Raw genomic sequence first — 64,911 nt, 5'->3', positions numbered from 1 at the left:
TTACATGTACAACATATAAAGCCATTATCCAGGGAGTAAACCGACTGCCGTTTCTAGGAGTCAGGAAGGAATTTTTACCCTCATTGCAGATTGGCCAAGCACTGGGGTTTTTTGCCTTCCTCTGGATCATTGGCCATTAGGAATGACAATCCCCCAACTAACTAATAGTATTAATAAATCCTGTGCCTATCAGGTTTCCCCATAAACATGTCTCTGTGTATTTCTTGAATCCCTATGGTGAATACTGAGGAGAGGGAAGGGGCTTCTGTGCCACATTCTGCTAATGGTTACTGACCAATTGTTTGACAAGGGCAATTAATACTGCTGGGGGCTACTTAAAATGGGAAAGTTAAGGGCAGGTTGGTATAAAATTGGGTGGTGTTGCCAATAGAGAGGTTTAGTTGAACAGCTGGATGGGTTAATATTTTGCAGAGTGCTGTTAGAATAGGTTCTAACTGAATGCCCTAGCCAAAAGTTTAAGCATCTCTATAGTAGTTATGATAAAGGTCTTTACATGTGTCACATGAGCTCCCCATCTTGGATTTTGTTAGAACTGTCCGGGACAGTGCACATGCTCAGTGTGCTCTGAGCATCTGTTGAGAAGTTTAGGGGTTGTTGCAAACTATCAAGCAGAAAATGAGGTTGGCCTGTCATTTCAGCTGATAAGCTACAGGGCTGATTATTAAATTCCGTCTGGCAGCGGTTTGGCTGATTTCTGTGCTTGCCAGAGAAATTAGTTTGGGTGTGCAGGGGTCAAAGTGAGGGACTCAATGAGGGCCCATTTTGAAGTTGGTGTGAACGTGGTCCAACCCAGGACCTGGCGTAAGTGTGCCGCTTCGTAATATCCAATGATATTTGGTACCGCCAATCCGCCTTGGGATCTGCCTGCCATCATTACCGATTTAGGTACTCTGTGCCTTGATTTACCCCATATGAACTTAAAGAACATCCTTTGGATGTTTCGTAGGATTGTATTCGGTACCAGCACTGGGAGGGTTTCAAACAGATAGAGCAGTTAGGGGAGTATCATCATTTTCAGGGCTGCTATTTTACCCAGCCATGATATAGTATATGGGCTCCATTTGTTTATTAGGTTATGAATAGTTTGCAGAAGCGGTGTATAATTACATTTATAACGCTGCGAGTATTATTTAGTGAGGTGGACCCCTAGATATTTCAGGGAGATATCTTTCCATTTATATTTATAGTTAGATTTTAACAGTTCCCGTGTATGGGAGGGCATGTTTATAGCCAGCGCTTCAGTTTTTTGGATATTCAGTTTGTACCCAGAGTATTTTCCATACTGAGCAAGGAGGTTGTGTAGGTTTGGTAGAGATATCATGGGGTTGGTGACTGTTAAAAGAACGTCATCAGCAAATAAAGAGATTAGGAATTCATGGCTTCCCACTCTGGGTCCCGTGATGTCTTTATGTTCCCTAATAGCTGTGGCTAGGGGCTCAATTCTAAGCGCGTATAGCAAAGGGGAGAGTGGGCACCCCTGTCTAGTGCCATTCAAGATTGGTATAGGTAGATTCGTGGCACCTGGCATCTTAAGGATTGCCGTTGGGCTCGAGTATAGTGCCTTTATGGCATTTAGGAATTGGCCCTTGAATCCCATTAATTGTAGAAGGTCAAACAGGAAGCGCCAATCTAATCGATCGAACGAACGCCTTTTCAGCGTCGAGGCTGAGTATAACTGCGTGAGTTTGGGCTTTATTTAAAATATCTATTATGTCAATGGCCCGTCGGGTGTTATCCCCGGCCTGTCTACCGTGTATGAATCCCACCTGGTCTAGATTGATAAGTCGGGGAATTATAGGCGCTAGCCTGTTGGCCAGGATCTTTGTAAATAGTTTAAGGTCCGAGTTTAATAGGGCTATGGGGCGATAGTTGGCACATTGGTTTAGGTCTTTGCCCTCTTTATGTAGTAGGGTAATATAAGATGTTAGCATGGTTGGGGGTATAGGGGAACCCTCCAGGATGGAGTTAAGGAGTATTGATAGATATGGGGTAAGGGTAGCGGAGAATGCTTTATAGTAGGCATAGGGAAAGCCATCAGGGCCAGGAGCCTTCATTGTAGGGAAAGATTTTATTGTTGTGGCAATCTCCTCCTCAGTTATTGGTGTGTTCAGGGCATTCAGTTCTGGTTGGGTAAGTCTAACCTTTATATTGTCTCTAAGGAATGTTAACCTCTGCTGCTCATCGGGTCTTTGCTGGGTATGTAGGTTATAGAGTGCAGTATAGTAATGACGCAATTTTCTCTGGTGCGTATACCAGCTGCCCATTACCTGCATCTATAGACAACATGGCCGATTGGGCTAATTGTTCCCTTAATTTTTTGGCCAATAGAGTGTGTGGCTTGTCTCCACTCTCATAGTACTTCTGTTTAAGCCAGCGTAATGCCTTTTCAGTATCTGCAAGTAATAGTTTTTTGAGATCTCTGCGGGCTTGAGTTAATTGTTGTTTGAGTTGTTGGGAGGGTGAGCGATGGTATAATTTCCCCCAGCGTGTAAGGTCACGTTCTAGCCGCAGTATCTGTTTTACTCTCATTTTCCTCCTATGGGAGGTGGTTGAGATAAAGTGGCCTCTGAGAACTGCCTTATGGGCTTCCCAAAGGGTAAGCTATGTTGTCTATAGAGTTTTTGTTAATTGCAAAATATTCAGTAATAGTTTCCCGAGTTTTTTTTATTAGCGGTTAGGTCATTCAGCAGTGTTTCATTTAGTCGCCAATGTGGCATTCTCTTAGATTGATGTGTGATTTCAATCTCTGTTAATTCTGTGAGAATGGCAGCAGGTTGTATTTCCCCATAGAAAGTCAATAGGTAAAATCTGATAGGCTGTTGGTGGCTCCACCCACTTTTTCTAACCTTGTACTGCAGTTACCTGGTGTCTAACTTTGCAAAGTTTGGGGACCCCGGTGTTATTACTGTGAGAATGGCAGCAGGTTGAAATAGGTAATATCTCAATAGGTAAAATCTCATTGGTTGTTTACAGCTCCGCCCATTTTTTGGCATCCAACAATCATCATATTTTCATTCAGGCTGACCCCATGACTATGTGATTCAAGTTTGGGGAGTGTAGCCTCAAAGCTGTAAGATTGGCAGCATTTTCAATTTCAGAATTAAAGTCAATGGGTGAATTTTGATTGGCTGTTGTTGGCCCCTCCCACTTTGGGTCATCCAACAAATGTTGCTGTTTCATTCAGGGTGTCCCCTTGATTATGTTATTCAAGTTTGGGGGGTGTAGCTTCAAAGCTGTAAGAGTGGCAGCAGTTTGAAAATCTTCCCTGTCAAAGTCATAAGGCGAAGAAGTGTGGTGAGTTTGGGTGTTGTACCCCTAAAACTGTAGGAGGAGTTGCGTTTAGAAAATGGGGGGCACTAAGAACAAGAAGAAGAAAAAAGCGGAAGAATAAGCTGAAGTCAAGGAACAGTATGTTGGAATTTTTCAACCCAACATAATAATAAACATTTATTTATAAAGCGCTGTACAATAAGTAATGATCTAATTCCCATAAGCACCAGTTATTAATTTACCAATAGATGTTAAGTACGAGTGATGAATCAACATATGTATTCACAATTAACCATTCGCTGATCTGTATAGAAAATAAGCGCTTGTTAAACTAGATAACACAGTTGGCACAAGTCACTTTATTCATAATTATAGTATATGATAAATTAAACAACACAGTTGGCACTAGCCACTTTATATATCCAAATATATGTCAAGTAGGAGTGAAGACCTCCTGATATACGCACTAAGAGTCATTTTTTTTTATTGAATTATCATTTGTTCATTCACTTAAGTTTTACATTTTTGCACTGCCACATATGAGTTGCACTGGCACATATAATAAGCGCCTGTTGAATCTAAAATACAATCAGTATCTATTCAGTGTTTTTAAACTTTATGGGTTTTTTTTAAGTGGGGACACTTTAGTAAATAACTGTGTGGCAATCTGGAGTGAATTGATCCAGTATATAAAAGTAACCAAGAGAAAGGGTTGTCTGTTCTCTTTTTCTATAATTCATTGTATTTATACCCTTCTTGGATACAGAATTTTGTGGGAAAAAAATAAAAGTGTATGAGTTATAGGTCCACTTTCCCAACACCTTTTTATCTACAAAAAAGAAACTGGCAGAACAAGAAATCAACTTCAATGCTGTATAGCTCAACTTCAATGCTGTATAGCTCAACCTCAATGCTGTATAGCTCAACCTCAATGCTGTATAGCTCAACCTCAATGCTGTATAGCTCAACTTCAATGCTGTGTAGCTCAACCTCAATGCTGTATAGCTCAACCTCAATGCTGTATAGCTCAACCTCAATGCTGTATAGCTCAACTTCAATGCTGTATAGCTCAACTTCAATGCTGTATAGATCAACTTCAATGCTGTATAGCTCAACTTCAATGCTGTATAGATCAACTTCAATGCTGTATAGCTCAACTTCAATGCTGTATAGCTCAACCTCAATGCTGTATAATGATAAAACAAAACAGAGGCACCAAAAAGGATAAAATTAGCTAAAAACACTTAAAAACCCAATGGGTAATTCAGAGGAGGTAGTAATGAACTTACCTCCTCCAAGCAGACACCAACAAAAATGGTAATTTTCAATAATAATTTATTCACAACAATATTGCAACGCGTTTCGCAGCGTTTGTCTGCTTGGAGGAGGTAAGTACTACCTCCTCTGATTACCCATTGGGTTTTTAAGTGTTTTTAGCTAATTTTATCCTTTTGGCGCCTCTGTTTTGTTTTATCATTATACCGAGTCCACCCCGAGTGGAGGGGTGTCATCCCCATTTTTCTTCCTTCTACAGAGAGCGACTTCTTATTCCTGAGTGGGGTCAGGATAATCTCCCCACCTGCCTATACAGTGGTTGCCTATTGGTAACCCTGGCTTGTGAGTATTAATTTGTTTACTCTACCATTACTCCTTGTAAAAACAATTTACACTATTGCATACCTCCCAACTGTCCCGCTTTACGCGGGACAGTCCCGATTTTGCTACCCTGTCCCGCTGTCCCGGATAGCCGCCGATCTGTCCCGCTTTTAAAGGTCTCCCGCATGACGTCACATGCATGTCTGCCCTTAGCGCCGCAGCTCTGCTCAGTTCAGTTCTAACATAAAGGCCTTCACAGTGCAGAAGCTGCGGCGCTAACAAGTGTGTGTGACGTCACGAGGAGGAGAAGGAGAGCCCTGGGGCGCAGCCGGATGGTGGTAGGAGCAGGGGGATGCTGGGGAAGACACTGGAGGAAGGTAAGGGGCAGCTGGAGAATGTTGGGGAGGACGCTGGGGGGAGCTTGAGAATGTTGGGGAGGATGCTGGGGGGAGCTTGAGAATGTTGGGGAGGACGCTGTGGGGAGCTTGAGAATGTTGGGGAGGACGCTGGGGGGAGCTGGAGAATGTTGGGGAGGACGCTGGGGGAAGCTGGAGAATGTTTGGGAGGACGCTGGGGGAAGCTGAAGGATGTTGGGGAGGACGCTGGGGGAAGCTGAAGGATGTTGGGGAGGACGCTGGGGGAAGCTGAAGGATGTTGGGGAGGATGCTGGGGGGAGCTTGAGAATGTTGGGGAGGATGCTGGGGGGAGCTTGAGAATGTTGGGGAGGACGCTGGGGGAAGCTGGAGAATGTTGGGGAGGACGCTGGGGGGAGCTGGAGGATGTTGGGGAGGACGCTGGGGGAAGCTGAAGGATGTTGGGGAGGACGCTGGGGGAAGCTGAAGGATGTGGGGGAGGATGCTGGGGGAAGCTGAAGGATGTTGGGGAGGACGCTGGGGGGAGCTGGAGAATGTTGAGGAGGACGCTGGGGGGAGCTGGAGGATGTTGGGGAGGACGCTGGGGGAAGCTGAAGGATGTTGTGGAGGATGCTGGGAGGAGCTGGAGGAAGGTAAGGGGCAGCTGGAGGATGTTGGGTGGATGCTGGGGGGAGCTGAAGGATGTTGGGGAGGATGCTGCAGTTGGGAGCGGCCCATAGTATGGGGACACTGGGGGAGGACCAGCAAGATTTTTATGCACTTTGTGTATGTTATGCTTTTCAGACGTGGTTTTGTAAAATGGGCCTGTTTGGATGGGGGCGTGGCCAAAAAAGTGGGTGTGGCCTAAAAATTTTTGGACATTTTTGGCCCTCCTTCTGCTTTTCAAATGTTGGGAGGTATGCTATTGGGGCTCTTGGTGTTCCTTTTTGTTTTTATTTTACTCAATGCTGTATAGCTCAACTTCAATGCTGTATAGCTCAACCTCAGTGCTGTATAGCTCAACCTCAGTGCTGTATAGCTCAACCTCAGTGCTGTATAGCTCAACCTCAGTGCTGTATAGCTCAACCTCAGTGCTGTATAGCTCAACTTCTATGCTGTATACCCCAACTTCAGTGCTGTATAGCTCAACCTCAATGCTGTATAGCTCAACCTCAGTGCTGTATAGCTCAACCTCAGTGCTGTATAGCTCAACCTCAGTGCTGTATAGCTCAACCTCAGTGCTGTATAGCTCAACCTCAGTGCTGTATAGCTCAACTTCTATGCTGTATAGCTCAACTTCTATGCTGTATACCCCAACTTCAGTGCTGTATAGCTCAACTTCAGTGCTGTATAGCTCAACTTCAGTGCTGTATAGCTCAACTTCTATGCTGTATAGCTCAACTTCAGTGCTGTATAGCTCACATATCCACATTGTTATCCATGCCACCTCCGGTGTTCTATTTACTGCACCGCTCTTCTACACCCTGACACTAAAGTTAAAAAAACTACAGATAAAGGGTTAGGGTTCGGAAAAGAGATAGGGTACGGAAAGCTGACAACTAACACAAAGAACAGCACCTGTGGTAAATTGAACTTTCCGCATGATGTCCTGAAACGGCCACCGTACATTGAATCAAGTAGTTTATGATTCGTAGCTTACACTGACAAAAGACAAATCTAAAACAAGACGAAAACCATACACTTTTTATTAGAAACACGTTCTTTAAACACCGACTAAGCCCAATTCCAAACTTACTGCTTCTTCAACGTTTCTCGTAAAACTGTAGGTCTCGCTCATTATTGGTTAAAAAGAGACAGAAGGCGTGTCACAAATCCCGTGATCAAACAATTTTGCACAAGAAGCACAGCCCCTCATCAGCTACAGACTTCCTGACGTCAGTAATGAAGCCACCGCCCATAAACACCAGTATCTCGACTCGATTGGTCTGCAGAAGCAGGAAGGCAATGTGCCAAGCTGATATCATGGCCGTGATTGGTTAGCCCGCGCCCTGTCATGTGTATGTCAGATGATCTTGTGATTGGCTGAGCGCTCAGTTTCTCCTGTCTTACTCGCAATGTCTGAGCGCTCTGCTTCGGCTGGGCTCTTAGGGGCCACTGTCGTTCCGCCACCGACGGGCCCCTGCTTAGGCAATGATGTACCCACCTCTGTCCCTCCTCCTGCTGCAGGAGGTCCGGTTCGAATGAACTTGTACGCCACTTGGGAGACAGATCGTGGAAGCGCTGCCTGCGTACCCAGGTTTGATGTCACTACGTATACGTAGTATAAGTTATTATTTGTTTTGTGCCATCTCAAAATCTGTGTACACAAGCGCTCAGCCCAGACAGAACTTTGCTAAAAAAAAAAAAATTGAAGGAAGCTTTTAATATTGGTTCAAACCAGACTTCACCACAATTGTGTTTCGCTTTGCTCTCCTGTCACAGAGAAACCTTACGTTTTTACTGCCTTTTTTTCTGAAAAGTTAATTCTTACTGGAAAAGGCTTTTATCTGAAGGTGTTTGAGATCGCTTGACAGCTGCATACATAAGTGTTTTCACAAACAAGCAGTGGTGCTAGCATTACTTTGCTCTGTAAGTCAATGGCTGGCTGTTTTGGGTAATTTCATTCCTCATGTCTGGGCTACTTAAAATGCAACGCTAGAAGCAAGCAGCAGTTTAGCTGCTAATTGAATTTCCAGCTCTGCAGATGAGTGGCAAAAGGCTGTAAATTGCTCTTGTTTTGTTTTGCATGGTAATTGACTGGACCCTGCCAGTGTGCTTTGGCTCAGCTGATTATCAGTCAGAAATGGCCGCAGCCAATTTTCTGTGACTAGTAATTGCTTGATCTATGGATATACTAGAAGGGTCCAGGTGAGGGTCTGTTTCCAGCCTTTTGCTGCCTGCCCTCTATTCCATTATCAGACCCCCACCATGAAAAATTCCAGCCTTCGATGCCACAGAAGTGGGACACCACCCTCCTAGAGGGATACTGGAATTGTATGTCTTTCCTTGTTTTCTTACCTGGTTCGTCGGACTGGGCACTTTTATGTCTACAGAAAATCACATGACAAAAAACACCCAAATATACTTTCCTATCCATACAAATTAATTTGTCTGTATTTAAAATACTTAACATGCAGCAAAATAGTGTTATGTGATATAAAAAATTGCGCTGTTCTGCTGTAAAGAGTTTTACATGCAGAGATTTCGATTCACACAGTTTGAAATGTATTTTCTGCAGCAGAGGCAATTTCAAATGCACAAGAATGTAGGCACCCCGTGTGCCATAGACAGGCCTAAAAAGTTGTTGGGTAATTATACTAAAGAACAGGTGATTTTTTTTTTAAGTAAAAAAAACAAACTAACTGGAGCCAAGGGCCATATTCACAAGAACGTATTAAACATTTTTATGCAGTAATTATATTTTTTATTTATTTAATATTTGTATGAGCAGTGCATCAATCTATTTAGCATGTAATAATACTCTATTGATTTCTTCAGGCTTTTCTCTCTGACATTGAGAAAACTTGTTATGTTCAAAGACCTGGATAAAGATTTATCATCTGTTGTCATCGCTGTCAAACTTCAGGTAATTAGTTATTCTCATTATGGTTAAATAACACAACAATACACAAAAAGGCTAAATATTTCAAGTCTGCTAAATGTATAATTATCCATAAAATCAATAATCAAATAATTGTCAGTTAAGGGAGGCGCTCAGATCAGTGGCTATCCAAAGAAGGCCCAGTCTGAAGGGTTTGATTAGGGTTGAATTTCTGTTGCACCTAAATACACCTGGAAGCCCAATCTGAGTTCAAGTTTAGATAAGATGTTGGATGAACATTTGCTGTTCTAATTATTCTTGGCACGAATAGATTAATTACTGACTGTTATCTTTTTATATTCCTATAACCCTGTTTTGAGCTATGGGGAACTATGGCAAAATATCTGACCTTGACAGGGGTTTGAAAAAGGGGTAAAAAGACCTATAGCATGATTTACATTCACCTCAGCTTTCCTCTTCTTATGTAAGAGGTTTATCTAACAACTGACCAATCCATGGTCTCGGGTAAGGTTTTTTTAACAGCCTCATACATTAGCAGATGCAGCTACATGCTAGAGAATATTTTTAAGCTGTTAAATTTGTGAGTAGACTGGTACAAAGAAAGCTACACACATGCTTCTACTCAGCAAATAGACAAAATCCCATGCAGTTTGAGTGTAATTTATATAAAAAGAAGAAAAATCTGTTTAAAGCGTGCCAGGAAATATAATCAATTTTATAGTGCTAGGAAGATTCTGAAAGAAAGTACAACACAATAAGGCACTGCTGACAATTGGATATCTAAATGTTCTATTTGGGGATTTAAAATATTTTGTGTTGCTATTTTCTTGAACTCCAATGCAGGTTTAAATGTTTTTACACAGACTGAAATTGATTTGTTTAGGAAATATTCTATGATTCATTTTTCAGGAAGACAGTAAGCGCATAAGGATCCCTGAGAAACGGTCTAAGCAATATTTTGTATCTATTCTGATGTGAGCACTCTGTTTTTAAAAATGCACACACAGCTTTAAAATTTGAGCACAAAATAATCTTTTATGTACATAGCCAATAAGAAATTAGAGGGAACCTTGCCATTAATTAGCATTTTAGCCGATGGTAAGGAAACCACAGGACATTTTGTCACCTGTGTTAGCCAAGATTTAACATGGTCAACAAAACACCCGTGTGTCATTTACCTTAGGCATAGAGGCGAGGCAGACAATAACTTTAGGGGACAGACAATAAATTTAGCTTTCCATTCAACGCTACCTAGATGTCACTGCACTCCAAGCTTTCCTCCTCCCTCCCTTCCCCCATTCTGGCACATAAACAAGATTTTGGCATGATACAAAGCTTACTTTACAAACAGTGTCCACAAAATGGCACCCGCCTGCTTGCTGGGATTGTGTAATTCCAAGACTGAATAAAACAAGATTAATATTATTTATATAGTGTAAGTCAGGAGTGGCCAATACGTCGATAACGGTCTACCAGTTGACTTTAGCACATATGGCAAAAATGAAATTAGAGGGAACATTATTATTGATACCTCTATCTTGACCTCTGTTTGTTTTTATTACATCTGGATTAGTGGGTTACACAAACCTTTCAACCCATATAAATTATGGTAGATCACTGAAGAGTACATGGACATTTTTTTTTATATATGTAAATGTTATTTCGAAAGCATTACATATGCCCTCATTGCTGTAAATGGAACATCTTTAAAACATTGCTTTGTAGGTATACACAACAGTATATCCCCCTAGTAAGCAAGGAGAGGCATCGCAAAGCAAAACCTTTATGGCTGAATAAAAGTGTTATTGTCGAGGTTGGTAAGAAAAAACGTGCTTTTAGGGCATTCAAGTTAGCTGGGACAGCGGAAACTTTCATCAGGTACAAGGAAGCAAATAAAGCATGCAAAAAAGCTATCAGGCAAGCTAAAATAGAGATGGAAAGGGATATTGCAGCTAGGAGTAAAAAGAATCCAAAATTATTTTTTAATTATGTGAATAGTAAAAAAATGAAGCAAGAAGGGGTGGGAACTTTATTATCACGGGGGGGTACGTTGGTTGATGAAAACGGGGAAAAAGCTGAAATTTTGAACTCTTATTTTTCATCTGTCTATACATCTGAGGAGCCAGAAAACTATAGGCCTGTTAGTCTGACATCAGTAGTAGGAAAACTTTTGGAAGGGGTAATAAGGGATAGGGTACTTGAATACATTGCAGTTCACAATACTATTAGTTTGTGCCAGCATGGTTTTATGCGTAACAGATCTTGCCAGACTAATTTAGTTGCCTTTTATGAGGAGGTGAGTAGGAACCTTGATGCTGGAATGGCAGTTGATGTCATCTACTTGGACTTTGCTAAAGCGTTTGATACAGTACCTCACAGAAGGTTAATGATCAAATTAAGGAATATTGGCCTAGAACATAATATTTGTAATTGGATAGAGAACTGGCTGAAGGATAGAGTACAAAGAGTGGTTGTAAATGGAACATTTTCTAATTGGACCAGTGTGGTTAGTGGAGTACCGCAGGGGTCAGTCCTTGGGCCTTTGCTGTTTAACTTGTTTATTAATGACCTGGAGGTGGGCATAGACAGTATTGTTTCTATTTTTGCTGATGACACTAAATTGTGCAAAACTATAAGTTCCATGCAGGATGCTGCCGCTTTGCAGAGCGATTTGACAAAATTAGATAACTGGGCAGCAAACTGGAAAATGAGGTTCAATGTTGTTAAGTGCAAAGTTATGCACTTTGGTAGAAATAATATAAACGCAAACTATCTACTGAATGGTAGTGTGTTGGGGGTATCCTTAATGGAGAAGGATCTAGGGGTTTTTGTTGATAACAAGTTGTCTAATTCCAGGCAGTGTCATTCTGTGGCTACTAAAGCAAATAAAGTGCTGTCTTGTATAAAAAAGGGCATTGACTCAAGGGATGAGAACATAATTTTGCCCCTTTATAGGTCCCTGGTAAGGCCTCACCTTGAGTATGCAGTGCAGTTTTGGGCTCCAGTCCTTAAGAAGGATATTAATGAGCTGGAGAGAGTGCAGAGACGTGCAACTAAACTGGTTAAGGGGATGGAAGATTTAAACTATGAGGTTAGACTGTCGAGGTTGGGGTTGTTTTCTCTGGAAAAGAGGCGCTTGCGAGGGGACATGATTACTCTGTACAAGTACATTAGAGGGGATTATAGGCAGTTGGGGGATGTTCTTTTTTCCCATAAAAACAATCAACGCACCAGAGGTCACCCCTTTAGATTAGAGGAAAGGAGTTTCCATTTGAAGCAGCGTAGGTGGTTTTTCACGGTGAGGGCAGTGAGGTTATGGAATGCCCTTCCTAGTGATGTGGTAATGGCAGATTCTGTTAATGCCTTTAAGAGGGGCCTGGATGAGTTCTTGATCAATCAGAATATCAAAGGCTATTGTGATACTAATATCTACAGTTAGTACTAGTGGTTGTATTTATAGTTTATGTATGTGAGTGTATAGATTGGTAGGTGTGGGTTAGGTGTGCTGGGTTTACTTGGATGGGTTGAACTTGATGGACACAGGTCTTTTTTCAACCCTATGTAACTATGTAACTATGTAACTATGTAAAGTAGAACAGTACATTAATAGAACAAACAGGAGTCAAGACAATAATAAACGTTAAATACAAATATATTTTTGAGCTAAGTATTAAACAGACAAACGGATGGAGGCCCCTGTGCTGTCAAACTTACAATCTAAGTGATTTATTTTTGTAATAATAAGCAAAAAAAAAACCAAAAACCTCCATTTGGCCAATTGTCGTATAGATATTGGCTGATTGGTAAGCAGAATTCCATTATGCAGGGGTTTTATCCAGCACTACTATCTGACTTTTGTTTAAATTCTGTTTAACACAAGCCCTTTTCATTGAACTCATTTTCATTGAACTTCATTGAACTCATCAGTGGTATTTTAATGATAAGTACGTACAATATAGGCAGTTCTAAGATTATAAATTATTTGCAAAGGTATTTTTTATTCATTAAGTTCAAATTGTTTGCTTGTTTTTTTTATTTTTTGATTAAGATATTTTGTTCTACGGCTTTGTTCCATGTATTGGCTTCTGGCTGGTTGCTTAAAGATAAAAGTTCCCTTTCTGCGATTGCTTGCCAAAATTACACAGAGAACCAGGTTGCACACTGGAAAGAGCTAGATCATGCAAGTGATGGAAAATATGAAGTTACTTGATAGGCTGCCATTATTTGAATACAAAATAAGGTATAATGCTTTTCCATTTCTAGGGCTCAAAACGAATCTTGCGCTCTAATGAGATATCTCTGCCTGCTGGTGGTGTTTCAGAGACGGAACTGCAGCTAACATTCTCATTGCAGGTGATTCAATCTCTCATCTTGCTTATGCTTTGACCCCTAGTAACTTGAAAAAGAAATGTCTTAGTTACTCCACTGCTGATATATGGATGGATTTTTTTCTTCCTATTTCTTTAATATCAATTTTTCATCCTAACTATTGGTTCTGTAATTTACTTTTAAAAGATACTTTTATCTTATCTGCTGATTCTAAACAATGCATTCTGTTCTGTGTTTTTTTAACTTAAATTTGAGCATTTTGAAAAATTACATTTTATCTATTTCCCCAGTATCCGCACTTCTTAAAACGGGATGCTAACCGACTACAAATCATGCTGCAAAGACGAAAGAGATATAAGAACCGCACTATCTTGGGCTATAAAAGTTTGGCTGTGGGAGTGATAAATATGGCAGAGGTGAGAGAAACTGAGAATGGGAGAAAAAAAAAATGTCATGGAAAGTGTATATCATGGAAATGATCTTCATTCTATGTTACTATGTTATTTTTTTTTTCTATCATATTCTTTCTATTACCTCAGGTTCTGCAATTTCCCAGTGAAAGTGGGCTAGTTCTCTCACTGCATAGCCATGTGAAAGAGGTCTCTTTTCCGGTGGCAGAGATAAACATCCACTCCCTTTCCAGCCAGCCAATTGACCATGAAGGACCTAAAGCAAAATTGTCAGGTACTAACCATTTGCTCAATTATTGTACTCTATTTGGATTAGTCATTTGTTTCTGGTTATTGTGAAAGAAAGCCTTTGTTTTATAGTAGATGATACTCTTGCAATATAGATAAATTATAAAATGTAGCCTTTTCATGATTTTAAATGTAATTATATGGTTAGGAACAGTTACCTAAGCCTGTTTCGCCTGTCTCGCTGACTACTTTGAGACTCAAAAAAAAAAAAAAAATGTAGACCGGTGATGTCAATAAGGAAAGGAATATCACAATTTGTAACATCAGTGCTTTAGTCCCTCCTCCACTGCCAGGATTTCAAATGATGCAGAAAGAGAAGAACTGTTTTGCAGCTGGATTTCAGCATATAAAAATGGTATTTTTTCCATTATGTTCATTTTTGTTACCCAAATATGGGTATATGTGAATGTTTTTATAGGTGAAATTTACTGGGGTTGTGGGATGGTGCATCTTTTAGGAAGGAAAAAAGCACCAATCGAGGGAGCTTTTTAGTGCTCCCGCACCTCATTGAATTCAGCTTTCCTTGTCCTTTAAAGGAATACTGTCATTGGAAAACATGTTTTTTTTCAAAACACCTGTTAAAAGAGCTTCTTCAGCAGAATCCTGCATTTAAATCTGTTTTTTAAAAGTGCAAACAGATTTTTAATATTTAATTTTGAAATTTCACATGGGCTAGCCATATTCTTCATTTCCCAGGGTGCCACAACCATGGGACCTGTGCGCTGATAAACTTCAGTCACACTTTACTGCTGTGCTGCAAGTTGGAGTGATATAACCCTCCTCCCAGCAGCTGATCAGCAGAACAATGGGAAGGGAGCAAGATAGCAGCTCCGAGTAGGTATCATAATAGCACTCAATAGTAAGAAATCCAAGTCTGGCTTGGGACCCCTCCAGTTAAATGGGAGTAGGAGAAACAATTGGTTATCTGAAAGCAGTTGTAATGTGTAGCGCTGGCTCAGACTCAGGCACAATGCACTGAGATGGCTGCCTACACACCAATATTTCAACTTTAAAAAATACATTTGTTTGTTCAAGAATAAAATGTTAAGAGTGTATTATTTGCTATGTAATCAGTGTAATTTAGAAATAAAAAGTACACCATTAAAATCATGGCAGTATTCCTTTTAAGGCATTGTTACTTTTACACTTGTTCCATCTCATTTGTCACATATATTTGTCTTTTTAAAAAGAAACATTAAATGGCCTGTTAATATAACTTAGTTTTGATTGTATTACACTTTTCATTTTGACCTTGTTTGTTTTTGTCAGTAAAATAATGTATATGGAATGGTTGTTAGATTGCTGTTGATGACTGACTAAATGTTTAATTTTTTATCTATGATGTTTCTAGATCGTTCACCAGATATTGAGAATTATTCTGAAGATGAAGATGAAAGTTACTCTTCTGAGCAGGAGGGCAGCGATGACCCATTGCATGGACAGGTAATATATAAATGCACAAGGAACCTGGCATGCTCTAAGCCTTTTGTTTATTTATGCATTTAGCTTGTTTGAGACTTTCTGATGTTTTATAGATTTTCCAGCTTTTTCTCAGTACAGAATATATTGCACTCAATATTTAGCGGTATGATTTTAAAGGCGAAGGAAAGTCATTTTGGCATTTTACTGTCAATAGATTACCCACATTAGGTAAAGAGGCCTAGAAGCTTTCTCTGTTTAAGAATGCAGCTGCCATTTTAGCTTGGTCTTCATGGCTTCCTGCTGTAGCTCTAGCCATTGTAGCTCAGATTACACATTCCTAAGGGTGGGGGAATGAGTTTTATGAATTCTTATGGTAGGGGGGGGAGAGGAGAGAGCTGTGCAGACTCTGGCCCCTGGAATGAAGGATTTTTCTGAGAGAGGAAGTCTGATACTGAATAACAGGATTACAAAAAAGGAGACAAGGACTCTTTTCTGTGAGTGCTTATGGCTGTATTTACATAGACCTTTCTGATAAAGCTTACTTAGTTTTTACCTCTCCTTCTCCTTTAAAGTTAACCTGGTGCTTTCCTGGTCTTCGTATTTCTTTAAAGATGATAGAATTCAAAAAGAATTATAAAATATAAATACTGTGTTTTAGGGCTATATTCATTAAATCCCAGTCAAAAAAAATTGCTATCTAAAAATGCAGATATGCATGCATTGATATTTACTACACGAAATGGGCTAAACTCAAATGCTCTACCCTCTAGTTAAAGAAAAAACCTTCTTATAAGAAGGGTTTAAATTCAATAAACCTAAAAACCTTATATAGGTAATGCAGTGACCTGAATTGCAGCTTTTTCCATGGAACAAAAACAGCAACAAAGCATGAAACTGTTTTTGAATGTTTGATCCCCACTGATACAAAAACTCTAGAGTACCACTGCTGGCTTCTTCTCATTGACCTTGTTTTTGGGGGTAATGCTAAAGAATTCACATTCAAAATTTCATGCCGCTGTAGCAGAGATTAAAATGTGCAGTGCAGACACAGGAGGGAGCAGAGGCCAGCAGATTGACCGATTTGCGTTCACATTTATCTGCAGGCTAAGAATCAGCCTTGTCTGATGGTAGACTTACATAATTGTGATTAAAAGATGCAGATTTGTTAACATGACAACTTGTGTGCATTTCAGGATTTTTTCTATGAAGATGAAGATGTTAGAAAAGTAAAGAAACCACGCAGGAAAATACAGGCTTCATCAGCCATAACAAGGGTAAGGCTTTTCTGTTATGTGCACTTTTCTCTGTCTCTTGTACAATATTACAAAATTAAACCTTTTTATAATTCTAATTCATTGTTCTTCTCTTGTGGAAATAAAGTCTGTGTTAGTTTGCAGCAAGATTATGGGGTTGCATTAGTAAGATAATAGTTCTAGACACCTATGGGTATGAGACTTTTCATTCATAATGCTTGGGAAATGGGGTTTTCCAGATAAAGGATCTTTCCGTAATTTGGATCTCCATGCACAATCAGATTTTTTTTTTTTTTATATTTAATTTTGAAATTTCACATTGGGCTAGCCATATTCTTCATTTCTCAGGGTGCCACAGCCATGTGACCTGTGCTCTCATAAACTTCAGTTATGCTTTACTGCTGAGCTGCAAGTTGGGAATGATATCACCCCCCCCCCCCTTTCCTCTCCCAGCAGCCGATCAGCAGAGCAAGGTAACAGCTCCCAGTAGATATGAGACTAGCACTCAATAGTAATTGGTCCCTTAGATCAATTCAGCAGCTAATCGACCCGTGTTATGGGCACTACCGACAGGCCTGCCCAACCGATATCTGGCCTGAAATCGGGCAGGTTAAAAAATCTAGTTGGATCGGGGACCGCATCGGCTCGTTGATGCGGTCCCCGGACCGACTTTTCCTATACCAGTCATAATTCGATCATTTGGCCCCAGGGCCAAACAATCCAATTAGCCTGGATTCTCCTGATATCGCCCACCCGTAGGTGGGGATATCGGGAGAAGATCTGCTCGCTTGGCGACTTCGCCAAGCGAGCGGATCGGCCCGTGTATGGGGACCTTAAGAAATCTCTGTGCACCAGTTAAGGCTGCTACATTTGTTTTTATCAATAAAAACAAGTGAAAACGGGGACTTCTCGGCTTTGGTAATAGATTTTCATTATTTTCCCTTTTATCTTATCAATATTCTTGTATCACATGTTTTTTATTGTGTCTGCAGCAACCAAACATTAAACAAAAGTTTGTGGCACTTCTTAAAAGATTCAAAGTCTCTGAAGAGGTAAGCAACTTATTTTATTAAAGTGCAAAACATTGTAATTACCCTTTATTTAAATGTATTTAATTTTTGTGACCTTATTACATTTGATTTTGTGACCAAATATTGAATTATACTTGTATGCTCAGATTCAATACCATTATTTTCTGAGGATGAAGATCTGTTTTCCAAAAAAAAATCAGTATTTTGTTACGTTGGCAAAAGTTGTTGAAATGCCATTTAAACAACAGGACTGACGTTTCAAATACATTTATTATGTCTTCTATTCCAACAACGCTTGAAACTTTTACAGCTTTTTCAAAAGGCATTTCCAACATAAATAGAAACTTTAATTATTTGGTATTTTATAAATAGGTAGTCTAGCTAAATAAATACCAGTGCTGAGTGAAGTTGATAATTACGTTGTGCTGTCAACATGAGTATTTTTTATTTACTCTATTCTGGAAACTAGAACTAGAGTGCATCTGTTTGCTCCTATAGTTGCAATTATTAAAGGAATTGTCGTATTCTGAATAGCATAGGGACAGTATGCATTTTATATTGGTAGGATTTGACCATTTACAATGGCTTAAGTACTGTATGTTGACCCTTCTTTTAAAAAGTAGAATCTAGGTCATCAGGGGTTGTGTAAAGCTGGCCAATAATTTGGCCCCTTTTAACTTATTGGCTGCTCCCAACAAGCAAATGATTACATGTATGGCTTACTTAATAGTGGAGGCAGATTAATCAACATTCTCATTTTCGTGGTTTTAGAGATTTTTGAAACCATGAGTAAACTAACGAATGTCCAGTCAATTATTAAAAGATCCAAATTGAAAAAGCATGGACAAATTTTAATTGCGGAATGAAAAAAGAACACAAAAAACTTTGTGGAAAAACATTTTTCCATTAAAAAAAACAAAAAAACAAAACTTCTAAAAGCACTAATTAAATAAAGATTGTTACAGTTTGCCTAGGACAACTCCCATTGATGTCCTTTTAGATTCCAAAGTTTTGTATTAGTGGTTTTCATGGTTTTTACGCTTAATAAATGGTGAAAAAAATAATACATTAAACCTAACCCATGTTCTTTTCATTCCTATGGGATTTTTAGAATAGTATTTATCAATAGGTGAAAGTTGGAGTTTGATAAATATGCTTCTAAAAATTCCATATGAATGAATAGAACATGTTTAATGTATTTAAGCTCCAAACTCACATTTTGATAAATCTGCCCCTAACTGTCAATAACATAGATTTTGTGTTGCTGCAAGATAAAGGGTTAAACTCATCAATTTATTTTTTCTGTCATAGGTTGGATTTGGTCTAGATCACGTGTCAAGAGATGAGATACGTGAAGAAGATCTCGATGACCTATATGACAGTCTTGAGATGTTCAACCCAAGTGACAGCTGTCCTGAGTTAGAAGAGAGTGAAAGTGTTCTCAGCACACCCAAACCAAAGCTCAGGTCAGAAGTGCCACATGTGCTTTCTTCCAGATTCTTTGATTGCATGCCTTAAATACATTTGACAATGTTTCTAGTCTAAACTCCTTTTTCATATGGATGTGGGTGTCTCCACAGGCCATTCTTTGAGGGTGTGTCACAGTCCAGTTCACAGACAGAGATCGGAAGTTTGAACAGCAAAGGAAGCCAGGGGAAAGACATCAACAGCCCAGTAAGAGAATACCAGTAAATAAATGAGAAATGAAGATACAAATAATGACATTTCTCCATATTTATTTTTAAATTGGCAGCTTCTACATATTTTTATAAATATAAGAATACTAATAATGTGTACAAAAGCATAGCACAATGTGCAGTGTTTCATGGGTGGTTATTTTAACAAAAGACAATACACCCTACCAATAAATGTAATGAATTGTAACTAAAACTAAAGAAAAACGTTATTGCTAAGGTATGTCTATGAAGATTTTCATTCATCCAGGTCATGGTATATCTAGTATAAATAAATTTAAAGCAACTGGACTTGTTAAGTAATCATTGAAGATGTTTCACTACTCATCCGAGCAGCTTCTTCAGTTCAACTGACTGGTATGGGAAGTCCTCAGCATATATACTCTTCCACTAATCCAATCACAATGGCACTTCAGAAAGGTGACATCTGAAACTCACAGAGCTGTGAATGCCGTGGAGTTACTTTGAAAGGATTACCAAAGTATCATGCAACTCTTCAAAGCAGGTGTTACTTGTTAGAGTTGCATGAATGGATGTGTGAAGAGTTCTGAAACTGCCGGGGTACAGATGTTAGAACAGCATTGTATGTAGCAGACAGATGGTGTCGAAGTCCCCCGCCTCTGTTTAGGGATGGTTTCTCCACTTTGACATGAATGGCCTCTTTTACACCTCTTTCAAACCAGCGGTCTTCTTTGTCCAAAATTTGGACGTTGCTATTTTCAAAGGAGTGTCCCTTGTCTTTTAGGTGTAGAAATACAGCAGAGTCCTGGCCTGTAGTATTCGCCCTCCTATGCTGAGCCATTCGCTTGGAGAGCAGTTGCTTTGTCTCACCAATGTAAAGGTCTGTGCACTCCTCGCTACACTGGACTGCGTATACAACATTGCTTTGTTTTTCCTTTGGTGTTGGATCCTTTGGGTGTACAAGTTTTTGTCTCAGTGTGTTGCCAGGTTTGAAAAACACAGGGATGTGGTGTTTGTTGAAAATTCTCCTGAGTTTCTCCGACACTCCTGCTACATATGGGATGACTATATTGCGCCTTCTCTCTGCCTCAGGACGGTTATTCCTTTTGGTGTTCCTGTTGGGCTTAGTTGCTCTTGTTTTGACAATGGCCCAGTCTGGGTAGCCACAAGCTTTCAGTGCTCCTCTGAGATGTTTACATTCCTTGTCCTTGGACTATATGCTGAGGACTTCCCATACCAGTCAGTTGAACTGAAGAAGCTGCTCGGATGAGTAGTGAAACGTCTTCAATGATTACTTAACAAGTCCAGTTGCTTTAAATTTATTTATACTAGATATTGCTAAGGTAGCTGTTCTCCATCTGTAAATTTTGACCCAGCCATATACATAATGTCAGGAGGAGCCTGCAGTTAGGGAACCAGACCCAGAAGGCAAATACAGGATAAAGGTAGCATCACTTAGATTGCTTACTATTTCTAGAATTGTTCAGCATGTTTTTATAGATGAATTCACTCTTTATTTGGAATTATAAGCCCAGCATTTGTATACCACAGGGGGATATCTCAATGGAAGTGAAAATGGCTCGTCGTGAAGACTCCATGGATGCTGAACTCCTGGTATTGTTCTCTGAAACTTTATAGTGTGGAAATGTGTCCCTAAGACAATCTATATACATCTTTGCACTTAAATCTCAGCTTGCATTGCAAGATATAGTTCTGGGTTATCCAGCCCAGTCCTGATAACTTTCTTTTTGTATTACAGGATGTCTCTATGGATTTTTCACAAGATATGGATAGTCTTTCGGATTCACTCAGTTTTACTGTCCCTGAAAAAAACAAATCTATAAAAAGTCCCAAGTAAGTTATGGCCACTACACTTCTTTCCGAATAAGCTTTAGTCATGGTTAGTTTTTTGTAAGTACATCAAGATCCTAGTGCAACAGTAGATAGATTTATAATTTTGCCAACCAAAATGAGGTGTGCATCTAACCATGGCATTTTGTAAGTAATTTTTTATCTTAATAGTAAAATGCATGTGTATCTATAACAGTGACTGACAGGAGAAAAACAATACATTTTCAAAGACTTCAAATGTTCAAATTAGACCTAAATTTCCCACAAAATAGTTTAGTTACTTACTATAATAAGTATAACTATACTAGCTGACATTTAAGCTTGGAACCCATCTCTATACTAGATATACTTCTTATATACAGTCTTTGCTTTAGTTGCAAGTTTTGGTAAGTCCAAATAGCCTTGTAGCTGTATTCACTGTCTCTAATTTGGGATTGAAATTATTATCTGTAATGGGTATTGTACCTTATATCTGATTTCAGAGGATATATTCCTGTAGTGACTGATTGGTACATTCTTTGTTTCATTTGAGCTTTGGTAATGTTTGTGTTTTTCCTGGCAGACACTTGTATTCCTGTTACAGTTATTAGTGCATATCATGTTATCTATTCATATTATGGATAGTATGAGTATCTTGAAAATGTAGAGTACTTAATCTCTGAGATACTGTAGTACTTTGCTCGGTTTATTAGAAAAATGCCTAAAAAAGCCACAGACCCGGTCATTCGGCATACACAGTCTCTGCGAAAGTATATGTTTGTTTTTGTTTTGTTTCATAGAAGGTGCCACTTTCAGGGCATGGGTACTCTAAACTCATGAGGAATTGTCAGTTGATAAGTTGCATTTATTATGAACTAAACTCATGAGGAATTGTCAGTTGATAAGTTGCATTTGTTATGAAGAAGTTAAAGTTCTGTTTCTAGACAGATTTGTGGAAAAAATATATACAGTGGATATAAAAAGTCTATACATCCCTGGTAAAATGTCAGGTTCCTGTGCTGTACAAAAATGAGACAAAGATAAATCATTTCAGAACTTTTTCCACCTTTAATATGACCTATAAACTGTACCACTCAATTGGAAAACAAACTGAAATCTTTTAGATGGAGGGAAGAAAACTAAAAAAACTAAAATAATGTGGTTGCATAAGTGTGCACACCCTCTTCTAACTGGGGATGTAGCTGTGTTCAGAATTAAGCAATCACATACAAAATCATGTTAAATAGGAGTCAGCATACACCTGCCATCATTTAAAGTGCCTCTAACCCCAAATAAAGTTCAGCTGCTCTAGTTGGTCTTTCCTGACATTTTTTTAGTCTCATCCCACACCAAAAGCCATGGTCCATAGAGAGCTTCCAAAGCATCAGAGGGATCTCATTGTTAAAAGATATCAGTCAGAAGAAAGGTACAAAAGAATTTCCAAGGCATTAGATATACAATGGAACACAGTGAAGACAGTCATCATCAAGTGGAGAAAATATGGCACAACAGTGACATTACCAAGAACTGGACATCCCAAAATTGATGAAAAGACTAGAAGGCTACCAAGAGGCCTACAGCAACATTAAAGGAGCTGCAGGAATATCTGGAAAGTACTGGCTGTGTGGTACATGTGACAACAATCTTCCGCATTCTTCATATGTCTGGGCTGTGGGGTAGAGTGGCAAGACGAAAGTCTTTTCTTACAAGAAAAACATCCAAGCCAGGCTACATTTTGCAAAAACACATCTGAAGTCTCCCAAAAGCATGTGGAAAAAAGGTGTTATGGTCTGACGAAACCAAGGTTGAACTTTTTGGCCATAATTCCAAAAAATGTTTGGCGCAAAAACAATACTGCACATCACCAAAAGAACACCATACCCACAGTAAAGCATGGTGGTGGCAGCATCATGCTTTGGGGCTGTTTATCTTCAGCTAAAACTAGGGCCTTAGTTAAGATAGAGGGAATTATGGACAGTTCCAAATACCAGTCAATATTGGCACAAAACCTTCAGGCTTCTGCTAGAAAGCTGAACATGAGGAGAACCTTCATCTTTCAGCATGACAACAGCCCAAAGCATACATCCAAATCAACAAAAGAATGGCTTCACTGGAAGAAGATTCAAGTTTGGTAATGGCCCAGCCAGAGCCCAGACCTGAATCCGATTAAAAATCTGTGGGGTGATCTGAAGAGGGCTGTGCACAGGAGATGCCCTCACAATCTGACAGATTTGGAGTGTTTCTGCAAAGAAGAGTGGGCAAATCTTGCAAAGTCAAAATGTGCCATGCTGATAGACTCATACCCAAAAAGACTGAGTGCTGTAATAAAATCAAAAGGTGCTTCAACAAAGTATTAGTTTAAGGGTGTGCACACTTATGCAACCACATTATTTTAGTTTTTTTGGTTTTCTTCCCTCCACCTAAAAGATTTCAGTTTGTTTTTCAATTGAGTGGTACAGTTTATAGGTCACATTAATAGTGAAAAAAGTTCTGAAATTATTTATCTTTGTCCCATTTTTGTACAGCACAGGAACCTGACATTTTACCAGGGGTGTGTAGACTTTTTATATCCACTGTATATTTTATTTCACTGGTCTCACAAGGATTTTATTCTGGTGTAACCTTAAGCTGTTTGCAAACCATTCATACAGTCAACTGGGCCAATAAGCAAAATAGGAAGAAAGTTAAAAATGCCTCAGTTTGTGTCACTTTGTGTGTTACTGTCTGTCACTGTTACTTACAGAGCAGTGTAAATAGGCTCTGAATTAGGTTACTCTGTTGGTATGGGAAAATGGTGACTGACCAATATGGAATAAGGTGTTACTGTCCCAGTATAGCCTGAAAGCCATCTGTACTAGGGACAGCTACATACTTTATGTACCCGAAACAAAGTTCATGCATCCTAAATGTATTATTAGTAAAAGTCTGTTTTTCCCTTTTATTTCTATTTTCAGTGTGACTCCCCAGAGCAGAAGGAGTATCCCTGCAAGAGAGAAACAGTTATGTAAAGGACTTGGTGAAAGAACTCAAAGTGCTGAGAGTGAGAGGATACAAGACAATGCACAAAATACACAGGTGTGGAGTGGAAAAAATAACACTGTGACTAATATATGTGACTGATAAGTGTCGGTGCAAGCTTGATGAATATTTCTGAACCCTGTTTCTGTGATGCTGCTTTAATAATCTTCTAAAGTCCTTCTCCTTCTGTGCTGTACCTAACTTGCTATTTTTTTTTTATTAGATCCCTAGAAAAACTCTACTGGATCAGTTAAATCAAAACCTCTCAGATCATTCTCTTCCAGAAACCATAATCATAGTGCAAACTTCAGACTGGCAGGGTCAGGTAAGAAGAGTTTTATTTTTTTGTTTTTTTTATTTAAGAATAAGTAAAAAAAAAAAAACAACTGTTTTTAGTCTGTAAAATTAAATGGCGCCCAAAATAAAATACCTTTCTAGATTCTAAATTACAAGCAGCTCATCTACCGTGCATTTCGGCTACTTCCCAGTCTTGCATAGAGCTGCATCCTCTTTTCATTAATGAGCTCTCCTCTCTTTAAAAGTAAAGACAGTCAAGAATGCATGCACAATAAGCATATTCTTTCAAAAACAACTTTACTATCTTATAGATATGTAAAGTCTATTTTACTTAGGGGGTGCCAAAATTTATGTACCCCCCAGTAAAATAGATTGTGTTTTTTCCCCAGTGCTAGGAGAAAACTGCACTAGCATTTTAGTCGCCTTCCTACTGGCATCTCATACAGAAATCCCTGTTTGTGCATGTGCAGAAGTAGAGTACACCCAGTGAGATCTCAGAATGCCAAAAAACTAAAATCGAAGGTAAGGCAGTGCTGGTACAGTGCTTAGGTAGTTTTTCCATGGGCCAGTGCAGTTTTCTCCTAACAGAAGTACCAGCCCAAGGAAAAACTTCTATTTTACTGTGGGATGCCTCCCTTGAAATAGGCTTTACATATCTTTAACTATATCAGATATATATTATAGCGTATACTACACATGATATATTAATCACCTACCCACTGATTTACATTCTTTTCACCCTTCCTTTTGTTTTCCCTTATTTCTTCTTTTTATTGTCCTTTCTTGCATTAATTTTTCTTCTCTTTATTTCTTTATATTTGCAGTTTGTCGCAAATCTATTTCAGCAGCACCATAAACTCTGTGTGTGTATAACATGTTCTTCCGATGTGCAGTGTGCTCTAACTGCCATTCTTACTCGTATTCAGAGACAGTGAGTATGCATACCTATGGTTAAAACCAGTTAATATGAAATTCAGATTAGTTGGGGGAAGTTTCCACTACCTACACTGTTAGGTCTGAAAGCTGGAGGAGGCTTTAAAGGGATACTGTCATGATTTTTATGGTATACTTCTTATTTCTAAATTACATTCTTTACATAGCAAATATTTATTCTTGAATCAATAAATGTATTTTCTCTTACGTCTAAGGGGGACACAGGAACAGTGGGGTAAAGGGTCCCTCCTACAAGGAGGCAGGACACTGCAGTGATGTCAGAACTGTTGCTCCTCCCTCTCTCCTTTTACCCCCCTGCTTAGCCAACAGAGCTCAGTTTTTCAAGTGTCCTCGCCACAGGAGGTTAGGACTGGCCTATAGACAGGCCCTGCACAAGGACAACATCGGTCAGCGATTAGCGCTGACAACAGGGGTGAGACCAGAGTCAGTAACACTTCTGCGCTCTAAGTGTCAGCCCCCCCCCGCGGGACTTCCCACTCTGCACAACACTAACCTAAGTGTTTGACTGAACGCTGATTCAGGCGCTTCCCTGGAACAGAGTTGGGCCCCCCGGACAGCTGGAGACAAGCGCCTTGCCTAGCTCTCCTCTACCAGGTAACAGGCTTCTCCCTAGCTCCCTGCCTTCAGCCACTACGCGCGACGCGAGTATCGCGCACGCGCATAATGATGACGTCACGAGCACGCGCCTAACCGGTGCGCACTCGCGTCGGAGGGGGAGTAACTGCTCTTCGCGCCATTACTATCGTGCGTCACTGGGGTTGCGGTCACTCTCCTTGGCGCGCTCCACATAACCAGAGGCGAGTTCTGCTCTGATACAGCACTGCTGATTCTCCTTCTCTCCTACACTGTGTGCATTAAGATACCAGGTGGCAAGTAAACTTCTATACCTACACACATGGCTGAAGGCAGGGGGGACCTATTTTCTAAGGGAGGCAGGAAAAATTCACCTATGGTGTCATTTTTTGCCTGCACTAAGTGCCTTAATAAGTTTAAGGAGGGCCAATCTAGCCCACTTTGCCCTGACTGCAGCTCGCACCTCAATCAGGCTTCAGCCTCCCATGAGAGTGTCTCACAGGGCCCCATTGAGCAGCCCATAGCAGGCCCTTCCTCTGCAGGGGCCCCAATCGCACAGGCCTCCTCTGATGTGCCAGCATGGGCCGTCTCATTATCCAATTCCCTAGCAGGTCTACAGTGTATACCTCAATTGGCTTCCACAATTGACAAAATGTTGGAAAAATTGTCCGACATTCCAGCACCCTTAGCTAAGCGCAAGCGTGATACTGGTAGACCAGACCCGACTCTGAGGGTCTTTACTTCTAGCCCACCTCTATCTGAGGATGAGGCTAGTGAGGGAGAGGTGTTCTCTTCAGCACACTCTGACTCCGATGGGGCAGAGAGCACCCCTGATACTTCCTCTAATGTCGACCACCTAATTCGGGCGGTTCTGGAAGTATTACAAATTGAAGACGCAGACTCTACCCCAGGTAAGACTAAGAGTCTCTTCAAAAAGCACCACAAGGCCTCGGCCTTCTTTCCAGCCCATGATCAGCTACAAGCATTGATTCAGGAGGAGTGGCAGTCACCTGAAAAGAGGTTTCAGGTCACTAGACGCTTTACCAGACAGTACCCCTTCCCTAAGGAATTCATTGACAAATGGAGCGTACCACCCGTAGTCGACGCCCCAGTGTCCAGGCTATCCAAGGCCACTACCCTTCCAGTCCCTGATGCCTCGGCATTCAAGGACCCTACTGACAAAAAACTTGAGGGTTTCCTGAAGGCCGCCTTTTCAGCCTCAGGCTCAGCCCTTCTGCCTATCCTCGCATCCGCCTGGGTTAGTCGGGCTATTGAGGCGTGGGCTAGTTCCCTACTAGAATGTACACAAGACGCCTCCAATCCACAGGCTTCGCAGTTAATTTCCTACATTTTAGAGGCTAAGACTCATGGCACGTTCCTCAGCTCTTTCGGTCGCGGCTCGCAGAGCCCTCTGGCTAAAGATGTGGTCAGCCGACCTCAGCTCCAAAAAGTCCTTAATTTCCATTCCCTTTAAGGGATCCAGACTCTTCGGGGAAGAGTTAGAAAAAATCATATCCCAGGCCACAGGGGGTAAGAGCACGCTTCTCCCACAAAACAGACCCAAGTCAGCTTTCAACCCCCGAAAGGGTAACTCCTTTCGCTCCCAGAGCTCCCGCAACTACAAGGGGAGTCCCCCATCACGCTCAGCTACCGCCTTTAAACAGCGGTTTCCCAACAAGGGCAGATCTACCTGGCAGCCCCGAAAACCCCAAGCCAAGCCTACGGGGGACAAGGCCGCCTCTTCCTGACTATGTTACAATTACACAGGGGTCAGTATACCTAGGGGGCAGGCTTCGTTTTTTCGCGGATACCTGGGCCGCTCACTCCACCGACCCTTGGATCCTCGACATCATTGCGTCCGGGTATCGACTCGAGTTCAAGAGTCCTCCCCCAAGACACTTCTATATGTCAAGGCTCCCCGTACAACCTCCCAAGAGGGACGCCTTCCTGTCAATCATTCACTCCCTGGCCGATTCGGGAGTGATAGTCCCCGTGCCTCCCACACAGCGTTTTCAAGGGTTCTATTCGAACCTCTTTATTGTACCCAAGAAGGACGGATCCTTCCGGCCAATCTTAGACCTCAAGAAACTAAACAGGTGGATTTCATACCACAGGTTCAAAATGGAATCACTTCGCTCAGTCATTCGCGCCATGGAACCGGCAGAATTCTTGGCATCCCTGGACATCAGGGATGCCTACCTGCATGTTCCTATTCATCCTCACCACCACCAGTTCCTGAGGTTCGCATTCCAGAACCAACACTACCAGTTTGTCGCCCTACCCTTCGGCCTCTCATCGGCCCCGAGGGTTTTCACGAAGGTCATGTCTGTGATAGCGGCTCTCCTCCGTGTCCGCGGTGTATCTATCATTCCGTACTTGGACGACCTCCTTATCAAGGGTCGTTCCAAGGAACTAGCCGAACACCACGTTCGGCTCACCATCCAGACCCTTCAAGAATTCGGGTGGACCATAAACTTTCAGAAGTCCTCCTTATCACCCAGCCAACGGATGACCTTCCTGGGTCTCCACTTCGACACTTTACAACAACGGGTCTACTTACCAGAGGAGAAACAGCTCAAGCTTCAAGCTTCTATCCGCCGCCTCAGGACAACGACAAGGCCGACAGTACACTCTTGCATGAGAGTCCTAGGACTCATGGTGTCGGCCATCGAGGCAGTCCCATTTGCCCAGTTTCACCTTCGCCCACTCCAGTCACTAATTCTCAGGAAGTGGCACAGACTATCCCTTCACCAACGGATCTCCTTACCACCAAACACAAGGAGATCTCTTTCCTGGTGGCTCTTCCCCCACCAGCTATCTCAGGGGCGGACATTCACAGAACCGACTTGGCAAGTAGTCACGACAGATGCCAGCCTCCAGGGATGGGGAGCGACCTTTCAGGGGAGATCAGCTCAGGGTCTCTGGTCCCCGGAGGAATCCCAACTGCCGATCAACCTTCTGGAGATCAGGGCCATACGTCTGGCACTCCAGTCGTGGCAGGACCTTCTCAGGCTAAAGCCAGTGCGCATCCAGACGGACAACGCCACCGCCGTCGCCTACATCAATCGGCAGGGGGGCACGCGAAGCACAGCGGCCAACAGGGAAGTAACTCCCATTCTGACCTGGGCAGAACACAACATACCTCACTTGTCCGCCATACACATCCCAGGAGTGTCAAACCTGGAAGCAGACTTCCTAAGCAGACACCGAGTAGACCCCGGGGAGTGGGAACTCCACCCAGACGTATTCCGTCTCCTAGTGGACCAGTGGGGCATGCCACAGATCGACCTCATGGCCACAAGGCACAACAGAAAGGTCCCCACCTTCCTCGCAAGGTACCAGGACCCCCTTGCGGCCGGCATAGATGCAATGACCATTCCGTGGCACTTCCGGCTAGCCTACATCTTCCCTCCCCTCCCCATGCTCCCACGGGTACTAAAGAAGATAAGCAGAGAAACAGCCACAGTCATCCTAGTCGCCCCGTGCTGGCCCAGGAGATCTTGGTACTCAGATCTGCTAGCGCTCTCCCTGGAACCTCCAGTTCCATTACCACCGCGAGACGACCTTCTCAGCCAGGGCCCGATCCGGCACCACAACCCACAACTCTTCACCTTAATGGGTTGGCTCTTGAGGCCTCTATCCTAAGGGACAAAGGACTTTCGGAAACCGTCATTCAGACGATGCTCAGGGCTCGAAAACCTTCAACCTCCAGGATTTACCATAGAACATGGGACTGCTACTGGGCTTGGTGTGACCAGCGCGATCTTAACTTCCGAGAGTGCAACATTCCGACAGTACTGGACTTTCTCCAGTCAGGTCTTCACAAGGGGCTCCGCCTTGGCTCCCTGAAATCTCAGATCTCCGCCCTCTCCATCCTGTTCCAGGAGCGCATAGCCCTCCATAACGATATACGCACCTTTTTACAGGGGGTGTCCAGGATCAAGCCTCCCTTCCGACACCCGGTTCCCCCGTGGGACCTGAACCTTGTTCTCAATGCCCTCACCGAGCCTCCATTCGAACCTCTCGACTCTGCGGATCTCTGTGTCTTAACCTGGAAGACAGTCTTTCTCATAGCCATATCCTCCATACGACGCGTCTCGGAGCTGAGCGCCCTGTCGTGCTCTCCACCATTCCTCATATTTCAGGAGGACCGCGCGGTACTGCGTACCGCCCCGGGGTTTCTCCCCAAGGTAGTCTCCCCCTTCCACATTAACACGGAGATTAGCCTCCCCTCATTTTGCAATAAACCAAGCAACGAGAAGGAGGCCAAATTGCATCGCCTAGACGTAGTCAGAGCACTAAGGACCTACGTCTCGCGCACCAAATCCTTCAGAAAGTCAGATACCCTGTTCGTGCTCCCTTCGGGCCCCAGAAAGGGTCTTCCCGCTACCAAGACCACGCTAGCCCGCTGGATTAAGGAAGCAATCAGACGATCTTACCTGGCAAGACGGAGGACGCCTCCCTTGCGGTTGCGGGCCCACTCTACCCGAGCATTAGGAGCCTCCTGGGCTCACAGACACATGGCATCTGCCGATCAGGTTTGCAAGGCAGCTACTTGGGCCTCCTTACACACCTTTACCAAATTTTACCAATTCAACACTTACCTGTCCGCGGAGGCGGCCCTTGGCCGAAAGATCCTCCAAGCGGCAGTATCTACCTAAGTTCCTCCCTCCCTTATTTCGCTGGGCATCTTTGGTATGTCCCACTGTTCCTGTGTCCCCCTTAGACGTAAGAGAAAGGAAGATTTATGTACTTACCGTTAAATCCTTTTCTCTTTAGTCGTCAGGGGGACACAGGACTTCCCTCCCGGAACTTTGTCTGAGTTGCATTCAACCATGCGTGTAAGTTATATGAGTTAAGTTTGAGACAAGTTATACGTTCCTGTTTGAGAATCTTTGGAAATAACTGAGCTCTGTTGGCTAAGCAGGGGGGTAAAAGGAGAGAGGGAGGAGCAACAGTTCTGACATCACTGCAGTGTCCTGCCTCCTTGTAGGAGGGACCCTTTACCCCACTGTTCCTGTGTCCCCCTGACGACTAGGATTTAACGGTAAGTACATAAATCTTCCTTTTTTAGTTGTACTGTTAGTATGTAGGCAGCAGTGCATTGTGCCTGATTCTGAGCTTTCAGAAGGAACCAGCGCTCCTTTAAATAGACACATTAAAACTGCTTTCAGTTAACCTATTGTTTCTCTTACTCTCATGTAACTGGAGGAGTCCCAAGCCTGACTTGGATTTCTTACTATTGAGTGCTATTCTAATTTCTACTTGGAGCTTCTATCTTCCCATTGTTCTGCTGGGAGGGGGGTGATATCACTCCAAATTGCAGCTCAGCGGTAAAGTGTGACTGAAGTTTATCAGAGCACAAGTCATATGGCTGTGGCACCCTGGGAAATGCAAAATATGGCTATCCCCATGTGAAATGTCAAAATTAAATATACAAAAATCCATCTGCGTTTTTGAAAAACAGATTTCAATGCAGGATTCTGCTGGAGAAGCTCTGTTTACTGATGCTTAAAAAAAACCCAAAAAACATGTTTTCCTATGGCAGTAATCCTTTAAGTGATATACTCTTTTAATCCAACCCAGTCCAGTCTTTCTGCGGAGTTGATTTTACCATGGAATATCCTATGCCTGGGAACCTAGTTTTAAAAACTAAGCTTTCTCTCTTTCTGTAGAGTAGAATTATGCCCTATATGTGTAAATATTGTTTTAAATGGTTTCTTTGAAGCAGAGGTTTTTGATTTGTTAGTGCGTTTTTGCCATAAGTGGGTTTTAACCATCTTTAATCTGCTGTCTGAAGCCCCTGCCAACCTAAGCTAATGTCAAAGTGGGCACTATTCAGGTGTATTGTTGCTGACTGAAGAGCACTAATGATTGGTTCTTGTGGCTCACATTCACTTGAATTAACCAGTAAACACGGGGCAGTACAAAGTGAATGATTTTCTGCTTGAAAATGCTTTGGTAAGCTACAAATCTTTCCATGTAGAATTAACCTTAGATAACAGATATGCAAGATGTGCAAAAGAAAATTCCCCCAAAGATCTACTAGACCAGGGCTGTCCAACTGGTGGCCCACGTTGTCTAGAAACTTACGTAACTGATGTAACTTGCCTAGAAACCTGGGTAACATGCGTACAAGCATAAGACAATGCAGAGAAGGGGCAGAAGCAGTGGTGGACTGGCCCATTGGGATACCATTAAAACTCTTGGTGGGCCCAGTCAATGGGCCCTTCTGCTCGTATCCATTTGGCTTATTTCATATTTCAACTGCTTATTATAGTGAAAAATCAACTGTTCATTTTAGAGCTATTTACTAAATTTTATTAATGTCTTATACATGTCATTTCCAGCAGTAAAATGACCGGTTACTGGGCCTCGCAGCAACATTATTGGGCCCCTACACTTACGTAATTAACGTAACGTGTGCTAAAACGTACGCTACTTTCAAAGAAACTCATGTAACTTACATATAATCTTCACTGACCCCCCCCCATTTAAAATACTTAATATTTTTAATATTTTTATTAATTACTGCTGACTAGTTATTGTCCACAGCAAGATCATTCGGGGGCACATATAAATAACCTGTTCGGGGCGGCCCTGGGTATCAATATTGAGATTAACTGGCCCCTGCATCGTTCACACCCCAGATTCAAGCTGTAAACCCTTGTATTGTTTACACCAATGATCCCCAACCAGTGGCTCGCCAAACCTTTGGATGTTGCTCTCAGTGCCCCCAAACCAGGTAGTTATTTTTGAATTCCTGACTTGGTGGCAAGTTTTGGTTGAATAAAAACAAGATTTACTACCAAATAAAGCCTCCTGTAAGCTGATAGTGTGCATAGAGGCTACCTAATAGCCAATCTTAACTTTTATGATGCTTGTGTTGCTTTCCAAGTCTTTTTACATTTGACTGTGGCTCACGTAAGAAAGGTTGGGAACCCCAGGTATTTACACTGACAGCGGTTTGAAAAATACACTTCCATTGAGTTTAACCTTTTGATTTAAAGGAACACTGGCTGACTGCTAGTTAATGCAGGAAAAGGCAAAAGCCCCTTATAAAGCTTTCTTTAATTTGCCTTAGAGTGGGGGAAATATTTGCATTATTTCTTTGTCAATATACTTCCTATGAAGCATATTCTTCTTACAATATTGTTGTCTATATCATACTATAAAAGTTAATATTGAACCTACCCTTTTTGTCTTTCTTATGCAGCTGTCACACAGCACCCGGACCACCACGGCCCCTGAAGGTAGTGTGTGTTGGAAGTCACACTTTCCTTAGTTTTCTGCTTGGAACATATGTTACAAACTTGGCTGGAAGATCTTCTGATTGGCTAGGATACCTACGATTCTTGTTGGTACCTCTGGGTAAGGCAAAACTTAGGAATGAATAAGCTAATACAAGGTCATGGCTGAGTAAGCATACATAGAGACTTTAGGTCTAAACTAATTGGTAGAATGGTCTGTTATTGAGAAATATTAAAAGAACAGTAACACAAAATTTTCACTTTAAATATATCAGTTCTAAATACTTTTATTAAGTAAATACTTTTTGTAACATTAAAAAAATGCAATATTGTAAGTGGTTTTGTAATAAATTACACTGACTTACTGGGCCAAGCTCAAAAGGCGATACGGCTATGGGTAGACTTCCGGTTTAATCCGGAAGTTGATTTAGTGCATTCTTCGAGCCTTTTTTTAAAGTGATTTATGGGCTACTAGTGATCTGGCACAGAGAGGGAAAGGAGAGGGATAGGATACGGACCTTTTCTCCTCTTTCCCTGCATCTGCATGTCTGTTACAAGGAGCGCTGCACAGAGAAAGGGAAGGGGGGTGGAGGGGGAGCGGAACGGAAGCAGGCTAGGAGACTTGGGAGAGATGTGCTGCCTGAGCTCAGTAAGTCTTTGGTAAAGTAATTTTTTTTTTATTAAAAAAACCTGCTAAAACTTGGCTTCCGGTCAGTTGAAATAAGGCGATGCAGGAGCAGCATCCACTATGCGATGATCGATTAATCAAGCCTAGCCTGACTCCTTCCTATACAGAAAGAAGGCTAGGCTTGATCAATCGATTGTCGCATAGTGGATGCTGCTCCTTCCTTCGCCGTATCGCCTTATTTCAGTTGACCGGAAGCCAAGTTTTATCAGGTATTTTCTAATAAAGCATTCAAAATACTAAGTGGTTTGCAGGATAGAGCAATTATTGGGGCAGGGTAGAATAGATTTTTTTAACTTTAAAAATTTTAGTGTTACTTTTCCTTTAAGGAGTATGGTTCCAGTGGGTTGCAGGAAAGCAATATTTACATTTTAAATATTTATTTAAAAAGGGATTATGATTTTAACTTGCCAGTTATTGGCTTGCAAATTTGATATCTGTTGTATGCAAGTTAATTAAAGGTTTGTAAGGTTAATGTCATAAAAAATGGATATATAAGTAGAAATTAACATGACTTTATGAACAACAGATTAGGTCAGACATATTTAAAATGTACTTTCTTTTTATGATAGTAAGTTGGAACTTGGACAGTGGTGGATTTTGCCAAAGCTTTCAATACAGTGGTGAAGCTGAAGTGCAGCAAGCTTTTGATTTTGCTGATTCTTATTGCACATGAATAGAAAACTGTATAAAAGATTGTGTGCAGAGCATGGCTTTTCATTGGCATAAATGTCTTATTGGTTTGCCTCAGGGTTCTCTATTGAGTCTCTTTGTATTTAATTTAAAATTAATGACGAGGGTATTGTAAGAAAGCTATATTTTTGTTAATGGCACAGAACTTTCCTCACTAATTAAATAAGAATAATACTGTTATTAGTAATATGAATAATATCTTTATTATTAAATGCTATAGTCATAATAATTATATTATTTAACATGTATTTATAAAACCCCAACATATTTTGCAGCATTGTAGATTAAATGGGCGTATACAAAAAGCATTTGATAACCAATACAAGGGTAGTGGGTGCTGCCCAAAAAAGCTTACAATATAAAAACACAATAAAAATTCATGTGGGATTTATTAAAATGTAAGTTTACAGTTTGATACATAACAACTCACCCACGTTCTATTCATTCCTGTGGGATTTTTTCAAATGGTGAGTTCTTACTTTAACCCACTTTAACCTATTGATATACTTTATATACTCGAGTATAAGCCTAGTTTTTCAGCCCCCAAAATGTGCTGAAAAAGTCACCCTTGGCTTTTACTCGAGTCGGGTGCCATGGGTCCCTCCAGACTAGCACCCTCTGTCCTTTGTGTGCAAATTAAGCCACCCGCAACCAGATCCTCCAGTGCCCTGGCCTGCTCCCAAATTCATCTTTATCTACCGTCCTCACCTGTCCCATTCTGCACTAGACATTGCACTTTATATTTCATATAAACTATATATACAGTTTTGAAGGATTTTAACTTTGTGTTTTAGCTTGGTTGCTGATTGAGCTAAGGGGGGTAGTACTATTAAGGTATCATTGTTGATAAAACATTTGTTTTTGTTGACCCTCCACTTACAGAGCTAGTTTACAGTTTTTATTTGAGATAAATATTTAAAAACATATACCCCACTGATGCCTCATTTAATGTAATTTTATTGGTATTTTATTTTGATGAAAATTAGCAGCAGCTGCTGCATTTCCCACCCTAGGCTTATACTCGAGTCAATACGTTTTTCCAGCTTTCTTAGGTAAAATTAGGTACCTCGGCTTATATTCTGATCGGCTTATACTCGAGTATATACAGTATACGCTTTTAAAAATCCCATTGGAATGAATAGAACATGGGTGAGTTTTTATATATTAAGCTCTAAACTCACATTATGATAAATCTGCCCCTTAGTGTTGATTAATATGCGGCTATGCACTTGGATTCTTAAATATGCCGGCCACCTATACCCTTAATTTTGGCAAATTCTTGATTAGTATATAACGCATCTATAGCAAGCAATTCCTGTTAGCAGTAGGCAGGGTCTGCAAGGCATTATCTGATATTAAAATGAGTAAAAATTAATGGCAGGAGAGAGTAATCCTTTACAAATCCCCAGTAAGACCCCATCTAGTATTTGCAGTACTTCTCTGGTCTCCTTCAATAGAAATACTATTACTGAAGTAGAGGAAGTCCAGAGAAGAGGTGGTTTGATGATAAAGGGTATAATGTATCTCTATTATGAAGAAAGGGTGGTGTTGTTTACACTGGAGAATAGGCACCTGCAGTAGATATAATTACTACCCTTTAAGGGACCATACAATCAACTCTCTGATGCTTTAGGGCTCTGGCACACGGGGAGATTAGTCACCTGCCATCCCACCGGCGAAAGTGTAAGTCGTGGGATGGCACACGCGGCGGCCGAAAAATGCACGCGAGGCAACTTTGACGATTTGCCGAAATCGTGCCGCCGCGTGTGCCATCCCACCGGCAACTTACATTTTTGCCGGTGGAATGGCAGGTGATGGCAACTCGGGTAGATTAGTCGCCCGCGAACAGGGAGTTTTGTCGCGGGCGACTAATCTCCCCGTGTGCCAGAGCCCTTATACAACAGTAGATTCTTTCAGAGGGAACAAGAGCATCCTTTGATGTTATTTCAAATTCCGAAAAGGGGTAGTGTCTCTTCCAGATAGGCTACTGAAATTAACTCTTTTGTTGATTCAGAGACAAATCCACCATTTTTGAAGGAAAGCCAGTTGTCCCACTGGTTTCACTTTGACTTGATATGTAGGTACCCCCATATTGTAATTTATCATGAAGATTCTTATGTCTTTAATGTCTTACGAAACTAAAATGTCTTTTCTACAAAGCCTCTGAAAATTAATTCTGCAAATCTACATTTTATGGTAACCTATTACCTACTAACTCTTGGGCCCAAGACAAAACAGTTATTTATGACCGCAAGGACAGTTGTGGTTGCATGAATTACCGCACTGTTTATTGCACAAAAAATCACATTCAATAAAGGCACTTGTATGAAAGGCTCTCCTTGCCTTAAAGGAGAAAGAAAGGTAAAAGCTAAGTAAGCTTTATCAGAAAGGTCTATGTAAATACAGCCATAAGCACTCACAGAAACGCTGCACTGACTTCTCTGAAAAAAGATTTCTGGTCTGTAATTCATGTGCCACAGGCACACAGCTTAGATGCTTAGAACTCACTCCACCCCCTTAGGAATGTGGAGCTGAGCCAATCACAGCTCAGCGTTTTTTCTTCCTGTTTGGCTTCTGATCTTCAGAACAGGTGAAATATGGGGAGACTTAAGGGCACTATTGAGACAACTGAAGGTATGCCTGCAGCTTGAGATTAACTCTTTACTAGCCGTTCCTTCTCCTTTAATAATATTATTACGCTTGTCAATGCTTAGTCCTTCTTGTCTCTAGTTCCTATTCTGAATTGAGCACAATAGTGCCTGTTGATGCAGAGGAACCTAGAGCTACCACCACCAGCATCTCCACAGTCAATCTCCACAGCACGCGTGCACCTAAATAAGGGATGGTAATAAGTCAGATGCCAAATGCTAGAAATTATATGAACTGATCTTAAATTATTGTAAGGGCTAATTTTTAGCACAGTCTCATCTATTTGGAGTTAAAATGCAAACACAGTTTTGCTCATCTTTATGCATTGGCTACAGCTGTGCCAGGCACAACTTCCTATAGTGACCACAGCAAGGCTGGAATTCTGGAGACTTTGCACTTTGCTCACTGTACTGTGAATTTTACATCTGCCCTTAATAGATCATTTTGGAACTGTATGATTGAAGAGTATATGCCATTAGTCACTCCAAAATATAATTTGTATATTTGAGTTTTGATATTTTTGGCTCCTACTGCATAGTAACATAGTAAGTCAGGTTGAAAGAAGACGTATGTCCATCACGTTAAACCATAATGCCTATATATAACCTGCCTAACTGCTAGTTGATCCAGAGGAAGGCAAAAAAAAAAAAACCCCATTTGAAGCCTCTCTAATTTGCCACAGAGGGGATAAAATTCCTTCCTGACTCCAAGACGGCAATCAGACCAGTCCCTGGATCAACTTGTACTAAGAGCTATATCCCATAACCCTGTATTCCCTCACTTGCTAAAAAGCCATACAGCTCCTTCTTTTGGTCTCCAGTGCTCAAACGGGACATTATTGAATTAGATAGGGTCCAGAGAAGGGCAACTAAGCTAGTAAAGGGTATGGAAAGTCTCAGTTATGTACAACTGATTCAAGGAGAGAATTCCACAATTTCACAGCTCTAACAGTAAAAAATCCTTTCCAAATATTTGAACGGAACCTCCCTTCTTCTAATCGGAGTGGGTGCCCTCGTGTCAGCTAAATAAAGCATTAGAGAGGTTATTATATGATCCCTTTATATATTTATACATAGTTATCATGTCACCTCTTAAAGGCCTCTTCTCCAGTGTAAACAGACCCAACTTGGCCAGTCTTTCTTCATAACTGAGACTTTCCATACCTTTTACCAGCTTATTTGCCCTTCTCTGGACCCTCTTTAACTCAATAATGTCCCGTTTGAGCACTGGAGACCAAAACTGCACAGCATATTCTAGATGGGGCCTTACCAGCGTTCTGTAAAGGGGAAGAATAACACCCTCCTCCCGTGAATCTATGCCCCTTTTAATACAGCTCAAAACCTTGTTTGCCCTTACAGCTGCTGCCTGACATAAGTCCTGTCAGTGCCACAAAATGTAAAGCACAAACCTTTGCTAACATAGCATTTAGAAACCAAATATGAATAGTGCACTTCTTTTGTGACAGAAGAGCTGTTTACTTTCACTTGCTGAAGTGTATACTAAGTAAGACCCTAAAAGTAAAAAAAGATTAGTAAAGTAAAAAAAAAATCACCACAGGGAAACATGTCTTTGTCTTAGCTGCATATCTTTGCTAATTTTAGTGATTTTTGCAAGGTTTTCACAAAAGGTAATCAAAATTTGCAATTAACAGCATTAAATACATAAATATGTATGATACAGGTCTTCTAAATACTTCGATTTCCATCTGCATATGATTACCTAAATTATGTGGCATGAGACTCCAAATCATAAGCTGTAAATTATATTTTTTCTATTTTACCACAAACTATAATGGGGCTTGTTTATAAACACCAGGCAGAGTTACTGCTGGGCAGTAACCCACATCAACCAATCAATAATTAGATAATTTTCAGACAGCTGCAAGCAAAACAATTGGGCTGATGCCACACATATATTTTCGGCAAGCGGAAAAATGATTGCCGAAAATATCGCCATATGCTCCTACCTTTGCCTGCATCCGAATGAATGAAATACGCTCGGGTGCAGGTTTTATAACCTGACTTTTTTTTCCAGCCACAGTTGCCCCACATTTATTTTTGTTTTATACAAAACACACAGATACATGTTTTCACTATTATCCAAGTGCAACGACATCTAATATATCTGTTATAGTATTCTAAAATAAACTAAATGGCTACAAACACACCCTGTCACTACACTGTGTTTCTCTAGTTACAAACATGTATTGGGTGCTGCACATCCTTCAAGGCACCACAAACGCACACTTTGACCCCATACATAGTAGGATAGGGGTCAGCACTTACTGTTGGGGAATATATATATATATACATATACATACATACATATACATACATATACACCAGTATAAAAAATGCATACACACTCACTTATCTGTCTCTTTCAGGCACCCTTTCCTCCATGTAGGAATTGCACCCCTATAGTTACACCACTGTATATTCTTTTATTTTGGTCGTGTTCTGTTCAATGTTCGTATGCCTCTATATTTACTTCTGTAAGACTTAAGGGGACTGTTTAAATAACTGGCTTAGCATTTATAGTTAGGTTTTAATGTTTCCTGAAGTGCTGCCAACTGTTTGATGATCTTATTAAACTGGTTTACAGGCATGGGATCTATTAACCAGAATGCCTGGGACTTTGAGCTTTCTGGATAAGTGTTCTTCTGTTATGATGATCCAAATATGTTATACTAATGTAATGATTTATTGTAAACATTAAATCATTCCAGTATACTGTTTTGCCACCATTATAAATGTATGCAGCTTCAAGTACAATCTACCATCAAGTACAAGGTAATGTTTTATTATTATAGAGAAAAAGAAAATTGTTTCCAAGTATTAGAATTATTTCTAATAAAATGGAGGTGGAATTTTCTGGATATTGAGTTTTTAGATCCCATACTTGTATGTGTAACAAAGTGGTTATACAGAAATTTGGTGAGTCAGAAGATATTTTCTCATGTCTCCTTCAGGTTCTCATCCAGTATGTAAATACCTTGCGTCCCTGGATCCTCGTTACTCCTCTCTTTTCTTTGATGTTTCTTGGAGGGATTTGTTCAGTAAATCAGAAGCTCCAACTTCAGGTAAGAAAAAGGAGTAAAGCTGTTAACTGTGCTCTAGGGAAGTGTGGATACTTAGTGAAACAAAATATTTTTTCCTTAGAACCCTTTGATGTAATTGCCCGGATCATGCAATATGTAACTGGAGCCACTTCCTTGCTTCAACTGCCAATAGCAGAAGCCATGCTTACCTGCAAACATAAACTGTAAGTAGAAATGATGAGCTATGGTAACATTTACAGTTAAGGTAGCATTTATAAGTGCATGGTATTATGTAGATGTTTTAGAAGTCGGTAAGAACACCTACAGTTGGAGAAAAGAAAATGGAAAATGAAAAGCTTTTGGTATCCCTGGACAACATATAAGAAACAATTGCTAAAACCAACTGAACCTTAAAACTGTTCAAAGATGCAATATAGTACCAGGTCTACCAGAATGTTTTTTTGTGTTATTCAAGATTTCATGTTCCTTAAATGTAACCCCCCCCTCCTCCACTTACCTGAAGGGGAAACACTGTCAACATTGTTGATATATTGAATATGTATGTGAATTGAATAAACTGTGTAACCCCTCACACACTCTCTTCTGTATCCCTCCTTTTCCATGTTCAAAGGAAATAAAAGCAATGGCATGGCTGCCCATGCATATTATATTATTGGGTACTGGCACCCTAAGCACATAATGGTCATTGAGAGACTGTGCGTATTGGGCCCCAAAGCAAATTATATACTGTAAGAAGCAGTGCAACCGCACCGCAATGGTAACTGGTACAGCGTACCAGTTACCATTGCTTCTATCTATATATTATTTGATATTTTTTTGGCTTTGTTTTATTAAGCCCTTATTATATGTTTATCGTGTATTTTCTCAGTCAGGAGGATGATTCATATCAGAAGTTCATTCCATTTATTGGGGTAAGTTACTTAACATGAACCTTGTTGTTACCTTCTGCATGGCTGTTACTTGGAAGAAGATTCACCCTTTAGAGAAATGGCAAACAATGCTGTTTTGGGATATTTAAGTAGCTGCAAACCATGGCATTAAAGCCCTTAATAGAGCCCCCATATACTTAAATCGCCGTTACCTGACAAGTTTAGTGATAGCAGTGTAAGTCACAGCGGGCTGTCTTGGATGATGTTATACTACATTTTGCTCATTCTATAGTATCTGAAAATGTTTAGTATACTCTCAAACACCTTCTTGGGGAACTCTGGCATTAAGTTTAAACTTTTTATATTGTTTAAGATTTTTCTTTTCATTGTTGTACTCCTAAACAGTGACACAACTAAACTTTGGACATTTTCTGTCACAGCCTTTCTGTCACAGCCTTTCTGTCACAGCCCTTATGCAAGTATTATAAAGTACCGTTATGGGATCCCTTATCTGAAAACCCATTATTTTTTTTTTTTACCCATTTTTCTCTATAGTAATAAAACAGTACCTTGTACTTGATCCCAACTAAGATATAATTTATCCTTATTGGATGCAAAACAATCTTATTGGGTTTAATTAATGTTTTATTGATTTTTTTGTAGACTTAAGGTATGGAGATCCAAATTGTGGATAGACCCCTTATCCGGAATACCCTTGGTCCCTAGCATTCTGGATAAGGGTCCTATACCTGTATTAGCATACAGTGGTATGGATTATTAAGGTTAAATGTGTATTTATTAGCCCCTAAGAAAATTATTTGCATTTACAATAACCGTGTTATGTTATATTTCTTATAAATTACCCTGTAGTGTAAAGAAATATACAGCAACTCCACCAGTGAATTGGGGTGAGAAAGTAGTGTGGGAATATCACCTTTTTCATCTCAACTGGGATGTCTCTGATTAAACAACATAAGTACCTGGAAAAAAACAGCCATGTAACCAACTGTAAACGGAAACGTAAAAATGGAATTGTGTGATATTACTATACATAAGGGACTGATCTGATTGCCTTTCTGTAGTAATTTGTCTCCATTTCTGGAAAAACTTATACATTTATTAAAGTTGATAAAATTAGATGTGTCACTTGAAATACCTCTTAACCTGTTTTGCTAAAAGTACAATCTTTTCCATAGTCTGCAGTATCTTTTTATGTCAGTATACATTGATTGAATCTACTGGCAAAACAACATCAAATAGAATTACTGTTTTGAACATTCCCTAGCAGCTGAATGTATTTTTTGTTCATGAGAAAAAAAATTTCTTTTGAAATTTCAATGCAGGCCTTTTTTTTTTGTATCCTACTTCTAAATAATCATTCATCCAAAAGTTCCAGGCTGCTCTCTCAGCTGTTAGGATAGTTTATTGGCCCAACACAAATATGACTCATTTAGTTTGCATTGGACTACTGTGGCACTTCAGCTGACAGATAGTGTATTTTGTTTACAGCTGTTGAAGGGTAAGCCAAAATTATATTGCAATATTTATATTTTGGGCCTCTACATGCCACATAGCATTGGTAATCACATATATTGTATCAAATATTTCAGAAAAGCTGCAGCGTTCATATTTATATGATGCCAAAAATGCTAATTGGGAGCTGATTTTAAGACATTTGTTGTTTTGATCAGTGTTGGACTGGCCCACCAGCATACCAGGAAAACTCCCTGTGGGCCCAGGTTTAAGTGAGCCCTCCTGCTCCTGACCATTTGGCCTGTTACATGGTCATTCCCTATTTCTAAATGGGAAGAAAGAGGAGAAATAGATGGAAGAATAGATGCTAGCATGTAAACAAGAGACTAGGAGAATAAAGGAGAATAGGAGAAAAACTGGTTGGAAACGGACCTAGGGGCTTAGGTTTTCTGGTGGGTCCTGGGTTCCCAGTCCGACACTGGTTTTATTGTTGTGTAAAAATACAGCATTTATGTACTTTCTAGAATATAAGCTTTTATGAGGAGACATTTTTGTTGATTTTCACAAACCTTGAAAAAAATCCACAAACTTTAGCAAAGATGCAGATTGGTAATTTTGTAAAAATATATATTTACCCAATCTGAATAATTTACCCTTTCTGAATAATCTAAATAATTTACCATTCTGAATTATTTAGAAAGCAAACTTCCTATAAATATCTGGTTTGGGATCTCTACCTTGTTATTAGGGGCTTTTGCAGTGCTTACAATGCAAATAATTAGGGGGTTTGCTATCCTGTTTATACAAATGCTAATAAAGTAAAATTCAGAAATCGTGTTTTTGTTTGCAGCGACTGGTGTTGGCCATAAAAATTCAGATGGGCGAGTCTCTACAAAATGAGGAGATTTCCAATTTAGTACAGTATAGTTTACAGAAACATATTTACCATATTTAAATATTTCAGGATTTAAAAGTATATAGGGTTTTATAATATAGAAAGAGAGTTTTCTAGCAGGGTGTCAGACATGATATTTTGTATGCACTCCTTTTATGTTTTAGGCCTCTACATGCCACAATGCCACATACTTTGGTAGCCATAAGCAGTATGTGGTATCAAACAAATCAGAAGGCCCATGGCAGTTCTATTTATGATAATTAGAAAATGTGGGATATGAGATGCTGTCAAAATTGTGCAGAATTGTACAGAAACAGCTTGGAGTAGAAAGACATATGAACCTGTTTTGCATTTTTAGAGTCTGCACTATAATAATTATAGTATGGTAGGGCTATCCTACTGTTACTCTTACTTCAGGCACTGAATTTTTTTCAGAGGAGCCAAATTGTCAGTCAAGACAATTAGAATGTAATATTAATATATTATTTAGAAGTCACATATTGTTGGTGCTATATGAACACATTGTTGAGATATAGTGCTATTTATTTGACTATTGTGTTGATAAGTGTTTTTTTTTAATTTTGGAATCATCTTGTGAAAGATTCAGTAATTGATAAAATGTTATTTTAGCAAAGAGAAAGGTACATCTCCTAGAATTCAGAACCATGTTTTAGATTTACAATTGTTGTAGTCTCGTGAAATCATACTTTTTTTCCCCTTTCTGCTATTCATTCTCAAAGATACTTTTGTTTTGCTGGCAGATGGGGGTCCTACCCTGACCCATATTCTCTCCTCATTTCAGAAACCTTTACATAGATTTCATTATATAATGTGTTCTCCCGTCTATATACTCCTTGTCTGCTTTGTAAGGTCTCCCCTCTCACTGCCCCTCGTGTCCTCCTACAGGTGGTGAAAGTCGGACTGGTGGAGACATCCCCCCCAAATACTGGTATGTGAGGAAAGTGTAAAGAAGAAACAACATTTCTGCACCTACACCATCCTTGAAATGCAAAGGAGGTGACCATGGCATAGTTAAAGTTGTGTATTTTTTAATCCGTCTGCTTGTCCTTTACAGATGCAGAAGATTTGGTTTCCCTTAATGTTGGTGGTCCTCCTTCTACTTCTCCACCTTCTTCATCTATACTCCCTCGAGATGGATCAGCAACACCGCCTTCCTCTCCCTCACTTGGAAGCGGCCTTCAAGGAAACACAGGGTGAGAAAAATAAATACTTTAGAAAATCAAGACTGTTATTGGAAATTTCCCCCAAAACATTCTTTTTGACTAATGAAAGAATTCTAAGGAATTCTAAGCAACTTTAATAAGAACAAACATTATCAAATATGAAGGCCAATTGAAAAGTTGCTAAAATAGGATATTCTATAAAATATCAAAAGGTAACATAAGGTGTATGCTTTTCTGTACTTTTCTGTATCTTTTTCTCCTCTAGTTCTACCTCAGATGCTCTCGGACTACAAGTAGATTACTGGCTGAGCTGTGATCGCCGAAGAGAGAGGGAGGGTGGCGGCAAAAACACCCTGAGAAGCATCTTCCGCTCTGTTGTGGTGTCACGTCTTCCTGGCCCAGACACACCACCTGGAAGCATGAGTCTTAGTGTTGTGACTGCAGAGCCACGAAATAAGAAAGGTGAGAATAACATTGATAAATTGTGTCTGTTGCATGTCTGAAAACTCTTAAGACAAGCTTACCTTGTTCATTCTGTCCATTGCTCGGTGATGGTGCATTTCAGACATGTATAATAGTGAAAAAAGTGACCTGCAGTAATAGCTAACTGCAATTTTATTTATTATTGTGTATCATCTATATGACATTATAATTAAATCTATTTAATACTGCTGACGCATGGTTCCTTAACTGAGTAGTTCTGTTTGGCAAGACTCAGTCAAAAAATGCAAACTTGTAATTGCTAATACAATTTATATAAATATGTAATTGCTAATATGCTAAATAATAGCCAATTTGAAAGAATCCTCTTAATGTATGTGCCAGTTATTTACCGCAATCGGGCACTTAAATAACAAACTGCAACCTCACTCATGTGAACTAGAACTGCAATTCTTTTATTTTATTAAAAGATGGCTTCCTCGTGGCCTGTGTGAGTCTTCCTCATCATATAGAATACATTACATTCTCTATTACATGTAGTGTGTGATTCACTATAGTGTATTTCCAGTAGACTGTGTCCAGCATTTGTACTTCTAGTCCTGGTACATGAGCTCTGTCTTTTTTTTACTGCAACAGTTTGGTGCTAATACGACACTTTACATTAAATCAAAATGTTGCCTTTAGCAGGTGATAAATACAGGGCTCACTTTACTACTTGTCCTTGCCAGAGATTCCCCCTTATGTTGCACGAATAATATGCTGCATTGTGTTTTTAACTAGTTTTTATCCTTTATCCATCATATGCAAGCACGTAGCAATACATAAATATGAAGGGGGAGAAGGATCCCACTCCTTGCCAATGAGCCCTAATATATTTTGTTGTGGTAGAAATGTGTCTTTGGTGGTGAGCTGCCTCTCATTGCAGTTTACATTTCTCATCAGCCCAGATTATCAGATCAGGGGCAATTCTTTAAAATGCATGTGGCAAGGCCCCACTAATTGCTTATTTAAAATCAACTGCAATCGGTGCAGCCCTTCCAGCTGTATTTTCTAGACATGTCACTGAATTTTCAAGTTATCTGGTAACCTTATTATAAACCCAAAATATTTGCTTTATCTATTGTGAATCGGTCACAAAATTTCAAAGGAAAAAACATTATTTTCTACATGCAAATTGCTTAACTTACACTTTCCATTCACTTCTATGGTATTTAAACAGGTTTTAGGTGGAGTTAATTACTTTGTTTGCTGTAATTTTTACTCTGTTCCTAACTCCAAATATACCAGGAAAGCAAGGCCCCTTTTTAATCTGATGTAATCTGCAGTTGTTTGTGGTGGGCTAATGCAAATTACTGGTTCTCGTTATCTTGAAGCGACCATTATGATTTTCAGGTCTGCATTACAGTATCCTTTAAGGTACTTATATAAGTTTTTAGCTTTTAATACGTCTGCTACTCTCTAAGCTGTTACAGTAATACCTGTGTATAGAGTACATGCCTTCTGCATGACAAATGAGTTAAAGAGTAATAAGCAAGATACAGTAAGAATCAAGATTTTCAGTAAGCCAGACATCCCTTTGTCTGACAAGTGCTTAGTTAGTTAGAACTTGATTATGCCAGGCAAGCGGCCTACCTTTTTAAAGGAAAACGCTACCCCCAAATAATGTAGGTCTCTTCATCTCAATAAACTATCTTCATAAAAATATACTCTTTTAGTAGTATGTGCTATTGGACCCTCCTAAATAGAAAATTGCCATTTTAATAATTAAGGGCTGCCCCCCGGGATCACAGGATTCACAGTGCACACAAATAAGCCAAAGCACACATACATGCTAGGCCCCATTAGCCAATGACTGGACAGAGTTCTGCCTTTTGCTTCTTCCTGTTACAGTTAGAGCTGCATTATTTCTGGTTATGTGATCTCTAAGGGAGCACACAGCTCATAACAAAATGGCGGATCAAGGGAAAGGGTGTAAAAGGGCAGTATTTACTGATATATAATTTAGTTTGGCATGATTCTTTAATAGGACACTTTATATAATATAAATTGTCTGGTGGTTAAGTATTAATTCTGGGGGTATAGTTTTCCTTTAAATGCATAATATAGCTACTTGGGCATGATTTTTTGGAATCTATAGGCAATGTACATTACTGTCAGCAGAGCCAGCTATGTGGCATTAAGGTATAATAAATATCCTGACTGATAAGGCTTCCTGTGTAGAAAAACATACGCCAATGCATTTCACTGAATAGTGCTGTAGTAAATGCTAGTAAATTCCATCTATAAATGGGACACGTTTTCCCTTTAAATATATGACATGAGTAAAATTTTGTATGTTCACATTATTGTTTAGTTACATAGACGTTGGAATTTTATTGTATTGCAGTTCCCACGCTTTTTCTCAGCAAAAAGCCGAAGGAAAAAGATACTGATGCAAAAAGCCAAATTATCGAAGGAATTATAAGATTAATCTGTTCTGCCAGACAGCAGCAGACCATGCTAAGAGGTAAGATGTGCAGTTAGCATTAATGAAAAAGTGAAATAATGCTTTATCTTCCAGGGTGGACATATTCTCACATTGCTGTCTAGCGTTCTCTCCTCGGAAGCCAATAAAAAACCGCTGTAAAGCTTGCCTATTTGTTTGTTTGATTCTGGAGGCTCGCACAAATGCACTGTTTAGTATATCTTGCAGTATATCATCAGCCATCCATGTGACCCATATGCTTCTAGTTTTAAAGACCTAAATAAGGTCAATGTTTATTTCAACCTACAATCTTCTAGACATTTTGCCATCGGATGTAATCAATGCTGAAATTACCACAGACTTCAGGCAAAACAAGTCTGTACTAAATGCCAGTGTGATTAAATTAACAGCCTAATGACCCTGCTGTGGCCCTCTAATAAAGTAGAAATATTAAATTCAATAATTTTTCACAGTACTGGGTGCAGTATTAGAACCCCTACTTCTGGTTTCCATTTTATGGATTACAGTGCTTAATTAACAAGACACTTAAGCACCCTCTCTATTGTATCGGTAGTTGTGTGTAATTTCTATGCTTGAAGTATACAACCTTCTATCATACAGAATGCAGAATATAGTAGTGCTTTGTAAATACCTGTCAACATACATGTCAGTAATAATATTGTCATACCAAAAAAGGCTAAAAGTAATAGTGGAAGCAAATTGATGAGCCAAAAAATACCTTAATAACTTTGCATAATGCTTCCCTTAAATGTAACTGCAAAAGTCCCATATATACCATTTTATTTTACTTTCTCTCCAAATATCCTGCATATACCTGTTTCAGGTAGAGACCGTTTCAGGTGGCTTTTTTTGTTTCTTCTAAGTTCCTTTGGAGTTAGCCAGGATTTACTTGGACAAAAGATCAAAGTTAATGGACATGTACCCAAATGCTCATATCTTCCTTGTGTAGCAGTGCTTTTAATCCCCTGGTTTCCATGATCATATCCCCACACTTTATGTTCTTATTGTCTCTTCTGAATTATTTAAACATTGTTCCACAGTTCTTATGCTTGCCTTTTTCTACTGTTTTCTCATACATTTTCTGAAACATAACACTGTATATGTTTTTCTCTTTGTTCTCTCCTTCCCTTGACTTTTTGCTTCAGCATCACTCTCCTCAATCATCTTCTTTTTTTTTTTTTTTTTTTTTCTCCCCCTCCAGTAACTGTTGATGGACGACTTTTCGGGGATGTGAAGTTTTTCCAGGTGGCATCTCAGTGGCCAACCCACGTGAAGCATTTTCCTGTTGGAATATTTTGCTCAACCACAAAGCCATAAACTAACACTTAACTATCAGTTCCATTTATACATTCAAAATGTTGCACATCCCAGTCACACTTTTATGTTTAGATAATAGTGATTGTGGCTTTCTTCCAGGTAGGAACATACAGCTTGGTAGTTAGTTTACAGACTGATACATTATTATTTAAAGGGGAAGTTCAGCTAACAATAATCTTTTAGCGTGTGATAGAGAACAGTAACCTTGTATTTGCAGTTGGTCTGTATATATTTCTGTGTGTGCACACATTTACCTTTCTAATCTGATCCATTCCAAGCTGTTTGTTGGCATGGGTCACCTGGTATGAGATCCCTTATCTGGAAACTTGATATCCAGAAAGCTCCAAATTATGAGAAGGCCATTTCACATAAAAGTAAGCAAGTAATTCACATTTCTAATAAAACAGTACCTTGTACTTGATCCCATCTAAGCGCATTGAATCCATTTTTGTGGCAAAACAGTCTTATTTGGTTTATTTAATGTTTAAATATTTTTGTTAGTTAAAATTACAGAAAAAACCTTATCCAGAAAACCCAAATCTCAGGTGTTCCAGATAATAGATCCCATAACTGTACCTTCTGCTTTTTATTTATTCCATACAACTACTAAAATATAAATGCATAATAGTAAGCCTTTGAGGGGCTTAACTGGCTCCTTTTAAAATGTTTATTATTCTTGTAAGTTCTGCCAAATTCTGTTTAGCTCTTTCAGTGCTTGCAGGTGCTCTTCGATTTATGCTATGATTGATTTGATTTTTGCCATGTAAATCATTATGGCGTAGAGAAAAAACCTGACTAGAAATGTAGACTCTACAGCAGTGATATTGTGATTTTTTTTGTTGTTGTTTATTTGCTTGTTGTCTCATTTCGGTAACTTCAATTTTTCTGAATCACCTTCCACAACTCTCCAGTCATTCTAATAATCCCTCTAACAAGAAACCAGCAGGTGTGTTTCTCTATAATCGAGGTTCCAACAAGCTGAAACAAGGTGAAAAAAAACAGTAACATCCTCAATGTTTTCTTATAAATCTGAAAAGAGAGAACATGAAACAACGGCTTTTGATACATGGTGTTTCCTCCACCAGCGGAAAACTCTGGCAGCAAAAACTCCAATCTAGTGTTTGTGTTTTCTGGCCAAAATCTGCCACGTGTGCACACCAACAGACCAACGCCATTCCTGCCAGGGCTTACTTCCATGGGGTAGTTCAGTGCAGATTGGCTTTATCTCCGCTATAGTATTCCATTAACCTAATGCTAATGTAGATATTTACTTGTAGTAACCACATTTCTGAAACAAGATATTGGGATATGTGTTACAATGTTTGCGCGTTTCTGGTTGTTTATCTTTTAAATTCTTTTAACATTTTCTGTTTTAGAATTTCTGCTATTTGACTATTAAATGGATGGTATACACCTCAGTATACTTGCTGAATTGTACTAGGTTGTCCCAGATTTATGGGATTTCTCTCTAACAAACAGAAAATGTTGCTGCTGCTGTAGCTATATCTATGGGGAAACCTGTTGTTTTTGCTGGAGACAATGCTCTGCACACCGTTGAATTTTTGGAGAGGATTATTATAATGCACAGGACTGTGAGAAATATGTAGAATATTGAATTTAGCACAAGCAAAATATATAAAGTTGAATGCCTGTGGAAATTATTTACATTACTACTAACTAAGAATTGCTAAAACTTAATTTTTAGGCAAACTTCCCCTTTACTATTGTTACATACACTTGTTGCACATACACACATCTGCTCATCCACTGAAGAACACACTTCATGCTTCTGTATTTGCCAATTACATACTGTTAACTCCATGCATATGACTAAAGTTCATATATACTTGTACTTCATAAACAACTGTCAATTGCTGTTGTATTCATATTAGTTTATATAATATATATTGTGTGTCAACCATGTATGCAACAGAAAACGCAGGAAAAAATATTACAGTAGTGTGTGTAAGCTGTTAGAAATGTAATTGTTGTGAAAAAAAAAATTACAGGCATGCGTTTCGGCATATACCACCCCAAAATATCTACAAGGTATTAATACATTTGTTACATAGACATACCTCTCTCACACAGAACATATCACTCTTATTTTTAAATAAGAAAATAAATATGTAACACAATATGTAACACATAGCCAAACTTGTCATGTTGTCAAGTTACAAGCCCATATGTTACATGTACTATGTATTGTTACAGCTGTGTGTTACGCATAAATCGAGATGGGCTTATTAGAATGCTTAGGGATATTGTTCCATTTATTATACAGTATAATGGTTGGGTTTCCCCATCCACGAAAAAGGCAGGAGGGGTCACCCACATGACAGAAAGCAGCTTGTGTCGCAGTGGGCACTAAATGGAAGAATATCCTTTGAAGTCCCTGTATGTATGTATGTATGTGTGTATGTGTGTGTATGTATATATATATATATATATATATATATATATATACACACACACACACAAACATGAGGGGAGCTTCATGTAGTATGAACAAAAAAAGTGCACAATACTTTCTTATAAAGGATTTCTGTTACGACTATGACAAGCTAACACATATTTGCGCCTACCAGGCTGACAAATCAGGTGTATTACAAACATATTTGTAATCTTTAAACTTGTTCCCTTCCTGTAATCTTGCACACTCCAGTACTGTACCAAAACACTGCCAGCTCTGTCCATCAGTTTCTATTTTCATTTGCCTTTGTACCACTTTCTCCAACTTTACAGTCCTTTCTTCTCCTCCCTTGTATCTTAACATGTACAACTTACAAAGCACAATTTTCTCTAAAAATGAGTATGTCTGTCCCTTCTATCACACCCCCAGTGCCAAATTAGCCAGCCTTTTACCCTACAAGTGCTCTGACATTTTCCAGTTTCCTCCCGCCCAAGGCTTTACTAGAGTTAAACCCACACATGCCTCTGATGTTGTTGCACAATTTTGTATATAATTTGCTGCCCGTCTTTTTTTTCAGTTTTATATTGTTTTTAATTTCTAATATTATTTTCATTAAAGGTCCTGTGGTTTTTACAGTATGTCTGTGTGATTTGTTATAATAATGTGTTAACTGAGTCGTAACATCAATTAAACAAGAGAGATGGATTAAGTATAAGCACTGAGAAATACACTTAAAAAACAAGGTAATAATCAGTACTACCCATTTTGTTTAGCACTCGCTTACTAAATCAATCTACTGAAAAGCACAGGGTGTAGGGGAAAAGGGGACAGTTACTGGGATCCCCCCACCGTATGTCAGGTTTGGGTTAGCGATAGATGACCTTCACAAAACTTTTAAATTACAAATAGTGGCAATAAGTCAAATTAGATGAACTTGCTGAGTTTTTCTTGGAGACGTTTCACCAGGCATCTGACTGGCTTTCTCAATTCAGAATTCTGACCTTGATGAATGAGAACCTTCACAGACATACAAATAATGGCAATTTTGTATTACTTTAGATTGAACAAAAGTTTTTCTTTTCTAAAAGGAAATTGGTTTCATGTTTTCCTTTCCCTGCTTCCTAATAGCAGCTCACTAAGCCAGGTCACCGGCTGGCAAAATCTAAAACATAAGTTTAAATATTTCTCATAAAGTTACCCCTTTTCGAGCATTCTCCCCCAAGCTATGCTAACTAGTGATGTGAGGGCTGTGAATTCCGCAATCCATCCCTAAATTCCTGTAATAATTTACACCAGACCCCAAGCTAATGTCACAAAGGCAGACTTATTAGTGGTCATGTCAATAGAAAGGGTAGGGTACAGGTCAAAATAGGCCCTGGCATTTCAAGTACACAGAGGCCTAAACAGCAGCCCACAGACCCAATATATAGTGACTGTCTATGGCATCTTACAGCAGTCCCTCTTGCTTACCCACAGATTGCCAGTTTGGTGAGGTATTTAGGGGACATTAAAAGCAGGGCTTGTTTGCCTGCGACCTTTCTCCTGTAGCCAGTATGTCAGATTATACCTGTAGGTTTCAGACCAGCCCTTAGAAAACCTATTAGCTTCCAGCTATTATTTTGATAAATTAGTTGCTGGCAATTCTCTAATGTTACTGAGAAATGCATCGATCAATTTAGAAAGTCAGGAACCTGGCCTACAGGGCTGGTACTGAGAAACACGAGGGTGGGAAAGATAAAACAATGTTATTGAAGCTTCACTTTTCAGAGCCATTTATTTACCATAGCTCTCTGTCTTTGCTGGATGGAGAACACTAATTTAAGGTTGTACACACAGCTTGCTGAAGAATATTTTTCAAACATGAGTTCGGTCACATGGCTATTGGTTGTCACCTCATGTTTTCAGTGGGGTCTGTACCCACCGGAATGCAAACTTTCTCAGTTTAATTGAATCTAATGCTGATCGGTTGGGTAGAGGCTGATTGGTTAACAAGTACAGTGGAACCCGCAAAACCAAATGGCAAATGTGTTTTTAATATACTTTTTGGACTCCAAGTATAAATGCTTTTAGTGAAAGAGCTTCCTTCAGTGAATTTATCACGCTTAGGCATAAAAACACATTTTGCCATAAGCTTTATCCAGATTTATAAGAGTTTATCTACAGAATTTAGGCATAAGGTTTTTAGTATGCTTGGTGCAAACAGCTGCTTTATAATTTGTGAAACAAATATAATTTGAACAAAAAAATTGCAGGCAATCCCCTAGATAAGTACTATGCAGGGACTAAACAGATAAGAGGATTTCCTTCACCCACAAAAAAATTTGCATTATGTATAGGAAATATTTTACAGGCTTTACTTCATAAACTAGCTAGGCACCAGCACAGAAATGGAAAACGGCTAGCGACTGCTTGATTTTTATTTTCCTTTACATTTTTATACCTGAATGACAGTATTGGACACAGAAATGTTAGTCATTCAACATTAATGGGAAAAACTTGTGTAAAACAAATGTACAATGTAATGCAGTCCTTCCGTAAACTAGACATGAGGGTGGGGGGTAGGGATCAGCAACTGAAGGCCCATAGGATTAATTTCTCTGTAAAATAGCACAGCAACTCATAATTTTCCTTTTTCTTTCCTTAATTTTTCCTAAATTAGTAAATAGTTATTATTCAAAGGAGAAGGAACGGTACAGTCACTGGGGCGGTGCCAAAATGCAGCCTACAGGAGGCAGATTTACTAAAACTTGAACTTGAAACTTTGAATAAACTCATTTCCACGAATGTTAGACATTTAGCAAAAAAATTTAACTGGATCTGCAAAAGCATATGCCAGGAAAAGTCATGAAAAATGCAAGTTTCTCAGCTTGTCACACAATAACCAAGACTTTTTTTTATTGTCGCACAAATGCCAGCATCATAAAGCTGAAAATCTCGAAAGTTTAGATGCAAAGAAAGATCTTCCAAGGTAGGGAAGGCACATCTGCCATTGACTTCTACATGATCTTAACAGGTTTTAGATGGATTTGGAATTGTCACAGTTTTCTCGCATAAATAAATAAATACATTCTTGCATAAATTGCAACTTTTTTGAAGTTTTAGCTGAACAAAAAAATCCATATTGTGAAAAACAAATTACAAATGTTAGTAAATGCCCCCCGTAGTTTTATACAATCAAAACTTGCCTCTAAGCCATAAATTCAAAGATAAGTACCCTGTTTAAGGCCACTTGGAGCAACATGCAAATGGGTTGGTGAGCAACTGGTTGGGGACCACAGCCCTAAGCGATTGTCTGCCGGTTAGGGGAAAGGGAGCATTTAGATGTAGGGTAGAGTAGAACCTACGCGAGCTGTAGAGGCAGCTCAAGGAAAGTTTGGCCACTGTAGAGTCTACAGGAGTCCTGGGAGTTCAGTGAGAAATGCTGTGTGTGTGATAGTGAGAGGAGCAGAAAGAATGAGAGAGAATGTGGTGAGCATGCTAATGAAGGAGAAAACATCTCCCATGCTGATATATTTGTGCAGTTGATAAAAGTGCTGATTAGTTTGCTCTGGTCTGCCTCTGTACCATTTGTGAGAAGTCTGCAATAAAGTCTGTTGTGGTTCAACTTATTTTTGGTGTCATGCTTTCTTCTCATAGCACCATACACCTCTTGCATGTACAGAGATGGTCGCGCAGAGATGTTGACTATCCTTTTTAAGAAGAAACTTCCTTTCCTCTAATCTGAATGGATGTCCTGGTGTCGACTGGACAGACCTAGAGGTGAAGAAAGCATCAGAGCATAGTTATTGTACCCTTATTAAGTTAATCTTTTCCAGTGTAAACACAGCCAACTTGGCCAGTCTTAATACTGTGTCTTGAACATGCAGCAATAAAGATGCAAGATCTTAAATCTTCTTAGCAGTTACACTGCCCATAGCGCCACGTAACATACAGAATTTTACACCTAACATACAGAATTTTTCTATCTATTGCCAGTGCTACTGTCCTTTAGTGAAACCTGTTTCCTGCAATACAGTCAATGGTCCAGTGTTCAAGCATGTTCATTAACCTCTCAGTTTTTTCGTCTGGTGACGCATGAAGCATGGGGCAGGGATTTAGGGTGACTGAAACTACCAACATGTTACATTTCAATATTCTAAAGGCAAATTCTTGAAGTAAAAAATTCCAGCTGTATCACAGCAATAAAGCTTAAAGGAGACATATACAATAATTTTTTACTTTATCTTAAAAAGCAGCTAACACAGAAAAATTGAATACAATAAAGTTTATTTTCTACTTACTCTTCAAGAAGGCTGTTAAATCCCTGCTGAAACGCTGCAGCCCCTCCCATCCACAGGGCTTCCTGCCAGAACAAAGTTTCTGTCTTCAGCTAGGGCCGCCGGCCCCAGCTTCTTTCCTACTGACACGCTGCAGCCAGTGAGAGAGGAGTGGGCGTGAGATGTGGGCAGGGACTTTGGTGATGTCATTTCCCCGCCCACATCAGTCACGCTGGGGTCCTTCTCTCTTGTGCTGCTCCCGGCCCAGCCCTCCTGAAAAGCTGTTCACTTGGCTGGCAGCGTCTGTGACTCGATCCTTGTAAGTAAGCCTCTTCACTCTCTTTATTGAAAAATAATATTTTGCCAAAAAAAACGTTTTTTATACTAAAGGAGTCTATTCTATAGACTGTACCTAATGAAAAGAAATGTTTGTTTTTACATGAAACTCCCTGCAACTTGTACTTTGATACCTAAACTGGGGTTTTTTTTGGTATTTTCCCCTGCAACAACTCCCTGCAACTTGTACTTTGATACCTAAACTGGCCGTTTTTTGGTATTTTCCCCTGCAACAACTCCCTGCAACTTGTACTTTGATACCTAAACTGCCCGTTTTTTGGTATTTTCCCCTGCAACAACTCCCTGCAACTTGTACTTTGATACCTAAACTGGCCGTTTTTTGGTATTTTCCCCTGCAACAACTCCCTGCAACTTGTACTTTGATACCTAAACTGGCCGTTTTTTGGTATTTTCCCCTGCAACAACTCCCTGCAACTTGTACTTTGATACCTAAGCTGGGGTTTTTTTGCATTTTCTCCTGCAACAACTCCCTGCAACTTGTACTTTGATACCTAAGCTGGGGTTTTTTTGCATTTTCTCCTGCAACAACTCCCTGCAACTTGTAAAGATCAGGCAGCAGCACAGGACAGCTATGTGCAGACTGGTAACAGATACACAGGCAGGGAGGTGGGAGGGGTTTCCCTGCTACAGCAGAGTTCAGCCTGTCAGTCAGTGCTGTGACCATTTCCTGTGGGAGAATGAAGAGACACTCCCACCTCTCATTTCAGTTTAGCTTCAGAGGAGTGAAGATCTCTCTGCAGGTCTGATATAAAAACGATTTTAGCAGGTAAAATGCATTCAGATCATTTTTTTTCTGCAAGATTCCATAGGTTGAGAAAAGATGAATCATATAACTGAATATGAAGGTGATATGAAATGTCTCCTTTAAGTAGCCTGCTTTCTATTATAAACACATGGATACAGTTTGAGTTCATTATGTAATACATCTGTCATTCTAATTTGTCAGGGACATATCCTGTCATTCTTTAATCAGATTTTATTTTTATTGTGCTGCCCAGTGCTGTTTAATTAGGCACAGCAACCCAAAAGACGGTATACCCTTATCAAATAATTATTTTATTCTTTTAATCATTACCTTTTTATTCTTTCCAATCTTTAATAGTGCTGTTTCATTTTCTGTAAAATTGTATTAAAAAATGTAGGTGTTTCCTTTATTCTGCCCCTAGGGACATGGGCACTCAAACAGGGCTTAAATAGAACTATGTATTTCTTTCTTTGCGTTGAACAGCCCCAGACAACTGGGAAGTGTTTTAAAGAACACGCATGTACAGTGTTTTGGCCTAATAACAGTAGCCTCTGACAACATTGCTGTAAGTAAGAAGACCATCACTCCTTTCAGTCTGACACTAGTCAAAGTTAATGACTTGTTCTTTGAATGGCCAGTTGACACCCTGGATGTAGTCTTCAAATGAGATGACTAAGAGGTTAAAGGGATATTGTATTTCTAAAAGCAAATATCCCCTGAAGTGGATATTCACATTAGTACAGGCCACATGAAACAGCTAATTCATGATAGCAAATATATCCTGCTTGATGACAGTTTACTGTTAGAAGAGATCTGTGACTTTCCTTTTAAATACAACCATGGAGGGTTCTGTTATCATCTGTCATAATTAGTGGAGTGAATTAACACATATTTCCTGAATAAGGGAATGCATAGCACAGTGTTTGTCCAAATAGCTTTACAATTTATTGTATGAATGAAGTTGCTACATTAAGACCAGGCAAGAGTTGCAGTGCTAGGGGTCAATATGTGCCCCCAAATGAAGGTTATCCCTAGAAACTCAAAGGCACCCTGTGTTTGCATTGCTTTATTTCACAGCATGCCAAGGATTTTTTTTAAAGGGCAACATTATATAGGGATAGCTATTTAATTAGTCCACTGTTCATATATTTGACCAGTTGCATTGATGACAGTTGCATAGATTGGGGGCACAGACACTATCACTGACTTTGGGACAGTTGCATCTATTCATAATTTGGAAGTTTGTTAAGATCTAGTTCATTCCCACCTCAATTCTAACCTTTTTGTATGTTGGAATTTTGTTTTTTTGTGAAATAATCTGTGTTGTACCTATGGCTCTCACTACATATTTTAAATTTTACATAATGTATGTATGTATGTAGATTTTCCAGATTTAGTATACAGATATAGGGCCTGTTATCCAGAATGCTTGGGACCTGGAGTTTTCTGGATACATGGTCTTTCCATTATTTGGATCTCCATCTAAAAAAATGTCAGACATTAATTTAACCTCCAATAATGATTCTTTTTTTTTATTCTCTATGTTAATTTCATCATCTACTGTACTTCGCCTTTATCTTATCATATATGCCACTATATTTAAGTTATATTTGTCCATGGGAATTGTATTTTCATTTTATTTAAAGGTCTATTTCCCTCTGGTTCACACGGACACTAATAGTACTTTTTTCCACTATATGTAACATTCATCTCAACATTAGTCTTCTTGAGTCTTCTCATTAACTCTCATCTCTTTCTTTTCTGAACAGCATCTCTATACGTTTTTTCTTGCCCATCTACATTTTATGACATTTCAGTTCTGCTTCATTTTCATACCTTATACTTCCATTGCCAGATCCATTACATGGCCATAAAGCTAACCACCCGCATAAAATATGACTCGGTAACATTGAAAATGAGCTATTGCTTATTGATTTAAAAGGCTAATATCCTGTCTAAAAAATCAAATCTTCCCTTCATAAACACATAGCCCTATAGCCATTGTGCTCAGAAACTGTATGATGCTTATCTAATTTAAAGCGGTAGCTCATCCTAAACGTTTGGAGAATAGTATGATGATAAAGCTGTCCACAGGGAATCTTTCAGTATATTTCCACTGGAAGGATAATCTTGACACAATCACATGTGTGGATGGGCAGACTGCACTGATCCAGAATTTAGAGCAGAGATTTATGTAGATTTACATAGAGCAGAGATGGGGAATGAGAGATGCATAATGCGGCTGAGGGACGATGGCAACAAAAGTGGAACAGAAGTGGGGAATAAGAGTAGTGGTGAGTAACAGAGAAGACTAGACCAGACATTAATATAAGATGCATAAATCAGTAATAGGGAACAGCAAAGAGCAGTGATAGGAAACCACATCTGCTAACGTAAAGTTATACCCACTGGGGTGTGTCACAATGAATAAAAGATCCATAAGGCATTATTTAGTTATATTTACTGGGGTGTGCCAATTTGTAAGGTACCCCCTCCCCAGTTAATATAATAGCTAATCTCAGTCCCTGGGCCAGAGTTCCTGTATGCTTAAAAATGCAATTAGTGTACCAGTCCATAAGCACCAAGCTGCCATGATTTCCAGATGCCCTTGTATTCCTTCTATGTCCTGGAATGGAATCATGGCTGTGCAACACTCAAAAACTAGTACCATGTGCCGGTGCACTTTTTGCCCAACAGAAGCACACTTCCAGAGATGTGCAGGTTAGTAGTTATATTTACTGGGGGGTGCCTAAAATATCAGGATCCCCAATCAATATTACTTTACTTGTCCTTTTTTTCCCAAAGTTGTCAGTTAAAGTTGGCCTGTCAGGATGTTCTATTTAATATTCAATAAACCAAATCCACACTACCGTATATACTGATTACTGAGTGCGTGTTATAGTATAGTGCTTCTCCACAAATTCACGCACATATTTAAAAACACCCTTTGTACCTAAAACACATTGGGGCAGATTCATCAAAGTACGAGTGTGAATCCCAAAATGGGTAAAATTCGGATTAGATACGATCATTTCTGAAGATTGAAAATGTCACAAAAATGCTTACAAAAAAATCGTAATAGTCATGATAATATCGTATTGGCGATCCGAAAGTCACAGAATTTTCGAATTTACGAATGATCATAAATGGTGGGAAAACCTTTCTGACTTTGACACTTCTGTGCATGATTTTGGAAGCCTCCCATAGGACTCAATGGCACTCTGCAGCTCCAACCTGGCCCTCCTCCTACTTGGCGTGACAAATACGATTTTGTTGCAAAAATTGATGCGCAAGTAGTCGCAAAGTATGAAAAAGTCGCAAAAAATACGCACAGTACGAAAGCTCTTTGAACAAAAACATGCGACTGCTGTGTCTGTTTGACATATACATTTTTGGTTTTCACAGTCGGCACCCAGGTAATTATTGGTTTAAGGAGAGTTCCCTTTTGCTACTATGGTTTAAATATATATATATATATACACGCACATACATACCTGCATACATCTGATTTGTACTATACTGAAATAGATTTAAAACACAGATTTATAGAACAAAGAAAGATAAAAACCTTTTGATAGAATCCTACCTGGTGTGTATACTACATCATAAAAATCAATAAAAGCCTTCATAAAGCCATGCTGATTACTGCTCATAATGCCATTCTCCACTACATAATTTTGAATGTGATCCCTTAACAAGCCTTTAAATAACTTGCCCACCACGGATGTCACACTTACTGGCCTATAATTGCCAGGCTGAGTTCCCTTTTTAAATATGAGAATTATAAATACCTTCCCCTAATCTGCCGCTACCATATCAGATGAAAGCGACTCTGAGAAAATAAGAAACAATAATCGGGCTAAAACTGAACTAAAAGTACCTCTAGGTACAAATCCAGTGATGCTCAAATTCAGTATATCAAAAGAAGGCATTATTTAGAGTAAAATGTAATATCAAAGTTTGGACACATTTGCAAACCCCATCAAAGGGCACCTACCAAAGGAAAGCACTATGCCCCCTGCAGCGGTTGGGTCCTCCTGGTGGGTGTGGCCATGTTTGGTCGCAAACATGCACATAATGTGGCATCACAGGCATGTGCATAATGATAGAGCTGGGACTCTTTTTATTATTTACATCCTATGGTGCACATTATCAAAAGCCAAGTGGGCACATTATCAAAAGCCAAGTGGGCACATTATCAAAAGCCAAGTGGGCACACCTCTTTAAAAAATTTGTTTTGCTTATTTATGAAAATCTATTACCAGCTAGTAGTTTTTGTGGTTTTTCATGGAAAAAAAGTCACACGTCAGTGGGATTTACAATGTTATATTGTTTAAATTCTATAGAAGCTCATCATCTTCTGGTGTCTTTTCAAGTTTTCTTTTCTTTAATAAATCCTGACTATTTTACAAACCTCTCTCAGTATTCTATACCTAGTTGATGGGGGTAAGCAATACAAATCTCATTAAACTAAGAGAAAAGTGGCAACGGGACATCCCCCAACTCACTCCAGACATATGGGAGGATATCTTAGAGTCAACATTAGAAGGGATCATCAGTAGTAGAGACAGACTAACGCAACTGAAATACCTCCATCGTACCTACCTCACACCCCAAAGACTGCATAAAATGCACCCAAATATAGGGCAAGAATGCCCCAGATGCCATCACTCCCCGGCTGACTTCATACATATGGTATGGAGCTGTCCACGGGCACAACGATTCTGGGGGAAAGTAGCAAAAACCATAAGGGATAGAACAAATCTAATACTCCGGTTGGACCCAATAACAATACTGTTGAATCAGGTAGAAGACCTATCGCCTAATAGGGCTGAAAGAACACTACTTCTTATATTATGCATGTATGCCAAAAAAACAGTGGCTCTATACTGGAAATCACCTGAGGGCCCCAGAGTTGCAGCATGGGAATCCATGATTAATAAAGCCATACCCTTATACAAGTTGACATACATAAGACGGGGGTGCCCTCAAAAATTTGACAAAATATGGGCAGCATGGTTGGATGCAGAACCCTCTTAAGATCTCTAGGCCAGGGAAGGCCCCACTCCCAAACCCTCCCTGGACAGCCCCCCCCCCCACACCTCACACAAAAGTGTGAAGCTAGTACCCTAATCATGCCCGGGATGGTACACAGATGGTTCAGAAGGAAAGACCAACGGCTATATAATATATGCATTAGCAAAGAAGACACTGCAACGTTTTTACTGTTAAATTGTTAATTGGTTTTATTTACCTATTGTACAATAAACAAATGTCTTTGGATTGTAAAATACTGCAAACTATGTACATTCAAACTCAATAAAATAATTGTTAAAAAAAAAAAAAAAATCCTGACTATTTGAGGTTTAATAAAATACACATGCTTCTTTTTCATGTTTGCTTTTTTTGCCACGTTTTTATCAATACTGAAGCAGCGTAAGTCTTCCCACGGGCGTTCCACAATTCCCAACCCTGTCTACAGATTTCACTTTCAGAATCTAGTCACCATAGCTTAATGAATGTGTGCTTGACAGCAGAAGCTCTTTTGCCGTCTGTGAGCATAAGTCAGAGGGAGGTGTTGATCTGTGTACCCCTGGACACTGACATCTTGTGGAAAAACATAGTAAAGTTAAGCTCTGCCTATGATGAAATCAATTTAAAAAATATGGTGAACACCTTAAGCTGAACATTTTGCAATGTGTGGTAAGTTTTTTCCACCCTCACTTACTATGATTACTGTTTTTGTCCATTTTTTACTGATGACATAATGTTTCAGTCTCTATATCACTATTTCATTTCCCACACAACATGTACTCTGTCAAGTATAAGAGTAGAAGAAAGCTTGATACACAAGCAACATAATTGAGCATTGAAAACAGTAGCCTTAATGCTTCAAATGGCCTTACTAAGGCTGGAATAAAAGAACATGTATAGAGCAAAAGCTCCCACACCTATATTATGCCCATTAGTAAAATCAATGCCATTTATAACCGCAGTCACGCAATTTTTTTTTTCTATTCTACATAAAAAAAAAACATTTTTAAAAAAATTTCCTTTTATGTTCCATAGGTGCTTTTGTTCCTGCTCTGGATCAGAACTCTTCAATAAGAGTTCATTGAAGACATACAATTGGTCATTTAAAATGAGAATGTAATCTGTAAAACAAGTCATCAAATGAATTAAGGTAAGTATATTAATAATTATGTTTTAATCTCCTTTGAAAAAAAAAATTAACTATTGTAACTTGTAAGCATGGATCCGCCACAGATGCAGACTACTACAGTGTGATATTACTTATTTGTAAAGAAGACCTATTACTACAAAAATGGTAGCAGCACACTGTAAGAGTGGTCCAGTATTTAGTTACATATTTTACTAATGCCATGTTAGACCTCCCCACAGGTGCCCCCCAGATCTCCCCATGAGTACCCCTCAACCCTCCTCATAGGTGCCCACCCAGCACTTCCCACATGTCCACCCCTGGACCTCCCAAAGGGTCCCCCCAAATCTCCCCATGGGTCCCCTCCTAGCCCTTCCCATGGGTCCACCCCTAGCTTTTCCCAAGTGCCCCCCAGGCCCTCCCCACAAGTCCCCCCATAGCTATAATTGCTGACCTGGCCTTTTCTCTATTCTCTTTAAAACCTTTACTTTACTTTTACCTTTTAAAACCTCTTCTTCTTCTATCACCTTTTTACACTTTATAAATAACGCCGCCTAAGAGCAGTTAAGTTAACACTTTGTGTGCCATTGCCCTTAGAACTTATACAAGATCACTCTAGTGATGAGTGAATCAGTGCTATTTTGTTGTGTGAAAAAAATTGTATAATCATGAAAAATCACAAAACACATTGAAGTCATGGGTAGTTTTTACCCCATACTGTTTTACCCCATTTTCTATGCTACTTTTGTGAAGCCATTGGAGTCTTTAGGCATTCTTTCTATCTGAAACACATAAAAAAAAACCATGCTTTTTAATCATCAGTAGGCAAATTCAATGTTCCTACATTAAACAGAACTGTACTGTTGATCTTAAATTGATTTAGATTACTTACTGGTATGTTCAATGTCTCCTACGCTTTGCGTCCTGTGTTTGCTCTGCTCTGTCTGTGTCTGTACAGCTCTGCCTGCCCTATGCTGCCTCTATGTGCTATAATTTCCTTGACCTGTGCTGCCTGTGTGTGTGTGCCATACTCTGCCTGCGCTACACTGCATCTGTTAAAAATATAAATATTATTGTAATATTATTGTAATTAATTTAACATTTCATTTTTTTTGGTATCTATATGTAAATTAATTTACAGTATATGCCCTGAATTTTAAGTGCTGCAAAAGAAGGTACAGCTCTTCAACAATTACATGGACATTCCGAAACCCAAACTCAGGTGGAATAGGTTGTTAACAGCTGTAAAACTGATGTCATGTTTGAAGGAGTTGCAGACATTCCAGTTAGACAACAGGACATCTTGCAAGCACAACAGAAGTTGATTTTGGTCTTTATGTTGAGACTTTTGGCTTTATTGGGGCCCAGGGGGAGTGTTGCTACTACTGATTAAAAATTTTAAAATTAAGACAGGGACAGACCTTTGTGTAAAAAAAAAATAGAGAAAAACAGTATTTACAAAAATTAGTTTTCTGAGGGCAATTAACACTATGGGGCAGATTTACCAATCCACGAATTCGAATAAAAATTCGGATTGGAAATGAAAATTTCTGAAGATCACAAATATCCCGAAAATGCTTACGAAAAAATCGTATTAGTGACAATAATATCGTACTGGCGAAACTTTTGTACCGAACCATTGCAAACAGCGGTAAAACCTTTCGAGTGTTCGTGCTTTTGTAAATGTGCCCCTATATGTTGTGTATGTTTTTGGACATCTTTTTCAATTGCTGTTAATTTGTGTAGGATCTTAACACAGATATCCACATTCTGCAGTCCCCTGTGGCATCAGTTCTACCTGTTCCATTTGGGTACTAGCGTCAAAAAAGCAGACAGCCTTCTACTGTGGAGCAGCTTCTACAGGGTTTCTGTCATCCTCCTGTGATTGTTGAGGAACCACGTTTGTGATAGATCTCTAATACTGCAGGTGACTAATTTTTCCTAAACGCCTTTAATCACTGGTGGAAATGTCTACACATCCTTCTGGAGCAACTTTGCGCAACTTTAAAAAAACGTTGAAAAAAGTGATGTGTAGGACTTTCCAAAGGCAATTCCCTTTGTTGCTGGTGGAAAAGCATTTAGAAGAGATTTATTAATACACCCATTATAAAGGCAT

The 64,911-nt window shown here is 39.6% G+C and overlaps 1 protein-coding gene across 2 annotated transcripts; it reads left to right on the top strand.

Annotated features, from left to right (window-relative positions):
* The first annotated feature begins 7,153 nt into the window (after window positions 1-7,153).
* On the top strand, window positions 7,154-51,915 carry pacs1 (phosphofurin acidic cluster sorting protein 1). Of its 2 annotated transcripts, none has more exons than XM_002935361.5 (24): window positions 7,154-7,497; window positions 8,739-8,826; window positions 13,066-13,155; window positions 13,422-13,547; window positions 13,671-13,815; window positions 15,181-15,272; window positions 16,445-16,525; window positions 17,497-17,556; window positions 18,847-19,001; window positions 19,116-19,209; window positions 20,742-20,804; window positions 20,950-21,044; window positions 23,975-24,095; window positions 24,262-24,363; window positions 25,160-25,266; window positions 33,079-33,233; window positions 40,111-40,221; window positions 40,301-40,403; window positions 41,069-41,111; window positions 44,344-44,386; window positions 44,513-44,651; window positions 44,887-45,083; window positions 47,449-47,568; window positions 48,749-51,915. In XM_002935361.5, exons 1-24 carry the CDS (start codon window positions 7,316-7,318, stop codon window positions 48,862-48,864), a joined length of 2,628 nt encoding a protein of 875 aa, XP_002935407.2. In that variant the 5' UTR covers window positions 7,154-7,315; the 3' UTR covers window positions 48,865-51,915. The 2 variants fall into 2 exon arrangements, with proteins under 2 accessions (XP_002935407.2, XP_031756559.1); XM_031900699.1 differs by lacking the exon at window positions 7,154-7,497 and adding an exon at window positions 7,659-7,829.
* Window positions 51,916-64,911: the final 12,996 nt, after the last annotated feature.

This window comes from Xenopus tropicalis, chromosome 4 (assembly GCF_000004195.4).
Source record: "Xenopus tropicalis strain Nigerian chromosome 4, UCB_Xtro_10.0, whole genome shotgun sequence".
Lineage (NCBI taxonomy): Eukaryota > Metazoa > Chordata > Amphibia > Anura > Pipidae > Xenopus > Xenopus tropicalis.
This window is presented reverse-complemented; position numbering and strand designations above follow the sequence as displayed.

What these genes read in the sequence shown, in the direction of transcription:
- pacs1 (XM_002935361.5), top strand. Translation starts at nt 7,316, where the DNA reads ATGTCTGAGCGCTCTGCTTCGGCTGGGCTCTTAGGGGCCACTGTCGTT. An exon ending in ATTCTTGTTGGTACCTCTGG is followed by an intron (nt 33,234 to 40,110) that starts GTAAGGCAAAAC and finishes TGTCTCCTTCAG; the next exon opens with GTTCTCATCCAGTATGTAAA. An exon ending in GACATCCCCCCCAAATACTG is followed by an intron (nt 44,387 to 44,512) that starts GTATGTGAGGAA and finishes TGTCCTTTACAG; the next exon opens with ATGCAGAAGATTTGGTTTCC.